Below are 72,089 nucleotides of genomic sequence, written 5' to 3'. Positions count from 1 at the left end.
TTTGGTAAAGAACAAAGCGGTGAACATTTCGATGAGATCCGCGGAAACCTTCAAAAATTTGACCATAAACTTACCTTTCCTAGACGCTTTAAGCATTTACCCAAGCATGCCAAGTTTTTGAAGGACATGTGCACCACCAAACGATGTCTGAATGTTCCTCAACAAGCGTTCCTCACTGAGTAGTTTCCCTCGATTACCACTACCAATGGTGTGGTAAAGTACAAGGACCCAGGTCGACCAACTGTACCATACACGTTGGGCGACAAGTATACCGCTACCACACTTTTAGACCTAGGTGCTAGTGTTAACCTACTTTCCTACTACTTATTTAAGCAGTTAGGTCTTCATGAATTAAAACATACCAATATGACTCTGCAACTCGCGGATCGCTCCATCAAGTACCCAAAGGGCATAGTAGAAAATGTCATAGTCAAGGTCCAAGATTTTTACTACCCAGTTGATTTCGTCATTCTAGATATTGAAGTGGCATGTGACTCCATTCATATCATCTTGGGACGTCCTTTTCTTGCAACTGCTAACACTCTCATAAATTGTCGGGACGGTTCAATGACATTGTCTTTCGGGAACCTTTCTATCGAACTCAACATATTCAAATTAATGAAACAATTTCCCGATCCTATAATGGAGGGCGAGATTAGTTTGGTTGATAGTCTGGAACATGATTATTTCACAAACTCTTTTCCCCCAAACGAGATACACCAATTTCTTTCTTTTGATAATCCTGAGTTTGACGATGACTCGTACATAAGGGATGTCCACGCATTATTAGAGTCGGTACCACTATTTGATCCTACTGCTGCGTTGTAAACTGATTTAGAAGAACCGGATTCGCTCTTTTCCATTGAAGAGATGATCCCTCACGAATCCTTGATCCCCAATCCTCCAACTGCGGATTTAAAACCTCTACCCTCTGATTTGAAGGCGTGCATCTCGATCTCGATGGTAGTCACCCTATAATAATTTCTGCTCACTTGACTACCGACGAAGAGGCACGTTTGATTCATGTCATTCGTGAACACCGCTCCGCTATCGGATGGTCCTTAGATGATATCAAGGGAATAGACCCTAGCATATGCACGCATCGCATACATCTCGATGATGGCACAAAGACATCGCAAGAACCACAATGTCGCCTTAATCCCGCCATAAAGGAAGTGGTGAGAGAGGAAGTTTTACGTTTACTTGATGCGGGTATCATATACCCTATCTCTGATAGTGATTGGGTTAGTCCTGTCCACGTTGTTCCCAAAAAGTCCGGCATTCAAGTTGTACAAAATGAAAATGGTGAGTGTATCTCTACTCGCATTCCATTAAAATGAAGAATTTGCATTGACTATCGCAAACTTAATGCCATAACACGTAAAGATCACTTCCCTCTCCCATTCATTGACCAGATGGTAGAATGTTTAGCCTGTCATGCTTACTACTGTTTTCTTGATGGCTATTTCGGAAACTTCCAAATTGTCATCGATCCCGCCGATCAAGAAAAGACAACTTTCACATGTCCCTTTGGAACCTTTGTATACAGACGAATGCATTTTGGTCTTTGTAAGCCCAAGGCACCTTCCAACGCTGCATGCTTCACATTTTCAGTGATATGGTGGAACGTTATATGGAAGTCTTCATGGACGATTTTTCTATTCACGGAAATTCCTTTGACGACTGCCTATCCAACCTTTCTAAAGTATTAACGCGTTGCGAAGAAAAAAATCTGGTACTCAATTGGGAGAAGTGTCATTTCATGGTTACCAAAGGACTTGTTCTAGGTCATATTGTTTTGAAAGACGGGATAGAGGTTGATAAAGCTAAAATTGTTAAAATTGTTTCGCTACCTTTCCCACGTACAGTTCGTAATATCCGTGCCTTTTTAGGCCACGCTGGGTTTTACAGGAGATTCATTCAGGATTTTTCTAAAGTTGCTCGACCTTTAACCAATCTCCTACTTAAGGATGCAATATTCGACTTCAATTTCAATTGCAAACAAGCTTTTGATACTCTAAAAACTGCTCTAACTACCGCTCCTATCATTCAACCCCCTGATTGGTCCCAACCATTCGAACTAATGTGTGACGCTAGCGACTTTGCTATTGTAAAGACTCAAATTCTTGTTAAGGGTATTTTTGTAAATTTCATATCAAATCTAGGGTAGTTTATGTAATTGGTCGGTCGGGTTATATTTCAAACGTATGTAACTTAATGAAACTTAACTCCGACTCATAAGCCACGTTAGGTTAGCAACTCATATGTGAAAATTTGACGAAAATGTCAGTTAGCGGCTTTTCTGCGTTCGAAGCTGGCACGAGTTAACAGCTTACACGCATGAGTGGGTTATCGTGATAGCCTGTAGTGGGATAGAATGTAGGAGATTAAATTGAGCTGGATGGGCCGAAAAATAATCACGACGCTAAGTCAAATTAGTTAGTGGTTAGAAGTCTAATTATGCCTTAAGCTTAATTTGGTCATATTGGGCTTGGGCCTAATTAGCTAAACAAGAAAAAAAAAAAAAAAAAAAAAAAAAAAAAAAAAAAAAAAAAAACGTATCGCACAAACAAAAAAAAAACCAAACCAATAGTAAAACAAAATCGCACAAACCCAATTCTTCTTCTCCAATTTTGCCCAACATTGAAAACCTAGGAGAGAGAAAACTCATTCTCCCAAATTCAATCGACCCAAACCCAAATTTCTCGCACCCAATACTTAGAAACCGTGAATTCAAGTGTGGAGATGCAAAAATTATTGGAATTTTGTCGGATCGCAGAGAAAGGTGAGTGTGATTTCGTCTCAATTAGATAATTAGATTTAAATTTCGATGGAATTAGATATATTGATGAAAACTAAGTGAATTGGGGGTGTATTGATATAATTAATTGAATTGGGGTTGTTGGATTTCGGCAGTAACAGTTTGGAGAAGCTAGAGTGAGCGAAATTTGGTGGAGCAGATAGCTAAGGAGCTATTCTTACTAACTAGGTAAGAATCATTAATTATTCGCTCCATTTGAGAAGTTTATATTAGATTTATACTTGTTTAGGATTAGGTCGAGTGATGAACGATTGATAAAGAATTCAATCGTAAATATTGCGATAGTTTATGTAAATGGAAGGGTGTGAAATTTGTTGTAGTGGTAATTTGGAAGCGATATGATTGGTGTTGACGTGGTGCAGTGCTAGCAATGGCTCAGTAGCTCATTAACTACTGAAACCAAATTCTTAGCGTCGAGATTCTTCTCGACTTTCGTAGATAAGAATTTCCTCGTTAGTTTGATAAACTCTAACGACCGACGTATACATATGATGTTATATGAGGAATTACGAGTGGATTCGGTTAAGTGGGCTTGAGGAGAACAGAGCATGCTAAGGTAGGAACTTACATACCAATATATAGCATGTTTATTGTCATGCATGATTTGATTGTTTTAAATTGAGAAAAATAGTTTGCGTATCAACCATGCATGTATATGTGATATCCATGTTTTGCATTGTATTCCTCGATATAAACTATATATATGGATAGCTTTCGTGTGAAATGGTTTTTGTGAAATCGGGGTAGCGGGGATTTATTTTCTTGTTAAAAGAGCAAAACTGGTTTTGGGAAGGGTTCTAAATCTCTTGTCTCGATAAGGGAGAGAGATAGATTTTGTAATGCGGGTAAGGATTACCCGGTTGTTTGTAACTAGGTGTGAGGTTCTGGATTGTTCTCGGAATGGTTGTTGTTATTTACGATGATTCACCGTTTGGGAATTATCGGTTGTTATTTACTATGACTAGCCCGTTTGGGAGTCATAGGTTACTTTTACTTGATGGTGGGAAATCCAGGAACTCACACCTACAGAATCAACAGTTTAAAAGGAAAACTAAATATGTAATTATAGTATTTTGAAATAACCGGTAATACGAGTATATATATATATATATATATATATATTACTATGCTTATCACGAGGGGATTTGGAAAAGAATTGGTGAATTCCTATAAAGAAGGAACTGTTGTCGCATTTCCGGAGACGACAGTTCGCTCTAGGATTCCAACTGTGGTGTACACCTTTCGAGATGGTGGGCCACCTTTAAAGGGATGCATCACAGGATATAGTCCGGGAATTCCTTTTCTACTTTTCTAGATAACCATGTTTATGCGTGTCGTATTTGTATGGTGATTAGCTTGTGTGAGGTTACATGCTACCTCGATGAGGTTTAGACCGTGGAGTGAGAGTTTAGTCCACTCTCGATGATGTGTGTCGGGATCTGGCGATCTGCGATCATCGAGCGGTTGACCACCGTAAGTTAGGGGACAACCCGTATGGGGGTCGTGGTCACAGGGCCCACCTGAGCCCTAAAAGCTTTGGGGATTTTGTGTGTACGAACACAACAACGGCATTTCAGCTCCCTGCCGGTAAAATCAGGAAAACAACGGTGTATGGTTCACCTTTGGAAAGTATTGAACCGAGATTTGCCCTGGCGGATCGGGCCGAAAATTACCCGGTCACCATTCTAATAGGATGCAGCGGCCACAATTGATGATTGTGAAAACTATATTTTGAATATTAACGAAGCATGTCGAAATGATCTCTGCTAGTTAGTGATGTATGTATATAGTCACGATATTTGAATACTTTTATGGAAACCCTGCATGTTTTAAATAATTTCTATAAGTAGACTATTTATTGGTTATGTGCGTTTCTACTGGGCATAGTTGTTTGCTCATCCTACTTAACATTTCAGACGAGCCAGTTGCAGAGGAGGTTTTTCCTAACCCTAGCGATGATGGTTATGGGAATTTGGGAGGATTCCTTTATGCTTGACGAGGACAGAGTCAAGCTCATATTTTGGGTTGTATAGAGATAGTCTAGTTCATTCTTTTGTTGTACATATTGAGAGCTAGCTCATTTTGGATGTAATACCCAATGTATGGGAGTGTAGTTAATCTTAAACATTTTGGATATGTATATGGGCATCACAGTTGTGTATAGGGTGAAGATTTTGTATATATATTTGGTTGTTGGAAGGGTATTATGAAATGTCCAGATTTATGACAGGTTTTAGGGTTTACGAATGTCGATTAAACAAAGAAAACTCTGCCGAAATTTTGGTAGAATCGGGATAACGACCGCCTCGAGATTCATTCCACGTCCTCGGGATGTGTGTTGGGTCTCGGGGCGTGACAGCTATTGGCGCCGTACTAGGCCAACGACGTGATGACAAACCCATTGTCATTTACTACGCTAGTAAAACTCTTAATGACGCTCAAGCGTAATTACACAACAACCGAGAAAGAGTTCCTAGCTGTTTGTTTATGCCTTGGATAAGTTTAAGCCCCTTATCTAGTTGGAACATCCACCATCGTATATTGACCATGCCGCGCCGGTACTTTACTGCGAAAAAGGACTTAAAACAACGATTGTTCATTTGGATCCTTCTCTTGCAAGAATTCACCCCGGAAATCAAAGACAAGAAAGGAACGAAAATGTCGTGGGTGGCCGACCATTTATCAAGGCTGGTTGGTGACATTGATAGTGATTCCGAAGCCATCGTGATTCCTTCCCAAACTAATATTTGTACTCTATTTTTCATCTCCATGGTATGCGGATATCGTTAACTACCTAGTTCTTGAGGAAGTTCCTTCCTCTTGGTTACGCCCCGATCATAAAAGTTCTTATCCATGATTTGTAAAATATTATTTTTGGGATGACCCTACCTCTTTTAAGTATTATTCCGACCAACTCATTCGCACATTTGCATTCCCCGACCGATTTGGGAGCACCGACGTATTATCCTTTTGCCATGAACAATCTTGCGGAGGTCATTTCAGTGGAAAGAAAACTACAGCCAAGATATTACAATGTGGTTTTTACTGGCCTACCCTTTTTTGCGATGCACACGAACATTGCATAGCTTGCATTCGTTGTCAGCACCTAGGTCGAATTACCAAACGAAATATGATGCCCCTAAATCCTATCTTGATTGTGGAAATTTTTGATGTTTGGGGCATTGATTTTATGGGACCTTTCCCTATTTCTCAAGGTTTTCTATACATTTTAGTCACTGTAGACCATGTGTCCAAATTGATTGAGGCACTCGCATGTCGCTCAAATGACCATAAGACTGTCGTGAAATTTGTTAAAGAAAACATTTTCTCTCATTTTGGTGTCCCCAAAGCTATCATCAATGATGGGGGTACACATTTTTGTAATAAAATTTTTGGGTTTTTAATGAAGAAATATGGAATTACTCACAAGGTTTCTACTCCATATCACCCACAAACGAGTGGCCAAGTGGAAGTCTCCAACAAAGAGATAAAGTCTATTCTGGAGAAAACTGTCAACCCATCAAGAAAGGATCGGTCTCTCCGCGGTTTTATCGGATGCCTTGTGGGCATACCGAACAAACATTTAAGACACCTATAGGGATGTCTCCTTACCGCATTGTTTTGAAAAACCTTGTCATCTGCCGGTTGAACTTGAGCATCGTGCCCTTTTGGGCCATCAAAAGCCTCAATTACAATATCATCGAGGCAAAGCGAAGCTTTAAAACCGCAATTAAATGAGCTTGAGGAGATTCGGAGTGATGCTTATGATCTCTCAAAATCCTACAAAGCTAATATGAAAAGAGTGCACGACAAGCACATTTTGGGTAAGGATTTTAAAATTGGCCAAAAAGTTTTTTTGTCTGATAACCCAAATTACACATTTTTCCTGGTAAATTGAAAACACGATGGTCTGGTCCTTTCATTGTGTCAGTTGTGAAACATTATGGGGCAATCTCTTTGCTTAATCCACAAGATAACAGTGAATTTCAAGTCAATGGACAACGCCTAAAATATTACCACGAATTACGCTCACCATATGTTGAACAAACTCTTCTTTAGGATCCGGTCTACACAGACTAGATGTTTTGTTTGGTGTACTCAATCTTGTTTCTATAGAGGGTACGCCATTTTGGTAGCCGGGCCATCTTCTATCTTATGATCTCCAAAGTTCTTTGAAGTGTGTGGTTGCAAGCGCCGGAACCTTAGTCCACGAAAACTCTATTTCAGAACTGAGTATAAATGTCTTCTGCAGCACGAGCAAATGTGCTTTTTGGTAAACGATGGGTACCTAAAAATTCACCTCCTTCCTTCTCTTTCCTTTTCTACTCTCTGCCTCGCGAACTTCAGCTAATCATTTGGTGTAAGCCTCACTCATCACGAATAGGGAATGGTCGTAGTACTTTTGCTCATAAACGACGTGCGCGAAGGATGGGCTGGTGTATGTATTGCCAAACACCCTTCTGTCTAGGTCTTGACTTCCTATAAGATACTAACTAGTTTAAGGTATACTTTTGTATGACACCAGCTGCGCAGGATAATCTTCGTCGCCGCGCCGTTTCTCCCACAGGTTGGGATTCGTCTTGAGAATCTGACTTTAAAAGACTCGATTCATCTTGAGACTCTGACGTTAAAAGACTCAACTCATCTTGAGGATCTGACGTTAAAAGACTCACCTTGTAGATATGTTTATATTGTTGCCTTTTCCCTTTGCATTAAGTTTTGCACATGAGATTTGTGTCCAACCTCAGATGTCGCATACTTGGAACACAAACGGGCAATAGATTCCACCAGACCAACCCTAGAATTGGTTACTTTGAGTTCCCTTGGGGCGGTTTGAGGATAGCCGTATGTAATAAGGGCAATTTTATTAGACCATAGCGCGCACGGTCCAGGATGGTACCGTCCTGGCCCTAACCCCATAATACATAAAGGTAAAGCCACGGTCCGGGCTGGATTGGGTTCGCCTCGAGCCGACATGACAGTTGTCTATGATTTAAGATGGTGACTCTTCTGGACATCCAATGTTCTTCACGTATATCTCCCTTGTATATAAATAAAACTCTTGTTTATAAATAAAACACTCTCCTTCTTTTCAAAAACTCTTGTGACCTTTGAGAATGACTCATACAATTGGATAGCATTTTTCGTGCTGATCATTCATCCAATTCGGAGTCCAAACGAGTCGTGGGTAAGCGTTTAGTTTTTTTAGGCTTAAATCGGGTTTTTGGCTTGATTTGGGCTTGGGAAATTTTTTGGCCCAACCAAAATATCAAAATCTCGAGCCCTTTAAACCCGACAAACCCGATCACATGCGTCACCATCACTCATTTCGTCTTCCCTAATTTCCGGATCTTGCCCCCTCTTGTTTAAGTCTCGCACGAGACAGGCCCATGCTAAATCCAGGTCTCGTACGAGACTCTTACAACTCTGACCACAATTTCCTTCCGTCAACAAGTCCCATTTCTCCCCCTCATCATTAATCAATAGCCAGCCTCTGCCTAAGACCAGTGATGGCCGGAAACAGGCATATTTGTGTGGAGAAATTTTTTGAAAACGGGATGTTTGCTCCATTCTTTGATAATGAAATTCACTCTAGAGGATGGGAGTACTTGTTATATGCTAATGGAGGGCTTTATTCCAAGGATTTGGTGATGAAATTCTACGACAATGGGAGCTTTAATGGCGACCATTTTTGGGTTACCGTCGAGGGTGTGCGCCACGAAGTCACACCTGTTTTGCTCTCCGGGATCACGGGCATTCCTCTGATCGACCACGTGCTGACTCAGCAGCAATCCGTGTACCCACGGACTTGCGACCTAATGCTCGACACGCTAATCGAGGGAGAGCACAACATAGACGGAAAATGCGCGTATCAGTGTTCGATGCGACGGAACCAGTTGGCTGTGACTCAATGGCTGGGACTGAACGACATTGGCACCTCGAAGCCCTCAGACATCAACAAGACCTTCCTCCACCTTCTCTGGATCCTCCAGGAGCGAAAGGGTAACTTCTGCATCGTTACCTTTCTTTTTGATATTATTACACATGCCACTCTTAGATCAACCCCTCTTGTTGTTCTGGTAACACAAGTTATGATTACCTTGGGTTTTATGTCCGCCACCCCGCTACTCCCTATACCACAATATAAGAATATGCTTGTCTTCAAGAAATGCATACTAGACCCTTGGGAACCCACAGCACCAAGGGCTGCCGAAAGACGCTTATTGCGTAGGCTCATCTCACCCACCTACTTTGATGAGACTGCCATGAGTAAGATGACCCAACCCATAGATGCCTTACGTGCTGTGAACAGTGGTTTGAGAGACATGTACACTCGCCAGGTATCGATGAAACGTACCTTGGGCGAGTTAAGGACAGATATGACCACTCGCCACGAGTCGATGACAGACAGCATGGGCGAATTCCAGCAGGAAATGAGAGCTTCCATGACTGCATTTCAGGACCATATGCTTACTCGCCAGAACCAGTTCCAGCGAATGTTCATGGCGAGCCAAAGATCGATTTCGATTTCGGGTGATGGATACTCACGGGTGATATCGGGAGCGTTAGCCTCCACGGGGAGCTCAGACGCCGACGACGTCAGGGACTCCCCCGGGTTCTTCTTGCGCCCCCCGAGGATTTTCCTCGCAGCTCCGAGGATCATCGGTAGCTAGTTTATTTTTCAGTCTTGTATAATATTTATGTCGATATTTGATTTACGTGTTTGCATTTCCGGCTTAATAGTAGGTTATTTCTAAAAATTTCTGCACGGATATTTTAGTTATATCTAATATTATATTATATAGGTAGGAACATATATAATAATATTAGTAATAATAATTTATATAGATATATATAAATATATATACATATATATTTTAGATGTCACACTTAACAACAAACTTTACCGTAAACTAACGTTTTATTAAACGGTCAGAAAACGGTCATGAAAATGCACAAAAAATGGTCAGAAAACGGTCATGAAAACGCACAAAAAAACGGTCAGAAAACGGCAATTTTCTTTCTATAAATAAGTTCAACACTTCCTCCACATTCACTCATTTCATATTCTTCCATCTACACTTCTTATTCTAAAAATCGTTTTTAGTCCACTCCAAATTTCAAGCTTCATGGATGCACTATAAAAGTTTGAGCAGCGGCAAATTGAATATGCTACTCAAGTCTTTATGCTTGTTTGTTTCATTATAGTAATGTTGTTAATGTGGCATATAGTTCTATCTAATATTTAGGTTTGTATTTCATTCCCCGTATCATTATGTTGTGTTTCCATACCGTTGTATATCTACATTTTCCTTGTCCTTCTACTTATGCTAAAAAAAAAAAAAAAAAGGAGGGGGCACTCCTTGTCACATCCCCCATTCTTCTCATCCACACTACATCCACTTTTGCGCATAGAAGATACACGTGGTCTAACTACCCTGTGACACCTCGATCCGTATGTTTTACATTTTCGGATTGGTGCCTATTTATAACAAGGATAGACACCTCAAAAATCTAACTTCCTTTTTTCCAAAAAAAAAATTTCACCACTCCATCTTTAATGGCCCTCACTCGAAATTTCGTGCTCGAGCAAAATTTTATGGAAAATTTCCAAAATGAACTTTTTCATCCCTTTTTTGACACAGAAATATTACGTCGAGGATGGTACCCTCTTTTACATCATAAGCAGGCTTTTATTCCAGAGAATTGGTCTTGTTGTTCTATAAAAGCGGTTATTTCCAAAATGGGCAATTCTTTGTCCGTGCTAATGGATGCGAGCATGAATTGACTATGGAAATCATCTCTGAGGTACTTCAAATTCCTATTACAAACCAAGGAGTACACCTTCAGGATTCACCTTTCGACAATATCAGGCATCTGATGTTTGCAACTATCCTTTACTGGGCGAATACAACCGGAAAAACCGTATTGTTTATCAGCGATCTTTGCAAAAGAACCAATTATCTGTGATCCAATGGGTAGCTCATAATGTGCTCGGCACGTCTAAGACTTTCGAAATAACCAAACCCCTCCTCCATCTACTATGGTTCTTACAGAGTCACTGCAATGATTTTTGCATTATTAAATTTCTCTGGAACGCGATTGCGCGTGCCAGGAAAAAGGCAACCCCTTTGCCAACCATTGTGACGCTTATCATGCTACGTTGGGGGTTTTTCTAGTACTTCTCCTCATACACCTCTTCAAACAGCTAACATTCTTACCATTCACTCAGTGTGTAGGAACGGATTCTGGAACCCCGACGTTGCAAAGAACCATGTCGATGCAGAAACCGACGAAGCTTGTTCCGCTGACAACATCTTCACTGAAAATGCATTATGCAATGTATTTAATCCCATGGAAGGCCTTCGTTTAATTCAACAAGGACTGATGACATTATTCAAACATCAGAACATTATCATCACCAGTCTTCTTGAATTTCAGGACCTGCGGACAATAAACGAAGAGAAACAAGCACAATTCTTGCACAGCCACAACCAGTTCTTGGCAAATCACACTCTCATAATGGAGAGCCACGCCGAGATTCACCAGACATAAAGCGAAATATTGCAACGGGCTGTTGCACGGATTGACGGCATAGAAAATTTTATAAATGGATCCCTCCCACAAAAGGATCCTCGCCGTTACTTGGGCCCATGACACCATTTAAATTTTGCAATTTTATGTTCTTTGTCATTTTCTTTTTAGTTTTTAATTATAGTGAAATTTTCCTATGGTAATTTATTTTTACTTAATCATTCTCATCTTATTCTAATATTTATTAATATTTGTCTACAGGTGGCATTTTTCTTTGTACGTCTTCTACTATGGCAGCCCCAAAGATAATTCCAAAACAATCCTTCCATTCGTTGATGAATTCTCCTGCGTATGGACATCTCTTCAGAGATTTCATCACACGAGTTGGTTGGAACTCCCTTATTCTACACTAGGAGCAAACATATTCCCCAGGTTTGGCAACTTATTTTTACGATCACATGGAAGATCTACCTGCTATACAGGGTTTCCCTTTGAATGGATTTACAATCCGTATTGGTAACACCCGACACTCTTTTTACGAGCCAACAGTTGCTATGGCTCTAGACCTTCCTCCTCTTCAGCCAGACCTCCCCATTCAATACATGATAGAGAATGACTTTAATGATTATTCTATGGAAGATTTTGCTGCCCAGTATGGCGATGGCATTGGCCACATCAGTGAACGTGCTGAAGCTGGCCGATGGCCAGACTCCACTATTCCACTAGCCAGTATGACCATGAATGTTGGAACTGCCATGTTATTTATTTTTCTGAACATTATGGCGGATTGGCATTTTTCTACTGCATCAAAGTCAGCTTGTAAGACATTCCATGCCTTGGCCCAGCAACATACCGCCTTTGATATTACAGACCTAGAAATTGAGAATCTTAAGAGGGCTTGGTATTTTCGGTAGCACTATATCACTTTGCGATTCATAAACATGCGGGATAGTGAGGGCATTACTTCCTTGATTTCGCGGCCACCTTCGAGATTTGGGTAAAAGGTCGACTCTATGTGTCCAACAAATAAGATAATTCGTTCTTTGTGATTTAGGACATGGCGACGCCCTGCAAGGTATCTGTTTCGACCCCCACCTACGTGGCAAACGTCCATTAGTAGGGGTCTCTATTTTATTCATTTAATCAACAGGGCTAAAGCCCAATTCGCAATATCATGGATCAATGTACAGGCCCATTAACTCATGTGTTTAAGGCTGAACCTTAGCCACATGGCTTGCCACTAATATACGTTGATTTATGTCCAGATTCATTCCTTATCAAAGAGATAGTTATCAGTTGACAGTTATACTCTATCACAATTACTCAACATACAAGATTACTTGAGCTACAAGGACTCTTTACTCTACCTATATAAATACCACATTATTTTTCATAAGGAACTACGTGGAAACTTGATCCCTAGAGAGTAGATCTTGGGTACGTAGGCAGCCATTATTTGGTTCAGTTTCATCTCCCCCAACATCAAATTCCTCTGTTTCTTAGTGTGTTCTTTACCATTGCTCTCATTGTGTTGAAGCAGTTTACTGCCGAAACATAATTGGCGCCGTCTGTGGGGACAGAGAATTCATTATCACGTGAAACAATCAAGATGGTAAGCACGAGAAGTAGACCAAATAGTCAACATATTCCTCCTACTAACAAGAATCGCAACCCTCGAAATTCAAATCGGCCGATGCATGAACCATTGAACAATCAAGTTGCTCCTAGTAGTAGGATCAATTCTCAACATCCATCAGAAGTAGCCAAGAACCGCCTCGCCTCCGAAAAGGCGGTACAAGTGCCGCCACCCTTAATGACCTTGCAACAAGAAAATCGACAAGTCGGTAATCCTCCATGCGGTCCGCCCGTCGTCCATGTCGATCCCCGGTTGACATGGATATGGGCGTGGACATTACTCTCACGCCAACTAAGCGGAAAAGGTGATAGTAACAGCCAATTCACCCTAATACGGTTGAGTGGGAGTTACAACGAGTCAAAAAAATTTAAATAGGAATTTGAGAAGGAAGCCGGCAAAGAGGCAAAGGCGGTGGGCGATGTTGCAAATTCAACAACATCAAGGCGACCACGAAGGGGCCTTGAGCCATTCCAATGTATGGGACCGTCTTGGCGACGATCCACTTCGTCGTCCTCGAAGAAGCGTGCTATTTCTCAAACACAATCAACCGATTGCGCTCTAGGAGTAATGACCCTATTACCCGTACTTATGGGGAGAATCGGATTGGCGGGGATAACTACTACCCTAGACATGTCCGATCTCAAAAGGAAGATTTACCTCGAGAAGCAATTTCATGGAAAATCGCCGTCCGAGATATGTCCGACATGAGTGGGAAGGCGGGCATCCCAGACAAGAGCAACAAAACATGGAGAAGTGGTATAATTATTCCGACCACCCGGCCAAGGGTGACTACCGCCTAGACAGCCGGGTTCTGAGGGGATAGACAAAGACAATCACCGGTCGAGCCTGATCGTGCGATCCGCCAAAGATCTCTAACTCCAATAAGAGATAATGGAAGGTATCCTTCTCCACATGGGCACGACCGGGGGCGTCCAGTTGTTCGAGCCAATACTTTAACTCTAACAGAACAACAGCTGAAAGAGTTGATTGCGAAAGAACTTAACGATAGAGAGGCAAGGGATGTAAGAATGAAAAACTTGACAGTCAATGATGGCGTACTTGATAAGTTTTCGGTCGACATTCAAGAAGCTTACCACCATCCCGACTTCAAACAACCCGATTTTGAACTTTATGATGAGTCGGAAGGAGATCCTGGCTTGCATGTTCTATCGTTCAAAAATAAGTTGGTGTAATGGGGTGGAGATGATCCGCTCATATGTAAGCTCTTTCCATCGACTCTAAAGGGAGAAGCATTACGCTGGTTTAGTGAGTTGCCTTCAAGATCAATTCACCAATTCAATGAACTAGAAAATCAGTTTGTTAATCGTTTCGCCACAATTGCAAGGCGCCAAAGGATGTCGACTCACTTTGAACATCAAGCAACAACGTGGCGAAAGTTACGTACTTTTGTTACTAGGTTCGAAAGGCAGCAGATGTTCGAAGTTTTCGATGGGATGCTTCTTTTCGCCTTTAAAGAAGCATTATATTATGAAAGAGACAAAAGTTCGAACTTCATTGTAAGGGATCTTTACCACTCTCTAATTAAAGATGTCCCTAAAACTCGATACGATCTGTATGTTAGGGCTCAACAACACATCCGTATCGAGGAAAACCTATCGGCGAAAGCAGCAAGGGACAAAGATATTTGGAGTAAAGATTTTTCTGAAAGCAAAAATTTTAAGCCGAAGCAAGGACAGTCAGATCAACAACATAGCGATGGAAAGAATGACAATCAGAAGCAAGTCAATTTCAATCGTGATGGAAAAACTCCAGTACTCTGTTATATATGAAAAGTTGAAAAGTGGGAATCTTCTTTCCCCGCCTTATCCACTTTCAGAAGATACCAAAGCGACAAGGGACAAAGCTTTGTGGTGTAAATTCCATAATGACTATGGCCATGAGGCGAGAACTTTAATTAAGCTCTCTCGGGTCGGATTCAAAAATTAGTGGAGAAAGGACTTTTAAATGAATATCTTATTAAAAAACTCTCTCAGTGACGTTCTTTGCAACTTATGAGCATGTCATTAATGTTTCCCATTCTCATGTTGAGTCTCTTTCCTAAAGTCGAGTAAGAATCAAAAGCGTTTGAAAGTTAGTTATGTTAGTGAGTTTAACCGTATCAACAAAGTCGATTTTGTCAAAGGAATCGGACCGAAACTTACGAAGAAGAGCCCTCCGATTCATCGATGATGATCTCTCCGTGGTGTATATCACCCTCACTATGATGCAGTTATAATTTTTGTGTCTATAGGTGCTTCTCATGTTCAACGGGTAATGATCGACACAGGGGCCACTTCCAGCGTCATTTTCAGTGGATGTTATTCTCAGATGCAACTTCGCGAGGGTATGATCATCGCCGAAGACAATCCTATCATTGGTTTTGATGGGATAACATCTTATTGGTTGGAAGAATTACCTTACCAATCAAATTAATGAACAAAGAAGTTGAGCTCGATTTCTTATTGATGGACTGTCGATCCCACTATAACGCAATTTTGGGCAGAGATTGGATACATTCCATGGGGGCTGTAGTCTCCACATTTCATCAGTGTGTCAAGTTCCCATTCTCGGGGCATATTTGCAAGGTTCGTAGTGACCAGGTATCTACCCATTCCTGTCATGACAAAGCAATGGATGACTATAAAAATCTGAAGTTCGAGGTAATCGATCCTTGCAAGTGCCCCGCCCAGGATTACGATTACCAAGCGGTGCCCTCCATCCATAATATAATGATTGAGGCTCATGTGCAAGGGGCCCCCGACGTGGATCAACTTTTGGAAATGCAAGTAGGAGATTCAGCAGAAGAAACCACTTTTATTTCCGCTGAACTTTCGAGAGTAGAACAACAAGAGTTGGTTTCCTTTTTACTGCGAAATAAGCGTATCTTCGCTGGAAAATTGAGGAAATGCGGGAATAGACCATACATTTGCCTGTCATAAACTTGACATTGATCCAAGTTTCAGGCCAGTTCGCCAAAAACCAAGAAGAATGGCACCTGATCGGAAGCTCAAAGTTAAAGAGGAGATTGATAAGCTACTTGCGGTTAACTTTATCCGACGAGTTACTTACCGAAATGGCTTGCTAATGTCGCCGCGATTGCCAAAAAGAACGGACAAATCAGAATTTGTATTGATTTTACAAACCTTAACGCAGCTTGTCCGATTCATCCGTATCCATTGCCACGAATTTCGAACTAGTGGATGCCGCCCGATTTCAACGCCTATCTTTCATGGATGCTTCTTGGGGGTACTACCGGATCTCTTTGAATGTTGATGACCAAGAGTTCACGCTTTCATTACCGACCAAGGCATTTTCTGCTACTTTGTTATGCCTTTTGAAGTGAAAAATGCCGGTGCAACCTACCAAAAGCTTGTCAATACAATTTTTCCGATCTACTTGGGGATAATAATGGAGGCTTATATTGATGATATAGTCGTTAAATCGAAGCTTCTTGGTGATCATCTTTCCGATCTTCAATTTGTTTTGATAGGCTTAACAAGTATAACATGAGACTCAATCCGCCAAATGTTCTTTTGGCCTCTCTTCGGAAAATTTCTGGGATACCTCATGACTCGTCGTAGAGGTATTGAGGCTAATCGATCGATCGATGCCATTATTGATATGTCATCACCAAAAATAAGAAGGAAATTCAACGGCTTCTTGGTCGGCTTGCCGCTCTTCATAGATTTATTTCTAAATATTCGATCGTTGTCATCCCTTCTTCCGGACTTTTAAAGGGGGCAACTTGGAATATTGATTGTGAGATGGCATTGCAACAAGCTGAAGAAATACTTGGTTAGTCCTCCTATATTGACAAGTCCTTCAGCGGGTCAACCGATTGGCATGTACCTAGCGGCTACAACTCAAGCTGTTAGTCTTTGTTCTTTTCGTCGATGATGGTAGACCCGTCTTTTTATCGATAAAGGCGTTAACCGTTGAGAGTCGTTATTCAAAGATGGAAAAATGGCACTTGCATTGGTTCATGCCGCTCTCTCGGTTAAAACCATACTTCGGGGAGGTTGGTCGAGTTTATATCGAGTATCCCTTTACGCAAAATCTTTCGTAATGCAGGGAATCAAAGCAGATTAGCCGAATGGGAAAGTTATCTTAGTGCATATAGCATTGTCTTTGAAAGTCGTGCTGCTGAAAAAGGACATGCTCTAGCTTCTTTGATAGCTGATTTTCGATTGATGATTCTCCTATTGGCGATTTCTTGCGCCAAGAAGAATCTATGGAAGACATTCTCGCCACCAATGGCGGGGGCGGCGAAGACCAACTTGCAAAGCGCAATTCCTAATCCCATTGACCTATGGATTGTTTATTCGGATGGCTCCCATAATAAATCTGGTGCGGAATTGGATCGTTTTTGTTAAACCGGTGGAAAGAAGATTGAGAAATCACAATGCGACTTGGCCGCGCTTCAAATAACGAAGCCGAGTATGAGGCTGCCGTTTGTGCCTTGAGAACGACTTTGAACTGGAAGCGAAAGCTCGGTTATACATGAATTCGCCTTGTGGCCAATCGGTTTGGCGGGTCTTTTTGAAGCAAGAGATGACCGTATGGCGGCTTATCTTGGTTTGATACATAGCCTTGCTCGACAATTTGATAGCATCTCTATCACTCAAAGACCGAAATGACATCGTCATGCTGATTCATTGGCTTATCTCTCCGCCCGCCGTTAGAAGCGAAGGGTCAAGACACATCCACTGTGGTGTTCGAAAGAGCCAAGCATTGACTTTACCGAAAAAGAATTGCATGACTTGTATGTACATGAAAGCAATTACTTGTTTTGCTTTGTTATGCAACAGCAATGAAAATCGACCCACGTATAATCGCACCAATCATGACTCGGAAGCGGAAAAGGGAGATGGAAAATTCACAACATGACCATACTTTGGATCTTCCATTAGAATCTGTAGATCCGTTTGTTCCTCCTGAATTAAGCTCGAAACGGATAGTGAGTTGGTACATGAAGCGGATGATAGTCCCGAAGTTCGATATGATATTATCGAGCGGTGATGATCTCCGATGCACAAGATTGGCGTCTTCCTTATATCCACTACTTGCAAGTTTCTTCACTTCCGCCAAAACCAAAACTCGCTGAAAGAATCAAACGCAATGCATGGAAGTTTTTGGTGATATCTGTTACTGACGGAAGTTTGCACTTATATCACAAAGGCTCGGACTTAAACCCTATGTTGCGATGCCTCTCAAAACAGGAAGGACTTCAAGTTTTGGAAGAGATTCACTCCGGCTTATGCGGAAGCCACTCCAAGGGGCGAAGTTTAGCTCATAAGGCTATGACACAGGGCTATTGGTGGCCAGAGATGCAAAAGGATGCAAAACACCTATCTAAAAGGTGTGAGCCATGCCAAAAGCATGATAATATGAGTAAACTACCTGTTACTGAGTTGCATCCCATGCTTAGCCCATGGCCATTTGCCAAATGGGGCTTAGACATTATTGGCCCTTTACCTAAAGCTCCAGGTAGTATACGATTCCTTCTTGTGGCAACCGATTACTTTACCAAATGGGTAGAAGCAAAGCCTTTGGTCCAAATCCATGCTTCCAATGTCAAAATGTTTTTGTGGAGAAATATTGTTTGTCGTTTTGGCATCCCTGTGGCACTTGTATCAGATAATGGTAAACAATTTGATCGTTGAAGAAATTCGTGGGTTCATTGCTAATTTGAAGATACGGCATAACTTCTCCGCACCTTATCATCCATGAAGCCAATGGGCAGGCGAAGCCACCAATAAGGTGATTTTGGCCAACCTAAAAAGCGTTTGGTGGGCAAAGGAAATTGGGTCAAGGAGTTACCAGCTGTCTTGTGGGCTTATAGGACAACGCCAAAATATTCAATTGCATTATCTCCTTTTAACCTTGCATATGGTGCTGAAGCAGTTTTACCTACAGAACTGATTTCCAGTACATCTCAGTCACTTGCGGTTGAAACAGGTTCCAATGACACTACTTTGGCTCAGTCAAAAGCTCTTATTGATGAGGTTCGTTCTTAGGGACTACAGCAGCTTATTAAGTATCAAGCTGACATGAAACGGAACTACGACAAGAAGATCCGTCCTAAGTCTTTTGCTCCTAAAGACTGGGTTCTCTGTAGAAACCCAAAACTTATAGAATCAGGAAAGTTTGGGGAAAATTGGCAAGGACCCTACATCATAGATCGTCCAGCATCTAAGGGGTCATATTTCCTTCGTACTATTTCTGGAAGAATAATAGAGAAGCCATGGAATGCTTACCACCTTCGCAAGTTTTATCGTTAGGAAATTTTTTGAAATTTTACATTACTCCATCAATAATAAATCTATCCATCTATGTAGTTCGTTCTATTTTATACATCAATAAAGGCATTCAACATCCATTCTCTTAGTTTGGTTGTCATTTTACATTTCTCTATTCGTCTGTACTTTTACTTTCAATAATATCATTCATTAACGTTCATTCTAGGGAGGTCAATCATATTATGCCTTTTTCGGTCCAAGTAAGTCGCATTCATGCCTACTTGACAGAAATCCGAGTCAATAAGATGGTTATTCTTGCTCGGAACAATTATTGCAATACTCCCACAATACAATATCCGTGCTAATTCCACTACTAAGGCAATGGCGTTGTGTTTTAGTTTGGTCCCAGTGCACGGATGACGACTTTGAACCCGTGACAACTCCAACAGTTGTCAGGCCTTGCTTCACGTTCGGTACAAATATTTTAACACCTGAATAGCTAGGTTCATTGAGGACGATCATGTCCCCTTTGCCTTTCAATAATTTTCTCCAATGGTTCTATATTGGGAGGTTTTTCTCTCTACATGGGGGCGTCTCGTTCTTTTACATTCATAAATCAACAACACTAAGTTTTATACAGGTATGTTATCTGACATCACAATGATATTCAATAGCCAACACATACTTTATTTTTATTTTCATAAAAAGAATTTTTAGCTCTACGGTATTACATACTCGCAATCACATGATCATTGGTTTGGGAAAATCCAATGGTTTCTTCCAAACTTTTTGCATATACAACTCGTACAAATCTTTGTAATTCATCTTCTCACGTTCTAGTTCATCTCCCATTTCTATTAAAGTCTCTCGTCGGTTGTCTTTACGGACGATTCCGCGATGTGCCATTTGCGCGTGATCTTGGCGAGCAGCTCGTTTAAATCTGTCATTAAGCTTGTTATTTTTCTCTACCTCTTTTTGCGCCGCGTTTAAGTTCGATCTTTGGTGATCCACGAGTGACTTCAATTCTATCACATCTGCTTTTAAGTGTTTGTGTTCCTCCATTATCTCCGCCGGGCTTTCCCAAATTCTTTCAGACGATCTCTCCTCTTGCTTCTTCCGTCCATTTCGGTTAAGTTTTTGTTTTCGTCTTCTAACTCTCGGAGGTTCCGCTTAACGCTTTGTTTGCCTCTTCCAATTTTTGGTTGAGTATCTTCACTTTCTCTATTTCTTCTAAGGCATTGACTTCATTCAGAACGATATTTTTCTTCGCGACTTTTTCATGAATTTCTTTGGCCCGTACTACCGCCGTTTTAACCTGCGGCGAAAAATATCTGATTTTATCATTTTTCAGACTTAAACACAAGTTTGCAATAACTGATAAAAATAATATTATCATACCTGGTTTATACTATCGAAAATCATTGACATTGCTCTGTCATATTCTCCGATGTTCTCCGTATTCTGGTCACATTTTTGATATTTTTTGAGCCCTTCCATTGGCGTAATCCCGGGCGATCCCTTCACTTCGTCTTCCAAGCTTGAACATCTCTGCTTCATCTGCAATTTTCATCGGTTTAGTGTTGGACACAAATTTCTTTACCGTCCTAACGCAATAGTAAAATTCAACGGTCAACTTACTGTTAATAGATTCTGTGGTTTTCCTCCATGAGTAGTATTACCCCTGACAGTACTTGCCAGTGGTTGTTGGATTCTTTGCTCTTGCATTTTGCTTTGCAGTTTATTTTCTTTCACCGACTTTGTGTTCTTCGCTGCACTATTTTTTGTAAGTATCACTGTTTCGTTCTTTTCCCAGCCATTCTTTTCTTGTGTATACCAAACCAAAGCGAGATATTACATCTCATCACACTTTTACATATCTATGTTTTCTACGGTACATACCTTTTCCTCTTGATGCTGCGTATGTATTATATTTCGTCTAGGATGTTTTGTGCATTGTAGTCTCGTCCCTCGAGGCATCATACATTGTAACGTTGGTTGTCTCTCTTGGTCTCCGTTCACCCGTTTTCTTGTAGCACATCTTCTTTTGTACAATTCGCTTTTTTTGCTTGGCAAACTCAGCACTAGTAGTTCTTTGTGTTAACTCCGTTCCATCTTCTTTTTTTCACTATCGCTATCATTTGCCAAATATTGCATTTCGAGACTCTTATTCTTCTTAGCCATTTCACTATATGTTTCCATGGACCTATCGGGCCGTTGTTCGATGCCCCCATAGTGTCGGAAATCAACAATATCATCAAAGTAGCTCAAATCTACCAATCTTTCGTCGAGCATTCATGAAAGAAGAAGCGAAGGTTGTTCTCTACTTCTTTGTCAATTCAATATCGGTAGTGTACTTTCGCGTTTTCATTGTTAGACACAAAAATAACTTCGTGTTAGTCAACGGTTTACTCATAGTACAATTTCCAATACTTATGTTTTGGCTTACCTCGAAATTTGTTCGGCACTTTAAACTCTGTCGGATTCCACTTCCCTCGCATGGCGTATGAAATCTATCCCATCCGGTGTATATTTTTGGGAACCCTTTAAAACTTCTTTTTGAATCCTTGAATTCAACGTCAAATTTTATGTACCCTTTAAAATCGATTATGGCTTTTCGGTCGTATCAACGCGAAGATTTCTTGAGCCCCGAACCTTTCGTTAAATTCATTTTGTAAGCGGTGCGGCTCGCATGGATTAACGAGCGATATTGGCAGTTGTCCCGGTGCTATTTGCCACCACTCCAATAATTGCGCAATTTCTTTGCTCAACGGAATGGCACTCCTGCAATTTAATTGTGTGTAAGTCATTACTACTTCATCTTCTTCGACTTTCATTTCAAATTCATACACTTCCTCAATCTCAAATTTCTCGAGTCCTAATATTTTCTGTATTTCCTTAAGCGACCATCGGCGGTTCGGTAGTCATTTGTACTGTCACCTTCTTTCCACCTCACCAAGTCTGCAATCGTCATCGAGTTTTCTTCTCGGTTATTTTTCACCCGTATAGTACGGTAGTTCTACCAAAAAAAAAAACGGGTCAGAAAGCAGAAAAACCGGGTTCACTAGGCCATATTAAAGGAGGGCAGATATGGTGCCCCTCCTTTAGTGGCGATGCATTAGATCGTGTTTCAAGTTCCACTTTTCAATTTTAAAACCGCCAATACATCGTTTCTTCTTCTACAGAGGAGACAACGACATATATCGTTTTCATATTTTGGATTGGATCGACCCATAAATCGGCACCACCAGCGTCGGTTTAGCGATATCAGGCTCATACCACCCGAGCTCCCCACCATACATGTTGGTTATTTTAGTTTTTCAAAAACAGCCGCCATCACTATCGTTTGCACCACTTTTTCTTTCTCATCCGCAATCAATCCATACACCAACACCACCAGTGTTATGTCATCTCCACATGATCTGTACCATGATTCCTGAGAAAGGAGTTCAACAGTTCAACGCCCATTCAAAAAAAAAAACACAAAACAGCATAATGCGCAAGGGTCACTTACCACGGTATCATCAGCCTCCAAGATGCGCTGAAGGGTGCGTATTCCGCTCTCAAATCTTGCTGTAGCGAAAGCTACAACAAAATCTTTTGCCGACGCCGGTAACAGGATGACTTTGTGAATAGCCGTTTTTCGTGATCTTTCCGATCACTTTTTACTGGTGCGATAGTAAGCATAGATGAAGACGATGAGGAAGGAGTTGCCTGGAACAATAGGAACGTATAGGTGGATGAGAACGATACTTACCTTTTCTTCGTCTACCCATGACTTTTCTTCAGCCGACACTAACGCGCCGACGCGATCGGACCCTTCTGTCCCACAATGGTTTAGTATTTGGAGAACACGGTGGTGTTTTCTACCGTTTGTCGGTGCTTAAATCGTGACTTCTCTCTAAGATTTCTGCTAAGTATGTTTTTTCTAGGTTCATCTGTTTTATATATACGATGGTCCGGTGTTTAAGTTAAGTATGTAATTCTATTTAGCCAAACCGACTTCATGTGCAAGACTTGATGATAAGCATTATCAATCGGATTTAATTTTGGAGTCCTAGTTTTACGTGGTATTTTCGCATTACACATCTTTCGTTATTTAGGACATATATCGAATTCCAATTATTTCGTTCCACGATAATTAAGCGATTTATGTCCGTTCCGTCGGATAATTCGCGGATTTTTCTCCACAGTTTTCAACGGCCTAATCCTAGTATTGCTATTCCGCTAGTACGCGTCATCGACATCACTTTTGCCTTGTTACAAAATGCGTTCGGTACAGTATTCGGCACTCAATTTCTTTTTGATATTTTCGCCCGTATTTTATTTATGTGCATCTTTTATTCTATCTATGCATTTTCGGCCGTTTTTTATTTAACTACGTCATTGCGTCCCGTATACGTTAATTTGACATTTTTTCATTTCCGCTAATTCACGAATTTTTCCCGATTGTCCATTTTCTTATCGTTTACGTTCACACGACACTTTGTTATACACTCCGCTTACTCTTTTTTATTAATTCCGTTTTCCGTGATTTATCTTCTCTTCTTTGCCCGTGAACTTTGTTAAGCGACAAAGAAGGCGGTGTTCGACCCCCACCTACATTAATGGCAAACGTCCATTAGTAGGGGTCTCTATTTTATTCATTTAATCAACGGGGCTAAAGCCCAATTCGCAATATCATGGATCAATGTACGGGCCATTAACTCATGTGTCTAAAAGGTGAACCTTAGCCACATGGCTTGCCACTAATATACGTTGATTTATGTCCAGATTCATTCCTTATCAAAGAGATAGTTATCAGTTGACAGTTATACTCTATCACAATTACTCAAGATACAAGATTACTTGAGCTACAAGGACTCTTTACTCTACCTATATAAATACCACATTATTTTTCATAAGGAACTACGTGGAAACTTGATCCCTAGAGAGTAGATCTTGGGTACATAGGCAGCCATTATTTGGTTCAGTTTCATCTCCCCCAACATCAAATTCCTCTGTTTCTTAGTGTGTTCTTTACCATTGCTCTCGTTGTGTTGAAGCAGTTTACTGCCGAAACAGTATCTAAAGAAAGTTCGTTCTTTCCCTAATGATGATAAAATGATAGCTCATCTGGACAATGCAAAGAAGAGGAAGTGGAGCGAAGTCTGGAAAGCTATGATAGATTGGCGTGATGCAAAGGAATGGCATTTCTATAGAGACGAAGCAAGGATGGACCATCCCCCAGTTCAAGGTTGGGGCAATGTGAGTTGATGCATGTACATATTTGTTTTACGTTTTGATGTGAAATAAATAAATAACCTAACAGTGTGCTTCTACTTTTATGATGTATAATATATAGTGTGTTACAATAAATTTCTGTGGAAGATATCAGCTATATTTTTGCTCAAGCCTCTCAGGTATACTCTTTCTTCCTCTTAACACTTTGAGGACACAGCGTCCGACTATTTGGGGGTGGTGAGAACCTTTCGCAAAAATTAGGCAGGCATAGTTGTATATAGTTTACTTGATGTCTAAATAAACGTATTTAGTGACAAATTCTCGTTTCCCTTTCTATGATGAAAAATATTTAGAAATCTCACCCTAGCATCAGAATTAGGACTTGTTCTTAGAAACTTAATTTAATACGTATGCAATAGTTTTTACATCTTTTCATAAGCATTCATGCACTGACTATCATTAAATGTACACAGCAGTAAGTTTCTGGGACCCACAGTTAGACAACTTAGTTTTCATATCCTGTAAGAATCTAACCAAAAGCCTCAAAATGTGTGATATATGAGTAATGACCACAGGAGGAGTAGTTCTTCGAATATAGAAGTTCATGCGTCTACTTACTTGATCACTACCCAAATCCTAGGAGAATTTAGGCCTTCTTTGGATCGATATAGTCAAAAATTCTTTGTAAAAAAAAAAATTACCGCTTAATCGCCTCAATCGAACCTTTCATTAATCCTTTCTACTTCACCAAAAAATCATTACCTATCTATTAACCACAAATAAATAAGCCTACCTAGATGATGAGTATGAGAAATAGGATGAAGTGAAGAAAAATGAAGAGAAAAACCTTGTCACAAATCAAAATCAGTTACCTGTTTCAGAAGAAAAGAAAAAGAAAAAAAAATAGAAATATGTTTCCAAAAATCAAAAGAAATATCAAGGTTAGAATTCCCCAAAAATCAAATCAAAAGGGAATACAAAAGCTTGAAAAATCCAAGTATGGAAACCCATGTTAGAAGCAGGAATGAAAATAAGGATTCTCTAGTATAAATATCTCGAAGACCTTATTCTCTCATACTTATCATTTTTGAATTTTTCATTCCAGTTTCTTCTCACTGCCTCCTAAGCCCCATAACACCTAATAAAGACTTCTAACTCAATTAGGAGTAGGATAGTGCGATAATAAGTAGTAGTTATGACTTCTCGACCTCGGCTACTCTGACTGTCATTGAGTATGTGAGGAAACGTGTGCCCACTACACACTGGAGATAGCAAAACTTGAGTGGAAAAATAAGAGAGAAATTGTGTTTCGACACATACCTGTGAGAACCTATTTAAGGACGATATCCAAAGGATCCAGAAACGGCCATGCTCGTACATTTCATTATAAGATCACTGCATGCATGCTCATACGTAGATGTTTTGATTATTGTATCTATATTAACTTGAAATTCGAAAGAATTAAATCCTTGTTTCCTCCGCTAGTGAGATGTCTAGATACCGAGATTAATTAAGGAAACAAGTCTTTGTTAGTGAGTCGTTGTAGTATAAACGAAGTTTGTGAGTATCTTCTCTGGAAAACTCTCACGAGACTATAACTCGTCCACTAGAGAATTCCTAGTGGTTCAAGGCCTTGTTGCATACGGTCAATGCAACCGCACTCTGCGAAATGAGATTTAGCTTAGGACAACACATTTTTTATTACTTATCATTTTAATGTCTCTTCTTTGCTTTAGGACAAGCAAAATGTTGTTTGGGGTGGTGTGATAAACACCCAAAACTATAATATTAAACCCCGAGAGACATAGCATTTTGGTCGTTTATGTGTTTAATAATCATGTAATAATTATATTTTCATACTTTTGCAAGTTTCCGCATTTAAAATGAATATAATGATAAAACATGCATCGGCATGACGGGAATCTTGGAATATTTGAAGTTTCCCCACTCAACCCCAAATGAAGCCCAACAAAAAGCGACTAGAGCCGAAGTTTCCAAAATAACAAAACCAGTGCAAAACGGGTCCACATATAAAGAAGCAGCAAACTTCCGAAGCTCACATCTGATAAATCTAGATGCCGACATTGGCTAGTGAAACTGCCATAGCGCGACGGCTTGATTTAACTCTACGCAAAAAAGACGTAAAGTCTTAAAAATGCAAAAAATCGGTACCATGGACACATTAAGAGGACCCACTCTGCGGGCCCAAAAGGCATGACGAGTCAGCATAGGCAGGTGGCAAGTAATGGTCTTAATTTGGTGCCACCTTGCAATAGGAGAAGACACGTACCAATTCAAAGCAAGTGGTTTGAATTGAAATTGGCTAAAAGACAAAACACGAAAGGACAAAACATTAAATGAAAGTTTTGTTTCGTAACAAAACTTTGGATCAAATTAATTCACATGGAGACAAAACTTTGTTATTCAAAGTTTTGAATGTCTCAATTAGCAAACAGACGAAATCTAATTAAAGGTTTCACGAGAGATCAGCCTATATATATGTAAGGGGGGTCTTCATTATTCGGCCTTCAGCATTTTCATGCTCTAGCATCTGCTTAGCAGTTAGTTAGTTTTATTTCAAAGACTTACATTAGTCATTTTCATTCCAAAGAAATTAAATATGGGGTTAGTTAGACTTACCCCCATTAATACTTGCAATTAGTGTTACCCCCATTTTCAAAAATATTAGTGATACCCCATTGCAAGATCCAACGGCTCTGAGATGAATTTTTTTTTCGGATGAAGAAATCGATCGTTGGATCTTACAAATGGGGGGGTATCGCTAATATTTTTTAAAATGGGGTAAGTCTATCTAACCCCAAATATTGTAAGTCATTTAACCCTTAATAACAGTCATTTATTTTCTAGTTTAATTCCTATCCTGCATTTATTTACTTAATGTATACAACAAGTTTTATTATTCCTTCAATGACCATGAGCTAATCCCCCCCCCCCCTCAAGGGGAGGGTTATGCTGCTCGTGTGAGAATCCGGATTGAATCTTTAATATTCTAGAATCACTGCTTATGAATTAGGAATAGATTAGACATCCGGTCCCAAAATAACTGAGATTGTACAAATTTGGAGATCCGATGCTCCGAACGCAGCCTCGTCACGTGACCTTAAAAAATGTTCGCTAGCGAATTCTATGGTGTGTCGATAGCTCTCCAATTTGTCCAGCTGATGTGGAATTGAGCCAGGAGCTGAAATGATATTCCAAAGATAAAATATTAGTTCAATTCATTATGCTAGTGCAATGCGGCTCAGAGATGTGGGCATGCGCTAGGGATCAATACTCGACGTCGTCTCCGAACACGAGACGAATTAGAGATGTAGTGATATGTTAATATAAAATGTTGAAAAATGATTCTTGCATGAGTATGATTAACCCTCTCCCTGTTTCTCTATCATTGTTTACCTACATCTAAATCACCGTAGTAATTTACATTATTTGCATTACCGTTAATTTAATTAAACCAACTAAAAAACCTAAAATCCTACTCACCAAAAGTTGTAATTCCCATTGTGAACCTTTTTCGAGCCCTAAGGTTTGGACGATCCCTTACTCGACCTATCCTACCAAACCCACGTGAGTAAGGTAACTTGACTAAAACGTACGACTATATGGACTTTGGACTTTGGACTTTGGTCTTTGGACTTCAGACTGTGGACCTCGGACTTAAGAAACTAAGTATAAAAACCAATAAACGTGAATTAGTGTTTTTATCAGTAATAAATACAAATTGTATTACATGACAAGAAAAAAGAAACCAAACACAAAAAAAAAAAGGCTCTGATTCCTATAGTAATGGGGTAGTGGAAAGATAATCGGAGTTGGCTCTTGATACCATGTCAAAGATGTTTAATGAATATTTCTGATAGTCTTTTATTGATATAACCAGCAGATATATATACAATAAGGAGCTCCATGAATACAGAAGATCTCATAGATCCACATATCTAGGAAAAGATAATACACTTACTAAGATTACAAGATACTTGCTAATACTAAATAAAGTAACAAATATTCCAACAAGTAGATCATATCTACAAATCATTAGCACTTAATTCATCTTGTAAGGGGGTGTGATATAAACTATGGTATAAAAAGTATGGTAAACGGAACCTGCTCCTATATATATATATATATATATATATATATATATATATATATATATATATATATATATACAACATTTTTATACAATGTTTTATACAATATGCCCCACTGGACCCTTCAAGATGTTTTAAAGGCTAAGTTTTTGTGGATAAGATATTCTCACCATGGATATGCCTCCACAAAAAATTGGGTTCTTTGAACATTTCTACATTTGCCAAAAAAGAGTTACAAATAAGGGAGGGATAGAGCCACTCCATCTACTTACAAATTAAATTAAGACCCCATTTTTTGTGGATATGATCTTCTTACAATGGATAGCATGCCCACAAAATTTCATACATATTTTAAGTTAAAATAAGTAACGTAAGTAAAACTTCACCTACAAAATAAATTTAAACTTTTTCTAATCTACTCACCATAAACATCATTTCTACAAAATTTTAGCTCATTTGTAAACCTCTAACCTAGATAACAATTGTTGTCATCTTTGAAAAGAAATCTAACGGTAAAAAAAATAGTGTTTTTACAATCATCTTTTGTCTAGGTTTGAGATTTCCAAATGAGTTGAACATAATTTCAACTAAATACACCATAAACTAATTAACTGATTCAGGTGTCAGGACTCCCGATTTATATTGGAAATATCTACTATCTATATACTAAAGCAGAGACCTCTCATGGAGGATTTTCTCTCTCCTATGTGGCACTCTAATATGAGAGTTAATTTTTTTTTTCTCACCTATGTGGCACTATAATATGAAAGATAGTATTTTCTAATAGCCTACAATCCCACGTACATAGAACCTCTTTGGAGAGTTTGACTGTATTTCTAATTCTTATATATTTGATCAAATAAAAAAAATTGCTAAAAAATAGATGATTTGTAAAAAGTAATTTCCTATTATGAATCAAACACTTTTAGTGTTTCAATTCTTATATATTTGATCAAATAAAAAAAATTGCTAAAAAATAGGTGATTTGTAGAAACTAATTCCCTATTACAAATCATACAATTTTAGTATCTATGATAAAACACCGACTTATTTCGAATATATCTTTAACACGACCTCAAAACATAGTTAAAAACAATTATACGAAAAATAACATCACAAAATATATAATAGAAAATAAAAAAATAATAATAACGGCAAAACAATAATGACAAATATTTTAAAAATATATATAATACTGAATGAAACTAACGTCAAAAAACAATTAATGGGGAATCGAAAACTGGATGTAAATGCATCGAACTAATTTCAAATAATATTTAATGGGAAATCGGAAACTGGATGCAAATGCAAGCATTAAACTAATCTTAAAAAGTAATTAATAGAAAATTGGAATATGGATACAACTGCATTAAACTAACCTCAAATAATAATTAACGGAAAATCAAAACTTGGATGCAAATACATCAAACTAACATAAAAAAATAATTGTCGGAAAATCGGAAACTATATGCAAATGCATTGAGCTAACCCTCAAAGATTAAATTAACGGAAAATCGGAAACTGGATGCAACTGCATTGAACTAACTAAAAAAAAAAATTATAAATTGGAAACATGATGCAAATACATGGAACTAATCTTAAAAAATAATTAATGGGAAATCAAAAACCGGATACAACTGCACTGAACTAATCTCAAAAAATAAACTAGATGCAAATGCATTGGACTAACCTCAAGAAATAATTAATGGGAAATCGGAAACTAGATGCAAATTCATTGAACTAGCCTCAAACAATAATTAACGGGAAATCAGAAACTAGATGCAAATGCAACTTTATCAAATAATAAACGAGAAATCGGAAACTAGATGTAAACTAATCTCACAGAATAATTAACGGAAAATCAAAAACTGGATGCAAAAAATTGGAAATTGGATGCAAATGTATTGAACTAAATGAAAAGAATAATTAATGAGAAATCAGAAACTTGATGCAACTGCATTGAATTGATCTCAAAAAATAAATAACGGGAATTGGAAATCTGATGCAACTGCATTGAACTAACCTCAAAATATAACGGAAAATCATAAACTAAATGCAAATGCTTTGAACTAATCTCAAAACATAGTTGGGTTATATGTTGTGGGAATGTCTCGATAAGTATAGTTTTGCATTTAAAATAGTGTTTATCTTATCTCTTTTCGTATGATTGGGAACTCCTTGCTATTCAAGTAGTTTCTATAGATATGAACTTCACCTTATTAGGCAATTTCACAAAACTTCAATCAAACTTATTTTATTAAACAACAAAATGAAGTTGAAGGGTTTTATCAAAGGTGAGTTCTTTTTTTTAATAGAAAGTGAGGTTTTCACGTTATAAGAAATTTGGTTGAGTGATCAATATAATATTAATATATAATAGTTTTGCATATTTGCAAATATTTTTCAGAATAATTAATATAACAGCACCCGTTCGTAGATAATCTTTGAAGATTTCACATAGTGAGTCATGCATAATTTAAAGAATAATTAATGGAAAATCGGGAATTGAATAATCTTCGATGATCCTACATAGTAAATCAAGCATAATTTACTTTTTATGTCATATTTGCAAGGACACTACAGATGGATCAGTAGAAGTTAGTATTACACACCATATTGGATAATTAAAAGGAAATCGGAAACTGGATTCAAATACATAACTAAGCTCAAAGAATAATTAACGGGAAATCGAAAACTTTATGCAAATGCAATAAACTAAACTCAAAAAGTAATTAACTAGAAATTGGAAACTGGATGCGATTGCATTAAACTAACGCCAGATAATAACTAACGGAAAATTAGAAATTGGATACAAATCCTTGAAAAATATCTAATGGGAAATCGGAAACGATATGCAAATACATCAAACAAACCTCAGATAATAATTAATAGAAAACCGGAAACTGGATGCAAATGCATTGAACTAAACTCAAAAAATAATTAACATAAAATCAAAAACTGAATGCAAGTGCATTAAACTAACCTTATAGAATAATTGGTGGGAAATCGGAAACTAAATGCAAATGTATTGAAATAATCTCAAAGAATAATTAACGGAAAATCAGAAACCGAATATAATTGCATCGAAATAACCTCAAAACATAAATAATCAAAAACTAGATGCATATGCATTGAACTAACCTTAAAGAGTTATTCACGGGAAATCGGAAACTGGATCCAAATGCAATGAACTAATCTCAAAGACTAATTAACGAAACATTGAAAAATGGATGAAATTGCACTGAACTAACTTAAATGAATAATTAACGGAAAATTATAAATTTGATGTAACTGTATTGAACTAACCTAAAAAAATAATTAATAGGAAATCGAAAACTTTATGCAAATGCATTGAACTAACCTCAAAGAACAATTAACATAAAATCAGAAATTGGATGCAACTGCATTGAACTAACCTCAAAGAATAATTAACGGAAAACCAAAAACTGGATGCAACTGCATTAAACTAAAATCAGATATTAACTAACGGAAAATCAGAAATTGGATGCAAATGCATTGAAATAACCTCAAAAAATAGTTAACTGGAAATTGGAAGTCGGATGTAACTGCATCGCACTGATCTCAAAGCATAAATGTGTCCGCTTTTTTAGCCTTCTCACATGAGTAATTATGAGTCATTAGGAACCTAAAATGAAAATGAGTTTATAAAAACAGACTCTTACATGTATGCAAACTGTATAAAAATTGTAAACTATCGAACTAACATAGAAAAACAATTAACGGGAAATCAGAAACTGGATGCAGATGTATTGAACTAACCTCAAAGAGTAATTAACAGAAGATTGGAACCTAGATGCAAATTGTAACGCCCGTATTTAAAATATTTATTTATTTATTTATTTATTTAAAATTTGCTGGATTGGATTTGGGATACGTGGACCTGATTTCTGGGCCCGAGTCTGTGTTGGGCTTAGGTTTTAAACCCGAGTATATATTCATATTTTTCTAGAGAATAGGGTTTAGAGATAAAAAAAAAAATGGAGGCGGAGATAAAAGCTCGTTGGCTAGAACGTTAGAGCGCGACGATTCAGACTTGGAGGGATTCGTTGAGCTGTTAATTAAGGTGAGTAGATTAGTTTTATATTTCATGGTCTAATTTTGCTGTCCAAGGTTTTCGCTCATGTTTTCTGTGTATTCTTTTGTCGTTATTATTATTGTTAATGTCGTTGTAAAAAAACTTGTTAAATGGTAGCATTATTAAAACTCGGGGGATGGGGCTGTTGAAGCTCGAAAGAGTGTCAATGGCGGCGCGAGCTAAACTAACGTTTGTCCAGTATATGGTTTGAAACTGCTATACTGTTGTTGTGTGGGTCGATTGTATTTTGATTGGGTTGATGTCGGGGGACGTCGGGATTGAAATTTGGGTGTGCTGTTAGAGCTTGAAAGGCCGTTAATGGCGGCCAGAGAAATCGCCAGTAAAATGAATGGGAACTGCTATTGTTGTTTTTGTGGTGAGTGAAGATTGGGGGTAGAAAGGGATTGAAGTTTGGTTATTGTCAATGGAATGGGTGCTGGAAAGGGGCTGCCAAAGCTCGAAGAAATCGTTAATGGCGGCCAACAAGAAATCGCCAGTTTTATTTAAGAAAACTTTGTTGTTGGTTGGTGGGTTTTGGGTTGTGTATTGGAAAGGGATTGTTGGTGATGGGGTAGTGTAGGGGGGGTGTGTAGGCTGTTAATGGTGCTACTGAAGCTCCAGAGGTGCGTTAATGGCGGTCGGGGGTTGAGTTTGAAGGTAAGGGGAATCGGGTTATGATGGTATCAGTGGATGGGGTTTTTTCATGAGGTTAAAACCATTTGGGATGAGGGTGGGTCGTGAGCAGTAGTGGTGGGTGGTGGCGGAAGTGGAGGAAATTTCTTGAGTGGTGATGGAGAAGACGACTTGGTTGGACTTGGGCTTGGGCTTGGGTCGGGACCAAGTGGGTCGGTTTTGTTTAGGCCCGATTCTATTTTAGTTGTTGGGCCCGATTCTATTTTGTTTAGTGATGGGCCGATATTAAACTTTTTGGTTGGGGCCTGTTCTAATTTTTGTGTACATGGACCGGTTCTCTTTTATTTTTGTGGGCTAGGCCATTATTGTTTTAAGTGGATCTGTTCCCTCTAGATATTTCTAGTTGGGCTAAATCTATTGTTGGGCCGATTTCTAGTTTGGTTTTTATGTTGGATCCGGCTAACATTATTTGAACCTTTGGTTAAGTCATAGGCTTGGCTAGTTGGGTTCGAACCATGGCCTTAACCATGACTTTATCCATGAACCATGGCCTTTAACCATGACTTTATCTATGAACCATTGAACATGAGCCCATGAGACCATTGACGATTGGTATGGATGTTTTTTTATTTTTCACATTTAAGAATATGGACAAATGTAGTAATAAAATATGGTCGAAGATTGTATAACCTTGTTTGTCATTACCTAATTAAGATTTGACGTTGATATTGTACAATTTTTGACACGTAACGAGATAGAAATTTTAAGAGATATAATATTCCTAAAACGCTATAAAAATGTTATGTGATACGTTTGAAGCAATTATGACATTATATAATATGTTGGGATATATATATTAAATACAATAATTTTGGAGAAATAAATGTATAAACGCTCTATTATTTTATCTGTGAGATGCTACTAGGAGGTAGTAGAGTATTTGTGGATATTTCCCACGGGATTGTGGCGTAGTGTAATAATATATTGGCACGTGAAAGAATGAAAGTGGTTATGAGATATATTGAGATATTTCTAAATATTGTGGCTTAGTGCAATAAGGTATTTGACCTGCCCATGATATAGTAGAATGATTATGAGATATAAGTGTATGACATATGAATAAATTACATAACGAAAATCCTATAACCTAACTACCACAACTCATGCGATTTGCCTTTGTGATGGGCGTATGTGATATGATTGGCCCTTCTAGCGTTTCAGTGAATCTGAATGGCCCTTCGGGCGTAAGTAATGTGATTGGCCTTTCTGGCGTTTCAGTGAATCTGAATGGCCCCTCTGGCGTAGCCAAATAGTGACTTGATTATTCCGTTCGCAAAACTAGAACGAGACGCGTAATATTTTATGCCGTATAATGGCAGTACTTACATAATGGCTTTCGTGTGAGGGTTACCTGGTGTGCGGCATCTCGCTCAGGGTAGTTACGCATAGAGTGGTTCATTATGTGAGGGGAGGCATGTGGATGTACATGTTCGGCATTGGGAAGCGATTGTGGTAGCCAGGGAAACTAGGTAAGACATAGATACGACGTGATTTTAGGGACACGCAAAGAAAGTCTTAATTAATATAATTATGATAATATGTTGGTTAATTATATATCTTTAGATAGATGATTGTATATGGTTTTGCAGAAGGGTAGGTCAAACTAATTAATTGTGCAGACGACCCACTCTGTAATTGAGCATGAAATGCGGTAAGTATAGAATATGCTTGGCTGGTTATTAGTTTAGTTAGAACCTAAGGCGCCTCGTGGAGGAACTAAATGTCTTTTTATTATGCGTATGGTTTGTTGTGTGGTTAGTGGGAAGTTAAGGCACCTCAGTGGAGGAACTACCTACCTTACTTATTGTAGTTAAGAATGTTGCATTATTCGTTGGATGTTAAGGCGCCTCGAGGGAGGAACTAACCGCCTTATGGATTGTGTATGTATATGTATAAGTATATGTTATATTTTAGAGCTACTCACACCAAAGCATTTTTATAATCAACCCAATTTGCATGTTTGCTTATCGGATGTGTTCATTAAATGAACATAGTTGATAAGTCTTGACAGGTTTAGTGTTGAAGAAGGATGGTTGCTGCTTGTGGTTTGCGTTAGCGTCGCATTTCAGGATAGGTTTTGTTTTCTCTTAAGGTGATATAGATTTTCAGTTGAGACAATGTTTGTGTATTTTCATTTGTAATTTTAAATAAAGAGTTATTAAAAATAGATTTGTAACCTAATCTTATTGGTGAATTTTTGTAATGAAGAGGACTTTTGTTTATCTTAAAAATTTTATTGGTTTTTAATTATCCGCATATTTAAACTGTTTATGGGTTTTTGGAAGTTGAGAGTGCGTCACACCTCGAAAATCGAAGAGTCAGGAACAAATATTGTTTTTCCGAATTCTGTCGAAATTCGGGGTGTGACACAAATGCAATGAACTAATCTCAAATACTAATTAACGAAACATCAAAAACTGACCGGATGCAACTGTATTGCATTAACCTTAATGAATAACTAACGGAAAATCATAAAGTGGATGCAATTATTATACTGGATTAACCTCAAATAATAATTAATAGGAAATCGAAAACTTGATCCAACTGCATTGAACTAATCTCAAAGAATAATTAATGAAAAATTGGAAACTGGATGCAACATACTACATTAAACTAACCTCAAAAAATAATTAATAGAAAATCAGAAACTTGATGTAAATGCATTGAACTAATAACCCTAAAATATATTTGTATTATATGTGGAGGGAATAAATGTCTCGACAAATATAGTTTTGCATTTTAAGTAGTGTTAGTCATAATTCATTTATTGTGATTGGGAATGTCTTGCTATTCAAGTAGCTTTAATATTATCTTCGCCATATTGGGCATTCTCACAAAACTTCAATCAAACTTTTATTGTTAAACCTAACAATAAAAAGAAGTCAATGAGTTTTATCAAGGTTTGATGCTTCCTTTTTATAGAGAGTTGTGCAAGAAATTTAAATGAGTAATTAATATAATTTTCATATCTCATAGTTATGCATAGTTGCTAATATTTTTTAGAATAATTTAATATAACGGCACCCGTTCGTAGGACACGTTCATGTGATAAATCTTTTCAAGTGGGAGTAGTGTATTCTTTGAGGATATGAAAACAATCAATCTGTTTTAGTGATTTGTACACATTAGTACGTAAGTCGAACGGTGATGATTTACCGCTAAATCACTATAAATCTAATAAAACTATTATACAAATTAGATCGAGTTTAAGATAATTCCATTTGAAAATTACGGATTAATATCCTAAACCATAAAGTGAAGAGGCTATATCAATTTGATCCCTTATTAGCTCCCAAGTACTTATGCACCATAATCGCTGTTCATTAACGTATTTCGGTTTATTTTCAACAAAAATATATTCTGATTAGAAAATTTGTGTGAGACATTTTGTAAAGCCTTTTCAGCACACAAAATATTTAATAGATCCCGGACGTATGCCCGGGTTCAAAATCTAATTGTTACTGAAATTCAGATTATAGCTCGTATGTAATGGCATATCTGAACTCTCACGTCCTGAAGATATCAACCTTACTGATTTCAAACCCAGTGCTCGAGTTTTGTTGGTATACAGAAGGCGTAGGTGTGTGTGGGAGGATATTAGGCGTAGTAATAAACTAATAAAAATAAATAATAAACAGATAAAAGGGAGAGAGCAGACATCCCACAAGGCATTGACAGAACTCAGAGGCTTGAATTCTAAGCTGAACTCCAGCGGATAGATGTATAAAACCTTTACATGTTTCACCTAACCTCGTTTCAATCTAGGAGTATTCAGCTACATTTAACTGCATAGTTCTAAAAATTGAGCCTTTGTATAAGTTCAGTTGGTATGAGTACCAACCAAAGCAGTATCAACCACGCAATCAAATTTAAGTTTGCCCACACGAATGCTTTCTTTGATTGCATCTAGTGTCCTTCGGAGTTCGGCTACTTTGGAGCCCCTCATCTCCCTTTCGGTTTCAAGTCTGTGAAGATTGAAATTCAGTTGGTTAAGTTTTCGCTTTTCCTCAATGACTTCTGTTTCAACTGTCTTTGACATGTCGTGAAGCTGACTGTACCTATCTTTTATCTCCAGCACAACTTCCAGTCGAGCTCGTATTTTTTCAATAGTGAAACCAAAGTCCTCCAAATCAGCTAGTGCCTTCAACTTGTTCTCAAACACGTCCCTGGGTTCATCAAGCTTTGCCTTAGATATGCTTTCCACCAACTTGGCCAAGCTCCACGTGAGCCCTATAGCATACCCTTCACGAAGGTCCTCATCATACTGTTCCAAGGGGCGGAAATGTGGTTGTTGTGGCATTAACCGAAAGACCTCAGCAGACTCGACAGTTTCCCATAGATCTGAGCTCTTAATGAAAGGCAAACTTCCAGAATGTAGAGGTAGAGGCTCCTCATTCTGTCTCCTTGGAGATGAAAATGTGTTCGGTCCGATTTCAAGTGAGGACAGGGTTACTTCATCTTCTCTGCCACTGTCATCCAAAGTTGTATATTCTTCATAAAATGAACTCCGGATCACATTTGATGACTCTCTGAATACAAAGCTCTCCATTGATGCTTCTCCCATAGTGATTGCCTCATATAACATAAGTTGACTACAAGGTGATGGTTCTGCAAAAAGGTACGGATGTCAAACGAATTAGCTTAACAACATGCATTATAAATTAATTCTAGATTACCTCTGTTATCATTCACTGTACGAGAATTCATTTTTTCATGGCACACAGAAAACAGTTGATGCTCTTCTGCCGTATGGCTGAACGATTGTGTAGATTCTATCTGAACGACTTCCATTTCGTTGCTGGCAGCTTCACATTCAGGTTCTACATCTGAGACAAGGATATTCAGGATAAAGCAAGATAACACACTTGGATAGTTGAAGTCTGATAATGTAGAAATAATTCTTCTAACAAATGAGCATCCACAACAGTGACAGAATGTACAGTTGCACACGAAATTCCATCCTCATGAGTCACAAGGACTAAAAACATCCAACACTTCCAAAAATCAGTATGCTCTGACTACAAAATGCTTCTAGATTACCCCTTGTTGTCTTTCACTATCAGAGAAAGAGATTTTTCAAAGATACCCCAAAAAGGTTGATGCTCTTCTTCTTGACAGTGGGTTACGTTTTAATTTAACATCCGCCATTTCTTTGCTAAAATATTCTTTTTAATGATCTACAAAGGTGTTTATTGTTGACCAACATGATACATTTTAGGGTGAAGTCTAGGAGAACAAAAAAAAGTCTACCTTTTCTGGAGAAAAATCTTAGTTCAGAAAATAACTTGTATTATTCTTTACCTCTCACTGATGTTTCTTTGCTTGAGACTTGGGGTTGTCCATCTTTTTCTTTCACGACATTCACTACTTGCTTGTTCAGGACTCCTGGCGTGAATAACATTGGTGATTAATCTATTAAGTTCACAAAGCCTGACAAAGTGATTGCAGATTACCTCCAATGGCAATGTCTTTCACTGTATGCAAACTGGACTTCTCAAGGAACATAGAGAGAGGTAAGTGCTCTTCTTCACTATTACTCAAGAATATGGGTGCAGAGTCTATTGGAGCATCTATAATCCCTTTCCTGGCAGATTCAACTTCAAGGCCTACAAAGTGCCAAAGTAAGGGTTGATTGAAAACTATGATGATCAATCTAATAAGTTTCACAAAACTTGACAAAGTGATCGCAGATTACCTCCAATGGCAATATCTTTCACTGTATGCGAACAGGACTTCTCAAGGAGCATAGAAAGAGGTAACTGCTCGACTGCACTATTACTCGACAATATGGGTGTAGAGTCTATCAGAGCATCTATAATTCTGGCAGATTCAACTTCAAGACCTACCAAGTACCAAAGAAGGGGTTAACTGAAAACATTGGTGATCAATCCAATAAGTTTCCCAAAGCCTGACAAAGTGATTGCAGATTACCTTCAATGGCAATGTCTTTCACTGTATGTGAACTGGACTTCTCAAGGAACATGGAAAGAGGTAAGTACTCTTCTGCACTATTACTTGAGAATATAGGGGTAGAGCCTATCAGAGCATCTACAATCCCTTTGCTGGCAGATTCAACTTCAAGACCTACAAAGTGGCAGTAAAAGGTTTATTGAAAACATTTGCAATCAATCTAATAAATTTCGCAAAGCCTGACAAAGTGATTGCCTCCAATAGCAATGTCTTTCACTGTATGTGAACTGGACTTCTCAAGGAACATAGAAAGAGGTAAGTTCTCTTGTGCATTATTACTCGACAATAGGGGTGGAGAGTCTATCAAAGCATCTATAATCCCTTTGCTAGCAGACTCAACTTCAAGACCTACAAATTGCCAAAGAAAAGGTTAATTGAAAACATTGGTGATTGATCTAATAAGCTTCACAGAGCCTGAGAAAGTGATTGCAGATTACCTCCAATGGCAATGCCTTTCACTGTATGCGAGCTGGACTTCTCAAGGAGCAAAGAATGAGGAAAGTGCTCTTCTGCACTATTACTTGACAATGTGTGTGTAGAGTCTATTAGAGCATCTATAATCCCTTTGCTGGCAGATTCAACCTCAAGACCTACAAAGTGCCAAAGAAAGATTTGATTGAAGAGCAGTATGATACACGTTTGAGTGATGTCTATTGGAACTTAAAAGGACAAAAACGTCTCCTATAAGTATCCAGAAATTCCTCACAATGGTAAAAACTAAAAAGTGGAATGAAGACAAAACTACATTTTCCTCAGTGTGCTTCATTTAGTCGTGACCCACCTTGGGATCTCTCTCGGCACTTGCTTCTTTCGCCTTGTGTTATTGGGGAGGAAATGCCATTTTGCGAGTTAGTATGGATTCCGCTGGATGTTCCTCTTTCGTGGCTGTCTTCTACGTATGTGGGAACTTTCGTTGCTCCTTCTCTTAAATTTTCTGAAGGCCTTGAAACCTCGGCATGGCTTTCAGGAACTGACTGCTTTGTACTCTCCTGAACTGGAAGTATAGAAAGAGAGGGAGAGTCTATTCCCTTAAGACTTGATCCAATACCAATTCTTTGACATACTTTTCTAGAAGACGGCATCTCCCACAAACTGTTTCCTGCTCCACTCAGAGTATGTGAAATTTCCATATTGGTGCTAAGAGCGAAGCTTCCTGTAATAGAAGGGGATTGGAAACTTTCTTCATTTCGTGCGAAGACCGACATTTCCTGAAGCAAATGCCCATGATATTTGTTTTTTTTAAAAAAACACTTAAAGTAGAGGAGGAAGAATACCAAAATCAAGAGCAAGAATTGCATGATAAAATAGTTGAAGAGGATGAATACCATTAATGAAGCATTTTCGAGACGCATTTTCTCTGAGTTCTCTGTTAATTGGTTTCCTTTAGATATAAGGGCCACATTCTCAGCATTCAGAGAGTCAAGGTTCACTGCAAGTTCTTCGACCTCGGCCTGGAAGAAAGAATAACACTCAAAAAAGACTAAAGTCTGCCAAAAGCAAGTAAAGTATTTGCACAATGATATGCTAGAAAATAATTAAAATTGCTCACAGGCTTCTGTTCTACCTGCTTCCCCTCCCGTGAAAAGGAAATACCCTTGTATGAAGATCAACATTTTTTAAAACTCAAAATTTGCGAATATGCTAACACCACAGAGTTGCGATGTAAAAGTTTTTTTGTGTGACTCCCCTCCACGCTAGACTAATTGTAGCCACGCCAATGTGAGATACACTGGGGAAAGGGGTATGGGCCGGAGACTGATATTTACATAAAGCATGGAATACAGATTGTTTTAAAAGGAAGTAGCAAAAATCTGAGACAATTTTTCAAAAGTAGAGGGTGTTGAGTAATGTGCACTCCCTCCCATTCTCTATTTGGGCCCTGGTTTCAGAGAATAAGCACACTCAATAGGAGAACCTTAAATATTACATATACACATTGGGAAAAAAAATGAAGGAACTCATTTATATCGATTTTCAGGACCATGGATTAAAAAAACATAGACTTACGGTACCGCCCAAAGGTTCTTTTGTCAGTCCTGCGGGTTCGACATCAGGCAGCTTTTTCAGCAATTGCACATGTGGCTGAGGGAGGCTATTAACCTCACAGACTTCTGCTTCTGTGCCATCTGAATGCAGGTAAGAGCAACTTTACATTTACAGTTTTCTCAAAAAATATACAGTGGTATAGGATTGTTTCCAATGGACCTTAAAATTGAGAAGCTTAAAAAGATTTCAGAGAAAATTGGAGTTCAGACCCTTTAACCTTGGCACTTACTTCTTTCGCCTTGTGTTATCAGGGAGGAAATGCCATATTGTGCGTCAATACAGTTTCCGATGGATATTGTTCTTTCTTGGATGTCTTCTATGCATGTGGGAACCTTGGTTGCTCCTTCCCTTAACTTCTCCGAAGGCCTTGAAACCGCATGGCTTTCAGGAGCTGATTGCTTCATATTCTCCTGGACTAGAAGTACAGAAAGAGAGGGAGAGTCTATTTCCTTGGGATTTGATTCAATACCAATTCTTTGACATACTTTTCTAGAAGATGGCCTCTCCCAGAAATTGTTCCCTGCTTCACTATGTGCAATGTCGTTATCGGTGCTAAGAGTGACGCTTCCTGTTGTATAAGGGGATTGAAAATTTTCTTCAGTTTGTGTGAATACCGTCATTTCCTGGAACAAATGCCCATATAGTTTTTTCAAGAAACACATAGAGTAGAGGAGGAAGGATTTGAATATCGTGAAACCATAAACATGAGAAGACCTAATTAACAAGACTAATACAGACTTACGGTGCTGCACAAAGGTTCTTTTGTCTGTCCTGTGGGTTCGCCATCATGCAGCTCATGAGGCTGAGGGAGGTTATTAACCTCACAGACTTCTGCTTCTGTTCCATCTGAATGCATGCAACAGCAACTTTACATTAACAGTTTTCTCAAAAAATACACGTAGGTATAGGATTGTTTATATAGACCTTAATTTTGGCACATACTTATTTCGTCTTGTGTTATTGGGGAGGAAATGCCATATTGGGAGTCAGTAGGGCTTCCGATTGATGTTCCTCTTTCATAGTTGTCTTCTATGCATATGGGATTGTTTACCGTTTCTCCTTCCCTTACCTTCTTGGATGGTCCTAGAATCTCAGCATGACTTTCTGAAGTTGATCGCTTCCTGTTCTTCTGAATAGAATGTACAGGAAGAGAGGGAGAGTCTGTTTTGTTTGGAGTTGCTTTGTTTTCCATCCTTTGACGTATATTTCTGGAAGGAGACACCTCCCAGAAAGCTTCCCTGACTCCACTTTGAGTAGTTGAAATGTTCATGTGAGTAGTAAACGCAAAGCTGCCTGTTGGACTAATAGATTGGAAACTTTCTTCATTTTGTGCTATGACTGACATCCCCTAGAACAAATGCCCATGAACATAATCATTAGTCAAGCATAAATTCAGAAAATGCAGTACTCTTAACTTTGGTGTCGATCTCAGGTTAGCAACATTGTGTAAATTTAGGCCGTTAGTTTATTCTTAAGTGCTTAAAGAACACAAAAAACTCCATCCATCCTGCAAATCTGAACTACTTGTACATTAAAAGCAAGGGGTTAGAACTACTTGTACAACCTTGATGTTAGAATCAACTCAAGATCTAATTTCTAAAACTGTATTTGGAAACCAAGCTTTTTTTCTTCGACAGTATAATTGAACAATGTACCCTGTTTCAAGTTCAAGATACATCAGGGTTGTTCATCCAACCTAACCAAATACCACGACAAGTTTTGTCAACAAATCTAACCTCTACAGGTCTAGAGGTTCCATTATAGGCTGAAATTTGATTAATAGAATTGTATCACGTCCAAAAAAACTAGGGTATGTCCCTTTAGAAACAGATGCAACTTGAATTTGAACACAATTGCACATGAACGTTAAGGGAATGTCGGGACATAATATACAATCATCATCAATAAAAATTTATTTATATATATACAAGGACTTCAAAAAATTTCCCATGCCAAAATGTTCCACGCTAAGGGATTCAATCAATTTTAGACTAGGTCTCTAGTTAAAATTACAATGACTGTTTTTCCAATTATAGCAACATTGCAGTTCATGCCTTGCAACAATTAGCAGACAACTGATGCTACGAGTTGACGTTAAGTCCTAGCTAGACCTGTGATCAAAACCTTAAAAGCTCCGACTAGCAAAAGGCTATTGTTATATCTGAAGATCGGAAATTCTTTGATATCTTGTCCAATCCCCTCAACCCTCTCCCTCCCCACCACCACCAAACGCACACACATCCACACAGGTGGCGATGTGTTGGAATTAATCACACAAATGTAGGTACTTAAACCCATCCTCGATTCCTAACACATCACTGAAACCAACACCCCCCCTAAAAAACCCATCTTTTTCGACTTCTCTGTGCTAAATGCTTGGAAAAAACATAATACTAACAACAATATACAGAACAAACAAAATTCCCATACAAAGTGCTGGGAAACATGCAAAACCAACTACAAAGTAAAGAACAAAACCCATGTTACTTAAAAGTTAAAACCTCAAAGTTCACAAACCCTATGTACAAAACATTCAAATTCACAAAGCCCTAAGGTCCAAAAACTAAAAATATACCAAACCCATGTTAAAAAAACAAACTTTACACAAACCCAATGCTGCAAAAACAAATAAAACACATAATTGAGGAAGGAGACAGTGAATAATACCTGATTTCCATCACCAACCCATTTTCCATCAATCCACTCAAAATGGTACCTTAACTCAGACAAATCATACTCCATCTCCTCTTCAGAAGCTTCAAACACTACAGAATACCTCAAACCACCAGAAATCACCTTAGAAACCATCCCTTTCCACCAACCATCATTTGCAAACGCATCAACTTCTTCATTTGTTACAAACTTTCTAGTACTCATTTTAGGTGGAAGTGGTCTTAAACAAGACCAATGTACATACTCTATCAATGGTTTCAACTCATTTCCTTCGTCGCGTAAGGTTTTGTACTCAACAAGATACTTCTTCTTCTTCTTCTTTAGCCTTGAAACTGTAAGTATAGTAGCTTCAAAGTATGAACCTTGTAGTCCTTCATCTTCACTTACTACTTCAACTTCTTGCCCTTTGAAGAAAACTGACTCCCCCTTCTTCATTCTCGTTTGCTCTCTCTCTCTCTCTCTCTCTCTCTCTCTGTGTGAAACTTTGAAAGCAAATCCAGAAAATGAGACACATACTTATTTCAAATTTTCAAGTGTTTATTTGTAGAAAGTTGGCAGCTTTATTTTGAAGTGGCGGGAACAAGAGCTAAGAATGGTAAGTTGAAAAAATGAAAAGCCCATACTGTTAAGAGTAAATTACGAAATTGCCTTTTTCACTGTCCACGTGTCAATCTTTTTATAAGTCTAACGTACGTCTGCACTGTTGTGTTGGGCAGAAGATTTTGATGTTGAAATTAAATGGCCTTGGTTTGGTTTTGTTTGTTGTTGACGAGGTCAATGGGTTTGGTGGCTACAGTACAAATTTCAAAATGCAGTGAAATTTTTGTGTAATTATGAAAGTATGAAACTTTAATGACCACTAGCTTATGATCGATATGTTTTACTGGTATAATATAGTATTCTTGTGGGCTTTAGTATGATGATGATAGATCACTAGCTTATAATATGTTTCACTGGTGATATAATGTAGTATTCTTGTGGGATTTTGTTTGATGATGATAGATCCACGAATAAAGTTTAGCCTCTAAAACAGATTGCAGGTGGGAGATAACAGCGTACTTCCGTTCTCTTCCTCAGTCTAGTCCCATGAGACCCCAAGCTCTTTTTGTTAATGAAAATGCATGCGTTGGTAATTCTCGAGCTCATGACTTGAATCATACATGCGAGAAGAAAGAAAACTGACGAGGACCTGCTTTTCTATTACGTGTGTAGAAACTAGGCTCAAAAGTCATAATTCACTTGAAGTCTTTAAGGATTAGCAGTTGCACCATGCTACTAATACATTTATGATTTATGATGGATGAAGCTCTCGGGTGTGCACGAGTTAAAGTTCAATTTGGTGACGATGACAAACAAATTGAGGTAAAACATAATTATCTGTTTTGACTAGCTGAACCATCTCAAACTTCAGAAAGTTTAAAAGAGTAAGCCACCGTCTAAGGTTTCTAGCTTGAAATCCACATTGTCACTCCTTCAAACTAGTTTAAGTGACAATAACAGATATATGTAAGAGATATAGGAATTTAATTCGTGAATTAGTGAATGTATATCTAGAAAAATATATATATGACACCATCCTGAAGACGCTTATATAGTTGTACCATTCTGTATATAAAGTTATAAACAAAAAGTGAAGCACTAGTCCCTTAGCACTAACAACTTCGCGGGAAATGTATTTATTGAATGTGTGTACGTACGGCAGGTTGCGGTTGACTCATGTCCTGTTAACTGCATTCATTATTCATTGGGTAGACAAGGATGAGTTGGCAGTGCTTGAATTCCTGAACCACCCACGACCAAAAGAAGCGTACGGCATGTTTGGAGGTGGATGGGAATAGACCCTCAAACGTGTTCATGGCAGCTAAATTCTTTATCAAGCAACTGAAAGAGCAGACTCCAAATAACAAGACCAAGAACTGTAAGTACTCTCATCAGTTGTGAATAGAGTAGCAATGAGCATCATCTTGAGCTCTTTTACAGTCAATTGAAAATAGCATTACATTAGTCACTCTGCTCAGTGACAGATAACAGTAATGGATACGAGTAATTATTACAATTAATCTACAGACAAATTTATTGATGTTATAGCTATCATGTACGATGTTAATTGTTGTGAATAATTAACTGTTGAAACAACGTTATTGACATTGACCAAACGGATCAATCCAAACAAAAGATTGATCTTTCTCAATGCATGAAGTTAAGACTTCAACACCTCAATATCCCAAATTAATATCAAATAACAAGATATGAAATAAAACAATTGTAAAGTTTAACAAACCACAAGACGAGATATATCAATGTTTAGAAGAATTTGAATGCAGTTCAAAGCTTTTAAAGAAGTTTTAGACAACAAAGTCTCTCTCAATTCACCCAAAGAATGAACACTCAACTCACAAAGAATTGTTCTCTTGCTCTTTCTTGGTTTTGGAAAAGTTAGGCGATTTTGTTTTTATACCAAAAACCAAAAAAGCGAGGCCGCAAAAAGTTACGTGGCGCTGACCTGGTCTGGCAGTAAGAAAAGCCATTCTTAGGCTGGAAGTGGCTTTGAGTGGGCGCGTAAAACAAGTAGTAAGTGAAGTTAAGTGAGGAGAAAACGTATTTTTTCTACATTCTCCACCTCGGTGAGGTTTTAACACATAAAACCAAGCTAACACATCCAAAGAAGATCACATGACTGTAGGGGAAAGCGAATCAACGAAATGCCCACACACTGGGGGCTCTTTCAAACATGTAGGATTTGGAGCAAGTCCAAACGGTGTTGGAACTTAATCAAGATATCATGGGGTTGTATGGTGTCTACTTTCTCAAGTGCTACATCACCATCCTCAACGACATCAGGTATAAAGTGATATCGGACATCAATATGCTTGGTCCGACCATGATGAACTTGGTTCTTCGCCAAATGAATAGCACTCGACTATCACAATACACAAGAACAACGTTACGCTTTCAATACCCAAATCATCTAGAAGACCTCGAAGCCATAGTGCCTCTTTCATTTGCCTGCGCGCCGCCATATATATAGGTGCTCAAAGTAGATAGAGCAATTAAAAATTGTAGAGCAAAAAATAGACAACTAACGGTGCACCATGCATCATAAACACATAACCGATGGTCGATCGTCGTCTATCTAGATATAATCAGAATCCACAAACCCAATCGACATAACAAGTGCCTCCACCATAAGCTAATCCCACATCCAAAGTACCCCTTCAAGTACCTTAGTACCCATTTCAGCCTCCCAATCCGCTTCTAGGATTTGCCATATACCGCTCACAACACTAAACATGTGGGATGTGCACACCATAGCATACATCAAACTACCCACGGTGACTTGCATAAGGAACATTAGCCATATGCTTTTGTTCCTCCACCAACTCCTGAAAGCCTAAAATGCCCAAAACTAAAGGGTAGAAACCGACTTTGCATTCTCCATACCAAATCGAAATTATTTTCAATGTATTTCTTCCGAGATACAACTATCCGTCGCTTCTTCCTATCTCTGTCAATCTCCATGCCCGGTATCTTCTTGGCTCCACCTAAGTCTTTCATCTCAAACTCGAGCTAAGTTGAGATTTCAACTTGTCTATCTCCACCATGCTTTTGGAAGCAATAAGCATGTCATCCACATAAAGGGAGATAGATGAAGTCATTACCCGAAGCGCTTCTTACATATCATGGCCCGGGTGTACTCATGTTGCATCATGAAAGCGCTTGTACCATTGCGGGCGATTGCTTTAACCCGATAAAACCGATTCAATTTGCATAATCAAAGAACGACAAACCCCCGGGTTGTCTCATATAGATCTCTTTCTTCCAAGTCCCCATGCAAGAAAGCGGTTTTCCACATCAAGTTGTTTATGAATTTTTTAACTCCCGGTTAGTGAGCAACTAAACTTAATAACACACGAATGGGCGTATGTTTGACCACCGGGAAAATCCTCCCTCATTGAGTCAACTCCTTTCATTCGTGAAAAACCCTTTGCTACCACTCTTGCCTTGATCGGACTCGGGAAGAACCTCTTTTTTTCGGCCGATAGTCCTTTTTCCCTTTGGCAATAAAACTAGGTCCCATGTGTGATTTTTATCAAGAGATTCCATCTCCGCTTGCATTCTACGTAATGAGCATCTCTAAACGGCTTCCTTGAAGCTATCTATAAATCATCTTCGATTTATGTAAAGGCATATGCCACTAAATCCACGACCATAGTGTATCGTGCCCATACTTGTGCACTTCTTTTAACTTGTCTCTCGTGGCTAAATGGTCGCCCACTACAAGTTAATGCGGATGCTCTTTGCTCTTCTTCCTTTATTTTCAGTGTGGTTCCATGATTTGGTACCTCATCATGATCTAACCGGTCATCTCATTGCATCGACATACATAACTCAAGCTCGGTAGCTTGAACTTCTATGGGACTCGCCATTACTAAATTGACAATAAAAATTCCTTCTTCACTCCAAAGATAACACGGAAGTCTCATCAAAAAGTAACATCTTTGGGACCCGGGGAACTTGTGGGCTTCTAGACACCACAATCTGTATCCCTTTTACCCCGGTTTCGTTTAAGAATATGGCCTTCTTAGCTCTAGGATCTATCCCTCACATGGTAGTAAGCTATCGATCCAAACACTCGCAAGATACTATAATCGGTGGGGTTACCGACCACACCTCATAAGGTGCGCAATCTAAACTGGTGACCTATTATGCGAGTAACATGCCATTCATCCGCCTAATACTCTTTTGCCTTGGGACGGCATTAGACAATAAACATCTTGCTCTTTCAAGCAAAGTTCTATTCATCCTCCCGCCATTCCATTTTTTTGGACGGAGCTTTGGTGTCCGGCAATTCGGCAATTCCCGCCGGGGAACTCTTGGAAAGGTCCATAGGTATACTTTCGGTACCATTGTGGGACCGTAATGTCTTTACCTTCCTATTGCGATTCTCAACCCTAAGTTTCAAGTTCTTCTTAAATGTCTCAAACACTTCATCTTTCGATTTCATCATATACACCCACACATTTCATCCAGTATGATTCAATGAATGAGAGGTTACCTTGGAAGCCACGGAGGGTCCCCAAACATCTGTATGCACATAATCAAGGAGTTTGACTTGAACTTGACAAAATGACTTGCTTCCCATAGAGGAATGCTGACCCCATACTTCAAGTTCTTCAAGAACCCCGCTTGCATAACTTCGGACAAACCTCTTTTCACTCATATGCCCTAAACGATATGCCACATCTTAGTGTCGGAATCAACTACATGATACATCGCCTATCACCGTACTACCAATGAGTATACAAGGTTCCATATTTTTGACCCTTCATGAAGAGCCATGAACAATATTTAGGACTCCACCTTAGCCCACAAACTTGTGGCCTTTGGAATCAAGGTACCAAGAGAAATAAGACTTTTCTTTAGCTCGGGGAACATGTCTCACATCGGTTAAAGTCCTCACTACACCATCATACATCTTGACCCGTATAGTTATTTACCGTCTTACAAGCAACGTCATTACCCATTAAAGCGGAAGCCGCCATCAATGCTCTCATAAGAAGTAAACCACTTTCTATTCGGGCACATATGATAGGAACAATGAATCAAGAAAACCTCTCGGTCATATAGTCTTGTGTGGGAACTCTGAACTCATCCTCTTGAGCAAGCATAATTTGCCTCAAATTTTGCCTTACCTTTTTGACCATCTCTCTTGTTCTCTTTCAATGAGGACAATTACTTAGCGTAATGTCCTTTTTCATTGCAATAGTATCGTACATGTTTTAAAGGCTTCTTTGACTTGGACCTAGAATTATCATTACTTGAATAATTCTTTTCGCAACAATTTCCTCTTGCCACTAGCCCCGACTTGCATCAATGCTATTCTCTACATTCTTTGTCTTCTTCATCAACTCATAAGAAAGAAGTGCACTCAACTTCATCAAGATCGGCGAAATTCATGAATGTAGTCATTAGATGCTCATAACTTTACGGCAAGGAGAATATCAAACATGCCGCTTGATCCTCATCATCCATCTTCATACCAACATTCAAATAATCCGCTACGGAACTCACTAACGTGCTCTTTTGCATCGTTGAACCATCGACCATCATAATAACCGATAAAGACTGCTTCTTAAAGGTACATCTTGTTCGATCATGCTCTTTGTCATATACATAGACTCTAGTTTGAGCCACCGGCTGGCGGTATTTTCTCCCATCACACTATACATGACCTCATTAGCAAGACCGGATTGATGAACAAGCCCGAAGATCGAACTCTTCCCAATCATCATTGCTCATACTCGCCGCCTTTAGATTTAATCCCTTCAAGGCCTTGTGCAAACCTTGTTGGATAAGGATGTCCTTTACTTGGACTTGCCAAATCCCAAAGTTATTCTTCCCATTAAAAACTTCTACTTCAAACTGTTTGCGTTTGACATCTTGGGAGCCATCTTTCAAGTTACAATAACCCAAAAGAAACAATTTCACCTCGAATTTAATCGAACACCTTGTCTACACAAATTTTAAGTACTAAACTCAAAATCCTAGAGTCGTATACCCAAAGCTCGATACCAATTGTTGTGAATAATTAAGCTGCTGGAAACAAGCGTTACCACACCAAACGGATCAATCCTACACAAAGATTGATCTTTCTCAATAGACAAGACTTCAACACCTCCAAGCAATATCCCAACACTTACCGATATCAAATAACAAGCATATGAAATAAAACAATCAATGTAAAGAAGAACAAACCACAAATAAGATATATAATCGTGGTTGGCGAATTTGCCTACATCCAACTGCGAGTTCCAAGCTTTAATAGATGTCCGGAGTAGCAGTTACAAGTCTCTCTCAATTCACTCACAAAGAATGAACACTCAACTCACAAAAATTGTTCTCTTGTAATCAATTTTGTTTTTATACCAAAAACCAAAATCGCTGATTCAAAATAAAGGCCATAAAAAAGACCTTGGGCGCTTTTACTCTGGCCTGGGCTCATTATTAAAGCCAAAAAATTTTTTCTTCAAGCGGCTAAAAAATGAGTAGTGATGAAGTCGCGCACTTACGACCGTGAGAAACAGAATTTTCTCTACATTAATAATTATTGGTCTTAATTAATACTGTTGAATTGAACGTACGTAGTTTGGGTGACAGTTGAAGAAGAGACCCCAGCTCAAACCGAGGCTCGAGCTAAGAGCAAGCATGAAGTTAAGAATATGGTCCTGGTTAAGAAGTTTCTGGCAGTAAGTACAAAAGATTGAACGTGCCATCTATATGAGGATGAAGACTGAAGTCGAAATGTTTAATAAGGTGCTCTAGAACATTATAGCTGTATATATAATACAATGAATTAGAAGAATTTTTATATTTATTAGAATGCAAGAATATACAAAGCAACACTGTAATAGATAACAATGTGATAGAATAGCATGTTTTAGTGAACAACAAAGTTCATGTGATCAATGTGTTTAATGCATGAGATTGATTGTTGCAGACCCTCCATTTATACACGTCCGAGACCGATTACACCGATTACGTGGTGTAAACATCAGAAAAGATCTGTTTTCAAACCTTCAAAACATCAGCTTACATATCAAAGAGAAAATAAATGTGTTCTTATGGAAGTTAACAATCACGCGTCATCTTGATCAATTGAAGATGGTTATGGCAAGCCAAGAGGCTGCATTGGAAGTCCATTTTTGTATTGTTTCTTTAAATTTGAAGATAGAGGGCCATATCAAGGTCCCATTGGTAATGCCCTGATAAGCTAATAGCTAAGCAACATGTAGCGCAACTGTGCAAGAAGAAGTGTAATTACAAAGACGGCTGAGGCAGAAAACGGTTTTTGTCCCACATTAAGAAGATCAGGACAAAGACCATAACCTAGGTACAAACACGCGGTAACATCTTCTCAAATATCAGATCATCAACTTGACTGCTACCACTACCCGCATGGGTGACAATGACAATGAATCTCAATACAGTAGAAACAAGTTCAAGCCAAATGGACAGAATTAATGGTTTACATTTTGTTTGTTTGTTTGTAGGAGGATTAGCTACGACTTGCGAGTCCATCGAGTTTGTTGAGAATGAGGAAAGTGATACTGCTGTGTCTCGATTGCATGTGTGGTGAAGTTAGGAGAGGCTATAATTTAATATTTTAAAAGCACAAAAAATGAAAAAATGAAATATTTGCCACGGTAAATTTGGACAATCAAACAGCAGCAAATAGTTGCAAATCAGGGCAAATGATATTTACCACAGTATCATCAAACAATAGCAAATTGTAATTGTAATTGTCACATAACAAATTTGCCAGCTGCAAATGATGACAAAATTTGCATTTGCCACAGCTACTATCAAACATAGCCTAGGACAAGCTTATATACTTCATGTAATTGCAAATTTCAGGGTGGGATGTTACCAATTCCCATGAGCCCAATGTAGCTCCGCCACTCACTACTTAAACAGAAGATTCGATATCATTTTATCATACCAAATCCAGATTATAGGACAAAAGTATCTTTACAGCTAACCTCACTGTATTAATTAAGGGTCCTATTACTGACGGACTCCATATTGTGTTGAGCAGACTCAAAAAAAACAATTATTACAAGTGTGTTATTGGTCTAAAAAGTCTAAAAAAAACAAATATTACAAGTGTGCCATTGGTCTAAAAAAATTGAATTCGAAAACAGCTTAGCTTAAAGCTAAAACTTAGGTCATTCATTGCAAATTTAAACGATGTAAAAACCAACGATGTGGTCACACCGTTTGGATCGAGTCCCCAACGATGTGGCCGTTTTTGATCGAGTCCCCAACGATGTGGCCTGGCGCGCCAAAACGAACTTTATATATTTTTTCAAAGTTCAAATCTCAAACGGGTGTGGCCATACCGTTTTTAAGTCTCAAACGATGTGAAGTCGTTTGGGACTCGGCCCAAAACACAACCACATCAAACAGGACTTTCAACGGTATGGCCACATCATTGGGTTTGCACAATGAACGGTTTAGTCGGATCGTTTAAGTTTGGGGTTTTCGAATTCAATTTTTTAGGACCAATGACACATTTGTAATATATATATATATATTTTTTTTGGATTTTTTGGGACCAATGACACATTTGTAATATATATATATTTTTTTGGATTTTTTGGGACCAATGACACACTTGTAATAATTGTTTTTTTTTTTGTTGGAATCTGCCCAACACAATATGGAGTCTGTAAATAACAAATACCTTAATTAATGATGTAATATGGTATACCTATACTTTTGATGATTTTCTAAAAAAGATATTATTAACAGTTAAGTTATTTCTTAATTTGTAATGAAGTAGAATTAGAAGTAGTTTTTAGGATTAACGAGTATTACCCAACTAAAATCCAATTAGGATTCCCCTAGATGGAAAATTAGAGCCTCAACACAAAAAATAAACTCCTTCAACCCAAATTAACCATATCTATAAATATAACTTTTCTAGGATTTTGTAAACCAACCCGATATAATTATTAATTAAAATTTAATTATTATTTAAAAAAACTCTTAATTAAGTTATCTTTGTTATTATGTATCTTTCTACTCCTAATCTTTTCTTCTTCTTCCTTATTGTTCTTGTTCGTCTAAATCGCTTATCTTCCTTCTTCACTTCTCTATTAATCGATATTTCCATATCTCTTTATTTTAAGCGATTGTTCTAATTCGTCTAATCTCTTTCTACAAAACCTATACTTCGTCCTACATTAATTAAGCCATACATAACTCAGTTAACTAAATAACTTGTACAATAAAAATTCTGAGAAAGTTCACTCGAAATGGGTACTCAAAAAGGGGACACAAGTTTCCTATCAAAATCAAGTCTAACAACTTGAATGTTTTCTTTGATTTCATCTAGCCTCCTTTGTAGTTCAACTACACAAGAGCCTTTTGTCTCCTTTTCCCTCATAAGCATTTGAAGTTTCGTGTTCAATTGGTTGATAGATTCTTTTACCTCCTGAAATTTAAGCTTTTCATCATGACCTCTGTCTCAGCTACCTTCGCCCTATCATCAAGCTGACTAAAGCTCTCCTTGATCTTTAGCAAGTCTTCCACTCGAGCTCGTATTGGCTGAACAATAAAACCAAACTCTTCCAAATCGGCTAGCAACTTCAACATGTTTTCAAACATGCTTCTGGGTTCATCAAGACTTGCTTTGTATATTCTTTCCACCACATTAGCAAAGTTCGACATGTGCGCTATAGCATACCCTTCACGGAGCTCATAATTATATTTTTTGAGGGGACGGAAATGTGGCTGCTGTGGCATTAACTTGAAAACCTCATATGACTCAAGAATTCCCCAGAGAAACGAGTTCTTGACGAAAGGTAAGTTTTCAACCTGTAGAGGTAAAGGCACCTCATCCTGTTCGATTGGAGATGAAAGTCTGTTCTCTGTGATAACTGGGTTTGAAGATATTTCATGTCCTCTTCTAATGTCATATTGATATTGGTCATCAGAAACAGTAAGCCCATCTAAGCATAAGCTCTCAACCTCCATTGATGCATCCCTCATAATGATTGCCTTATCTGATATAGGCTGATTATCCAGTCCAACTCCTACAAAAGGCATTGATGATCAGCCTCGCAACCTTGTTAGTTTAACCGAAAAAAAACCATTACAAGTTGAGAGATCGCTCTATTTGACAAACTGATTAGCAGGTGAAACTCCTAAATAAAGGCATCAATATAAACCTCATTAGTTTAACAGGGAGAAAAAAGAGCCATACAGGTTCATTCTACATACCTCTGTGGCCTATCACTATAGAAGAATTGGGCATTTCAAGGCAGAGCGGAAGAGGTTGATCCTTTTCTGCAGTATGGTTCAACAATTGTGTTGATTCTATCTGAACCACTGTCATCTCTTGGTTGGCAGCTTCATGTTTAGGTCCTACAAGATAACAGGGTGTCAATTATAGACCAATATGGCAATATAATAGACATTTGGTGAGAGTTGAAGTTTGATAGAGTAGAAGATGTCTTCTAAAATGAGCACCTATGACAGACATACAATGCGCAAAAAATTGCAGTCACACAGATGAAAGCATCCAACAGTATCCAAAAATCAGTCTGCCCTAGTGTCAATACTGACCTCCTATTAACGTATTAAGCCCAATGACATAGCTTTCATTGATCTCCCTTTTCTTGACATATAATGCTTTTTTCAACTGACGAATGGCAATAAGTAGTTATGATTCTAGTCCTGAAAATCACTCTAAAAACTCCTTAACTGAAGCTTTTTATTTGACTATTTGGGTCGTACATTTTTCTTTCTAGACATCAGCTATATTATTGTCCACTGCCATCAACACAATTAGTTAGCCAAGATGCTACGAAGTTATTCAAAGTTACCTCCATTTTCTATCAGCAAATGAGGTCCGGATTTCCCAAGGAATGTAGAACGAGGCTGATACTTGTTTGTCATTTCTTTGCTGGAAGATTCTTTTTCAGGGCCTACAAAGAGGCACAAGATGTGCATCATTCACCAACGTCATACATCTTTGGTCAAGACCATTAGAACAAAAAGAACTCGCATATAAAAGGAGAAGAGTTCTAGATCAAATGAAACTCAAAAACTATTTTATACCTTCCACTGATGGTTTTTTGCATGAATCTTTGGGTCGTCCATTTCTTCTTTCACGGACGGCCACTATTTGCTTGTCCACCATCACTCCTGCATGAAGACACTGATTGTTAACCTAATTAATATAACAAGGCCTTACAAAGCGATTTTAGATTAATACCTCCATTGTCTTTCATTACATGGGAATGGGATTTCTGAAGAAACATAGAAAGAGGTAAGTTCTCTTCTGCACTGTTAGTCGACAATATGGGTGTACATTCTATCAGGGTGTCTATAATTCCTTTGCTGGAAAAATCATTCTCAAGGCCTACAAAATGCCAAAACAGGAGTTAATCAAAGAACAGTATGAGATGCGTTTGAGTGATGTCTAACAACTTAGGAACAAGAAAAACGGTATGCTACAACTACGTAATAAAGGCAGACTGTTAACGAATGAAGTATGCGGAAATCCATAATAAAGGTAGAATGCACACAGAAATACGTTGTCTGAAGGATAAAAGTGTTTAAAACTTCCCTAATTTAGAGCGCTTCATTAGTCATTACCCATGTTCCAGTTGAAAATGCTCAATCCAGAGCATTCGGCCTACCTCAAGTCCTCAACAACGAATAGTGGTTCTAGAACAAGAATCCTGGGGCATAATATACCTGAACATATTCTACACACTTCACTGTTATATTTACCTGAATGTCTTGGATGTCCTCTTTTCTTCTTCAAAACCTTCTCTTTCCTGGCAGACTCTTCAGAAAGTCCTACAACGTACCAAAAAGTGTGCAAGTCATACAAAAAATGATAAATGTTTAAGTGATGAGGAACAAAACTCTTAAAAATAAAAATAAAAATAAATAATGGGGAGTGGCACTTAAAAGTATATAAGAATCCAAGGTAGAATGCACATAGATTGACATGTCTAATTGACAAGAAAGTCCAAAACTTCCCAAATGCAGTGCACTTAAGTTGATTATTAGGTTATTACCCACCGTTTGATAGACATGTCATGGCCAAATCCAGAGCTTTTCGCATTCCTTTCTCGCGCATATCACCTGAAAATAACAAGGTTTTTAGTTCTCGTAAAACAAATCCTGATCCAAAAAACATCTTGAACTAATCTACACAACCCACTAATGCCTTACTGTATTTACCTGAATCTATTAATCGTTCTCTTTTCCTTTTCAAGACCTTCTCTTTGATGGCAAAATTATTTTCAAGAACTAGAAAATGCCAAACAGTGTGTCAATCACTCAATCAGAGAAGAATATGATACAAGTTCGAGTAATTTATAAAACAACTTAAGAAACAAAAACAAGGCAAAACAAAACCAAAGAAATCGAAAAAGGGTATCCTAAAAGCATACAGAACATGTATACGTACTGAAGGTTGAATGCATACAGAAATACAAATGTCTTAACTCCCAAGGCTAAGAGTGTTTAAAGCTTCCCAAACCCAGCGTGCTTCATCAGGCAATTACTCACCTTTTACTTCACAAGTCATGCCGAGATCCAATGCTTTTGGCCTTCCTCTCTCGTGTCTTTCACCTACAATAACAAGGGATGTTAGTTCTTTAGGGGGCATGGGGCAAAAAATATATATATACATATATTCTAAAGTCTAAACAATATGTTTTTAGATTTTTTCTCCAAAACCTATTGGTTGTCCTCTGTTCTTTGTCAAGACCTTCTCTTTGCATGCGGACTTATTTTCAAGACCTACAAAATGCCAAAGAGTGTGTCAACAACAAAAACCTTGGATGACTGGTGTAGTAGTGTCTACTGGATTTTTTTTTTATTAATTAAAAAAAAACAAAAACAAAAACAAAAAAAAAACAAACAAACAAACAAACAAACAAACAAACAAGAAACAAAGGCTGTGAAAGTGTGAAGTATCGACAATAAAGGTAGAATAGAATGCAAATAGAATTGACACTTCCAAAATGCAGTGTATTTCACCTAGTCATTACTGATTACCCACCTTTTGACGTATATGCCATGCCCAAATCCAGGGCTTTTGGCATTTCTTTCTCGTGCCTATGACCTGCAATAACAAGGTTTTAGTTCTTGAAAAATAAATCCTCAGTCACAAAGCATCATGAACATTTTCTACACAATTCACTAATGCTTTTTTACCTAAAACTACTGGTCTTCCTATTTTTCTTTTCAAGACCTTCTCTTTGCTAGCAGGCTTATTTTCAAGACCTACAAAGTTCCAAAAAGTAAGTTATTCACAGAAAATATGATACATGTTCAAGTGATGTGTAATGGACTTAACAGAAAAAAAGTATCCTAGAAGCATACAGATATAATAACAGTAAAGTGCATGCATAAATACAATGGCTTAAACTCTTAAGGTTACGAGTGTCCAATACTTCCTAAAGTCAGTGTGCATCATTTATTCATTGCATACCTTTTGATTGGAATGTCATGTCCACATCCAGTACTTTTGACCTTACTCTCTTGTGTCTTTCACCTACAGTAATAATAAACATTAATTCTTGATAAATGAAATGCCGATATAATAATAACAGTACTAACTAATAATAATAACAAAGAATAATAATAAAATAACAAATAACAAAACCTATTTACACAATTCACTAATGCTGTTTTTATCTAAAATTCTAAACCTATTGGTGGTCCGCTTTTCTTCAACAAGCCCTTCTCATGACATCTTAATCAGGTGAGAGGCAGATTCACATAATATGATTCCACTCTAAATCACCTTTTGACTCTTCTTCACAAATATAGAGGTACGTGATTATTTTTATGCAAGGTTAAGGAGCTAGAAAACCAGTACCATTTTATTGATTAATTGAAAATAATTACAATAGTATAGGTAAAACTTAGAATGAGTTCAGAGAAAATTGGAATTTGACTTTTTCTATAATGAAACTTACTTCTTTTGCCTTTTGTGGTTGGAAACGGAAGGACGTATTGTGCATCAGTCGAGCTTCTGGTGGATGATTCTCTTGCATGGCATGTCTTTATGCATGTGGGAACTTTTGTTGCTTTTCCTTTCCTGACCCTCTTGAAAGGTCTTGAAACCGCAGAATAGCTTTTAGGAATTGACAGATTCATATTCTCCTGGCTTAATAGTGCAGCAGGAGAAGGCGAGCCTGTTCCTTTAGGAGTTGAATGATTGTCCATTGACATCTCCCGTGCAATGTCCAAAACTCCATTTGGAGTTTGAAAAATGGACTCATTAGAGCAAAAAGCAGAGAACACTGGTGTAGGTGTATTAGGGGACTGGGCACTTCCTTCATTTTGTGCTAAGACCGCAGTTTCCTGAGACAAGCACGCTTCAGTACAAATTTTATCAAACATAATTTGAAACTTTGCAGTATTAATTGTTTTGAACGTCAAGCATGGAACAATTCAAATAATCTAATCTTAAATGAAAATAAAGAGAAAACATCTTAATACATGCAAATTGTAACTACTTGTGCGTAATAAAACAGTTAACTGTCATATGACTTTATTACTATAAGTATGAAGAATACACACAATCCATATGCAATTCTAACTTTTAAAGAGGGATATTGGAGAAATAACTTCAATGAAAAAAGAAAATATTAGAGAATGTTTTATAGCAGTTAATGGTAAACACCAAAGGGACATAAAAAAAAAGATGACACCTGAATCATGCTCTTAACTCTAGAAACCATTTTACGTTGATCCAGACCATATTTTACTTATATTGGATCGCTTAAAGCTTCTTTAAGTTTCGTCTGGATGCTTGAAGAAGGCAACATTATGGTCAAAAACTTAAAAATTTGAGTGACAAGTAAAAGGGTAGTGTCAAACTAAAGGGGAACATCATATTATCTTTCATATGGGACTCTTCAACCGCGCAACTCATTGAAAGATCTCCGATGGAGTGAGGAAAATTCATGGGCCGCGAGTCATTCACCCACACAAGCGTGGGTAACTGAACCGATCCTCACTCATCATCCAACTAAAGGAGATACATTGCCACAACCCAACTACCCAAGGCCTAAAAGATCGATTCTTGGCTTCTGATATAATCGATATCAGTATAGATGTATAACATATAATCTCAGACACTGTCATGTTCTTAAATCACAGATCAATAAATAAATACATGCATCAGAGTTTTGAAAAACATTACCCATTTGCCATCTACCCATTCAAGATGCTTCCTCAAATCAGAAACACCAAACTTCAACTTTTCTTTAGTAGGTCTAAAAAACACAAGAAACTTCAAACCCTCATCAAATACTTTAATAATACTACCTCTCCACCACCCATCATTATGATAAGCATCCACATCATCATTTAGATTGAAAGTTTGAGTACCAACAGGTGGAACAGGTCTTAATTGATCAAAATCAACATATTCTGTCAAAGGTTGTCCAGATTCTTCACTTTTAAGTAAAGTTTTATACTCAATAAGAAACTTTGTACTGTTTTTCTTGTTTGATGGACGTATTAAAGTTGCTGAAAACCATGACTCTTCAAATCCGATTTCGTTACTTGAAACTTCAATTTCTTCACCATTTACAAACTCTTTCAAATTATGCATGGCTAAAATGTACAGTGGAATAATAATGGGAGGAGGACAGGAAGAGGAGTGTTTTTTTTTTTGTTTAGTGCGGAGAAAATTGTTTTACTTTTAAGACAAGTGCTACGACTTCTGTTGCAGGTGAAATCTGGTCCGTTGGTTTTTTGTACTTTGTTTTTTAATCTCGAGGCACCTCGAATTGGACCAATCAGGTCCGTTCTTTACTGCTATTTGTTTAGGCCCCTCGGGAACAGTCAATAGCCCAGAAGCCCAAAACGTCTCTATTTGATGATGATGAAGCCCACTGTTGGGCGAGCTCGACTCTTCAAGTCCGATCACAAATTCCCTGTGAATAGGCTCGACTTCGACCACAAACTAACTAGAGATAAGTGAGCACACGAAATTTTATCTCGAGAACAAAATAGCTTGCGAGCTCGAATTTTAAAATGTGCTCAAATTCAACTCATATTATTAAACAAGCGAGTTCGAATTGAGCTGAGTACGAGTTGCTCGCATGCCACTTGGCTTGATAACCATCCCTAACTAGAACAGGAAACAGGTCAAGTTGGGGTATATTTGAATACGAACCCAAATAATTTTATAGTAACCAAGTCTGTTGAAATGTTTCTACCGAATCCAAAGTCCGAACCCAAAAAAATGGGTCTGCTAAAATTTAAAAAAAAAAAAAAAAAAAACTACTTTTTAATAGCTAATGTTATAATTAAATAGACTTAATTAGAGAGAACACCACACTAATTTAAGTATATTGAATCATGGAGAGAATGAGAGAGAAATTTTATTGATTGAAGTGTCTCTAAATGGGAGGAGGTTACCTTTATATATAACTAGGTAACCTCATTTCCAAGATAAAAGATTAGCAGGATAAACACCAAGATACAAGGATTATCAGGATAAACACATATGAGGAGGTGTCTCATATGGGCTCAATGGTGAGCATTCATATAGGCCCACATATTTCATAACACTCTCCCTTTGATGTCCACCATTATTGTGGAAATTATGGTGGATGCATCTTTTATAGTATTTTTCTGGATACTCTATAACTATCCAATGACAATTGCCTCATTAAAACCTTGCTAAGGAAAATCCATTGGGAAAAACCAGAGCGAAGAAAAAAAGTACAACATTACTCAAAATTATTGTGACTTGCTTAATACTGCCTCATTAAAACCTTTACCAGGAAAACCCATTGAGATAAAACCTAGATAAGAAAAAATAGTGCAGTGCATATGTCCTGGGATACATTATTCAAGATGCTCCCCCTGTTCTATCCCCTCCCCCCCTGATAAAAATAAGTCTTTATATGGCTTTGTGGTGAATTCTTCGCGATTTAAGAAAGCTATTGCTGGATCTTGCTTTGTCGATTGCCAAAATATAGTTGTATATCTATTAATAAAAAGTTAACTTGTTTGAGAATGACCCTTCTGAGAGTCAGATGGATAACCAAATACTGCATAGCCAACTAGATCATAGTCATTAGTAGAACCATAATAATAAAATAGTTTTATACCAGTTATTCCATAAAAATATCTCAATATGTGTTTGACATCATTCCATAAAAATATCTCAATATGTGTTTGACATCATTCCAGTGTCTAAGTGTATGTGCACAATTATATCTTGATAAGAAACTAATATAAAATGCAATGTCTGATCTGGACTAGATCATAGTCATTAGTAGAACCATAAGAATAAAATAGTTTTATACCAGTTATTCCATAAAAATATCTCAATATGTGTTTGACATCATTCCATTGTCTAAGTATATGTGCACAATTATATCTTGATAAGAAACTAATATAAAATGCAATGTCTGATATGGTGCACGTATTGTGCTAGATACATAAATGTTTCAATATCATTCAAGTAGAATATTTTTAAGACCAAGAACTTCCTCATGTTATTCCTTTAGTCGAAATGGATCTTTATCCAAATCCAAGTTCCGCACAACCATGTGTTTTGTCTATTTCATTTCAAAAATCTGTAGTCAACAGTTTTATCCAATTCCTTAGGAGTCTCAATCAAGTTTATACCAACCAAATTTGCTGCTACTATATTGAATCCAACCTCGGATTTTACTATAGATCCACACCACATTTTTCAAAGAGTTTAATTATGCTTGAATAGCAAATTCCAGATTGCCCAATCTTTCCTTTGTCGACAAAACACGCGGTTCATTTATTTTCATCATTATCCTTTGATGTTCTAATAGCTATACCATATATATATAGCTAAACATGTCATCCATGACAAGTGCTTTCCTATCCCACAATTCACCTGAACATGCATAAAACACATACAATATTTCTATTGTGAGCTTATTGTTCCCAATATCAGTTACTCACATTGGTGGAGTACTAACCTACCAAGTGGCCGAATAATACTTTCTAATGTGAGCTTCTGGCTCACAACATTAGATATGATACGTAATATTTCTTTATTGCCATTTTCAAGTTTCAATGTGGTACCCACATATGCGTATATCTTTGAAACTTAGCAAGTTATTCTCAAACTGCTTGAATATAACTCATTTTATACATGAGTTTGGGTACCATTTGCTAACAAGAGGTGGGCTTGTCGAGAGCCTTCAAATGCAAGTGCTAGCCCAGCTATAGTTGACACTTTATTTGTGTCAATCTCGAATTTACAAAAACTTCATATATGCCACAATATGAAGAATGTCTTATACATTCAATCACATATCCCACGATGTGTTGATATCTTTTGTCAGGCCTGAGTGTAGTCAAATATTGCCCTTATTATGGATCTCTCACCCAAACTCGATATTGTCCTCCACAATATTATGCACCGTATCAGGGCCTCATTTATGGTATAGCTTCTTTACTACTTGTTGTGGGATTAATCACAATTCGATCCACTCACCCCAAAAATCTCCACCTTGGACCGAAATTGGGCTAGTACAAATGTATAACAACCACCAAATATCACTTATCGTAACAACTATTTATGCATTGAAAATTGACTGAAAACGAATTATGTATGACAAAAACAAAATATATGTGGGTCTGTAAACCGGTTCTGGTCAGGTCTAGTTCATTGGTTCTGGTCCAGTCTGTAGGGGTTAGACTTGACCCGGTTAACATGGGTCAAGTTAGACCAAGTCCGAACTTAGATGGTCTTATTGGTTACTTATATACTGTAATGGGTCTAAATAAATAGGCCAAATGTGACAGATCTGACCCGGTCAGTAGGCTCCAAAACAGTCCGCTCCAAGCAACTATTATTATGGGCTGGTTATAACTTAAGGCCCAAACATTAAAAAAAATGCAGGCTTTGACCTTTAGTTGTTATTAGGCCCAACAAAAAAAATTAAAAAAAAAGGTGTCATTATCTTTTGTAAAAAAAAAAAAAAATGACCAGACGCAACAATGGGTACTCTAACCTCTTTAGATCAAAGAATTAAACATAGACAAAACAATCATAAAACACATAAATATAACCATTAGAAAACTCATGCGTCATACATGTCATTAAATCTCTTGAAATTGGTGGTCAAACAGTATTAATTAAAATTAATAATAACAAGGGTACATGATAATATAAACTATTATAATCTTAGTATGACATATAATTTAATTACAAGTTAATCACATACCATTAATCATAATAAAAGCTAGAGACTATCGTGTTGATAAACATATATGAGGAGGTGTTCTATATGGGTTCAATGGTGGGCATCCATATAGGCCCACTGATTTCATAACAAATCAAATAATTTGACATATTTCCACTATCGGAACCGACTAGGTGAAACCCGTACCCGAAGAATAGAATCGGATCGGATATGCTTCATGACCCGTACCTGACCCGATTCCCTGCCATATCCCTAACAGTTGGGAGCCCACTATTACCCCGACCCTGGGTTCGTTTTTGAAGCCCAGATGCAGACCCAATAAAAACACGTTGTAATGTAATTTAGGAATTCACTTTTTCCTGCGAAACCTCGGTAACGGCTATACTAAAAACCCTAGAAATTCCCCTGGCTAGTTTGTAACTTCACCACCATGGAAAGAGAAGAAAACAAGGACAGGAAGCTGGTGGAGTGCAAGGACGGATTATTTTCAAAGCTCCCAAGCGACATAATCTTCGACATCTTGTCCAGACTGCCTCTCAAAACTATCTCTCACTGCAGATGGGTTTCTAAAAAATGGTATAATTTAGTCCTGCACCCGTGTTTAGCTGAACTTCATTTTGCTAGGAATAATCTTCTTTGCGCTGTTTACCACGACCGAGGTGAAGGTAAATCTTACTTGATTGATCCAGAATGCTTTATTAATTTTGAAACATCGGTAACGGCTTACGATCTTCAACTTAAGGGACTCCCTGAGAATTTTGGGAAAGAGTACCGTGGCAGGTTTAATTTTGATGTAGTGTGTAGTGTTAATGGCTTATTCTGTTTCTCCTCACATCCTTGTGATTACCAACAGGTGCCCTATTATATCTGCAATCCCATCACGGAGATTACTCGATACCCCAGCTTCTCCTAAGAACCAATACCTATTGCATATGGGTTTGGTTTCGATTCAGTCAATAATGAGTACAAGGTAATTCGAATATTGAAGAACTCTTCAGAAGATAGGAATGAGGCGGAAGTTTTTACTATGGGTTCGGATATCTGGAGGGAAATAACAATAAATGCTACATACATCAGTAAGTCGGGATTTGTGAGCAGAGGCTTATAAATGGATGCCTTCATTGGGTAGCTTATTCAAACATTAATTCTAAATATTGTTCCGCATTATTCATCCTTTCTTTCGACGTGTCTCGGAGGATTTCCATCAAATTCAGATGCCTCCTCTCAAAGAAGGTAAGAGTGGATGACTACGATGGTTTTAGGTGAACATCTCTGTGTTATTTCTAGTATTCATTATACCCACAACGAGTTCTGGGTGATGAAAGATTATGGAGTACATAGCTCTTGGACTAAGGCATATGTTTTGAAAGACGAAGTTATGTGGCTCCTTGGCTTTGTCGTGAAGTGATGGACGGTAAGCTCCTGTTACTTAATGGATCGAAGCTGGGCTATTATGACCTCCAAAAGAAGATTTTTAACTCTATCAAGTTTCAGGACATCAAAAAAGAACCCGTATTGCTTCCAAATAATACTCCAATATATCTGACAGGGAGCCTCTTTTCACCCAAGAGCGTTGGTTATCACCGAAGATGTACCAAGATCTAATAACTATACCAGTATACTGGTAACCAATGGGCCAAACGAAGAAGAAAATGAGGAGAGGGGTTACCTTAAAGCGGCGACAGCGGAGAAGGAAGAAGTGGGTGAGGTCTTGAGGAAAAAGAAGGATGGACTGGGGAGTTGAGCGAAAGTTTTTTTTTTTTTTGGCGGGGCACTAAAAGACAAGGACAGACGGACAAATGAGTTTAAGCGTCCCTCACCCAAAAACTCAGTCCGTTCGGGATTATTACATGCAGTATACTCAATTTTTGGAACTCAAATTGTTACATTTCTTTTTACAGTAATGGACTTCACAGTTCCCACTAGTATGGTAATGTTATGTTTTCCCAACATTTGATTGTTGTTGTGGCTGATTCTCCACATACACCATATTAATACTTAAGAAGCTGCTGTCTAGATTCCTAGTAATTGCTTTTGTTCTGGACCTTATTATATTATGTAAATGTGTTGGTTCTTGTTATTCTCAGGTGCGGTAAAACTTGTGCGTATGTCCAATTTCACATATAAGTAAAACTTTGTAAATTAGTATTCTAAGACAGCCTGCAGACATAGTTCTTTGAGTTTTAGTTGGTTGTTGCTTGAAGTTTAGATGTTACCTCCCAATTTCATTTTCCACATTTTTTTCTTTCTTCAAGTTTACATGACCTTTACAACTCATTTTCCTTTCATTTTTAGGAATTGTCACTCTTAATGTTTCCTCAGTTTGGTATTGTTTTCACTTTTCACGAAACTGTATGGTAGACTTGTATGGTAGACTTGGTACAAGAGGATGCAATAGAATTGCAACATGGAAACAAAATCGAAAATTCTGTATCCTAAATGTGCCCCGTGTATGTCTTCCTCTGCGTCTCCAACACCTCTTACTTCTCTTAGTTTAATGGGAATCTGTACGTACTGTCCCCATTTTAAAGCTTGATGCGAGATTCTTAGCTTGACAGTCAAGTACTCAAGCTAACAGTGACAGTGACAGTGGGATTTAGAGAAAAGTGTAAATATCCTTCCGAAATCCGAATGTGCTGTTCAAGTATTCAGTGACTTGGCATATGGCAACGTCATTAGACATTCCCATGGGCCTTCGGCACCATCAATATGTCAACATGTAATTTAGACTTGGGCCTCATCTAATACTTGTCATATTCATATATGATATACGAAAAACAACTAAAAAGGGTATCAAACTTTCCACATTTTGATAATATGAGACCAAACTTTTTTTCCTTTTGATTTTTGTAATGTAGGAATTTCTGTTAAATTTCTAACACCGTTTCTCAAACTGTCAAGAAAATAAGTTTGGTCTCCATATTGTCAAAACGTGTAAAGTTTGATACACTTTTTAATCGTTTTTTCTATGATATATGGATGTTTGTCACCCCGTTAAATTCGGATTACCCAACTTAGCAAGTTTTTTTTTGTGTTGGACCATGTGTTGTAGTTTTATCCTTTCTACAACCCCTCCTAATCTTTCGTAGGTACTTTTTTCTACTCCGTAGTTGGTTGTAATGGTGATTCACTTTGACAGACGTGTTGTTGGGATGGGCCTAATGGGCTTTGATATTTTGGCAACCATTTGCCGAAATAAACCCATCGAAATTTCAGCTACATTAAAACAAAGTTAAGGTTTATAAGAGAAAGTGTGAGACAAAATTGGTTGCTAGGGTTTGGGATTTTGTGCCTCTTTTGAGAGTGCTTTGGAATAAGAAAGACTTGAGTCTTCTCTTCATTTGTTTATGCCCTAACTCTTTGATAGTTGTCTATATCATTAAAAGTTGTAGAGTTGAGAGAACATTGTTGTGAAGAGAAATTTGTGAGTTTCTTCTTGGGAAACTTTGGAATCAAAGTGAGATCTTATTGGAATCTTTTGAATATTCTCTCTATTAGAAATTTCTCTATTTGGTTGTGGATTAGGCGTAAGCTAAACCATGTAAATCGTTGTCTCTCTTCTCTTGGTTGTTTGTTTGCATTGGTGAGTAGTTTACATTGTTTATTACTTGTTTATGAGTTATTTAGTTGATTTCATACACTATAGTTGTGGGTTGTTGCTTCTACCGTGTTTGATATTGGTTGTTCGCTTCTGTTACATTGGGTTGGTGTGCTCCATAGTTTTAGGGCACGACAAATTGGTGTCAGAGCCAAAGGTTCTACCTTGGCATAGTTGGTGGTTGTTTGTGGTGGAAGTTTGGTTAAAATTAAATATTTTGGTTTCATTGGTTGTTTTCGCATTGGTAGTGTTTGAAGAAATTTCCAAAAGGGTGTTTCTTTGGTTGTTGGTATTTGGGTGTTATGGAAATTGAGAATGTGACAAGTATGTCAAATTCTATGGTTGTGAATCCTATTGCGGTGGTTGATATCGAAAGTTTTGATGGTAATATCGACTTTGATATGTGGAAAAATGAGGTTGTTGATTTGTTGACCGTAAATGGGTTGGATGATGCTCTTGACAATAAGCCAAGAGATATGAAAGTAGACGTTTGGAAGATGATGAACACAAAAGCTTGTGATGTTGTCCTGTATTATCTCTCAAATGATTGGAAGTACTTTGTCGCTTTGGAAACCTTTATGAAGGATATGTTCAAGACATTGGAAGACAAGTACATTGGAAGGAATGTAGAGGATTGCCTCTATTTGAACACTGGTAGCTTGGTTGGTTCTCGCCGTAAGTCGGGAAGTGGAAGAGCTCCTGCGAAGAATGAATGTGCTTATTATCGTCATTGGGGACATTGGAAAAATAAGTGCTCTAACTTGAAGAAAAAGTTGAATCGTGCACGTTGTTGTAAAGATGAGATTGTGGTTGAAAATTTGTCGTTGTCGGTTACATCTTTTATTGGTTTCTCCACGTCAGAGTGGATTTTGGATTCGAGTTGCTCCTACCATATGTGTCCCAATAGGGATTGGTTTGCTAACTTCTAGGAGTTAGATGGTGATGTTTTGTTAGGCAATGGCCATGTCTGCAAAATTGGTGGAGTTGGAACAATTCAGTTGAAGTTAGAAGATGGAACAATTAGAAATTTGGTTGATGTCAAGTATATTCTTGATTTGAAAAATAATCTCATCTCATTAGGTGTTTTAGAGTACGTCTTGTGGGTTGAAAATTGTTTTGTCTGACGGAATTCTAAAGGTTGTTGCCGGTGCATGTGTGGTAATAAGAGGCGCAAGACGAGAGAGCTTGTACTTCCTAAATGGAAGTGTGGTTGGGGAAGGTGGAGATCATTCTCCTTGTTGTTCAGTTGTTGGAAATGTTACAAGGAGGAAAAGTTGTGGCTTTAGAAAGAAACAGAAGATTGTTTCATTTGGGCTTTGATTCGGATGTAGAAAAGATATCGAAAGAGGTGGAGATTGATGTCGCTCCTTGTTATGAGAAATTGGTTGGGTATGCAGCTAGTAAAAGTAAAGAACCCACCGATGTCGTTGAAGATATATATACTCAAGCTTATGAGTACATTGAAGCTACGAAGCCACTTGTTGTTGTTAGGAACCAAACAAGGTTTCAAGGTATTGGAACATCTTCAAATCCTAGAGATGGAATTAGAACATCTCATGATCCGAGAGATGGTCTTGGAACTTCTTTAGTTGACATGCATGGAAGTGGAGATGATATTTGGTATTTTTGACCCATTTGTGTTGAAGTTTGTTGGTGATCCCCTGATGGACTCACGCCTTTCCAGGCATTGATATGGGCATGGTTGTTGATTGACCCCTTTGTTTGGGGGTATGGAAGAACTACGAATTGAAGGCTTGATCCCTTGATCGGGTACATAGGCAGCCAATTTGTGGTGCAGCCTTTGTTGGGTCCTTAGGGACATTGATGGTTGGATTGGTTGGTTCTCTCTTTGATGTTGGTTGGGTGTAGCGCACTACACCAGAAAATGCATTTACTAACGGATATATCCGTTATTGATATTTTTACTAACGGTTATATCCGTTAGCTCTGGGGCGTCACTCTCATAGGCCAAATTTAGTAACGGATATAACCGTTACTAATAGTACTATCAGTAACAGTTATATCCATTACTAAAATTCTTTGTAACAGATAACCCACAGTTGATGGCCCTGTTAAATTTGTCATTTCTAACGGATATAACCGTTAGTAATGGATGTGCTATTTACTAACTATTATTTGTAATGGAAATATATGTTAGTAAACTGTAGCCACTAAAAAAAATCCTGGGTCAAATAATGTCCACCATGCACATCTAGTTCTAGCAAATATGATATAAAGATCACATTCCACAAACTTAATCAACAAATAAATAACAAAAAACAAAGCCACCAATCAATTAAACATTATTATAAAAATATAGCCATCAATCTAAATCCCAATTTACAAATCAAACTTACATAGAACTGAATTCACCTAACCTAATCTTGGGATGTTAGTCATAGAAGATCGCATTTATGACCCAACTCATTTATGTGCATGCTCACGTCAAAGTTGGTTAGAACATTAATCCCTCTATTCAATTGTTACAATATCGTAAACATGAGCAACAACCTTTTCTTGAGTACCTGCAACAAATAAGAAATCAATTTAGGCACATATAATTAAAGGAATAGAGCTAAGCCATTAACAAGTGAATAACAAGTAAATTGCCAACTTCCATGCACTAATAAAAACCTAACCCCCTAGGTAAATCAACAAGTAAAAGTCTACAATTATTGTTATATCTAGAACAAAAGACCAATGACAATCGTACTTGCAACATTGAACCCTTGGATGGAAGCCCAATCATGAGAGCTTCCACTTCCATACTTGGCACCAGCTAAGATGTAATACTACCCTATGCGATGTGGGTGTGCAATGCACATTTTCACCCAAAAACTTCTACTTCGAGAAGTACAGATACAAAGATGTAACCCCTAACAAAAAAGTAAAAAAAAACATGTAATGATGCTTTCCCTCAATGTATCGTCATCACAAACCAAATTAGCAAACTGAGTCAGCCTAAGAGGTTCGAAACTGTTATGGAGCTTATAATATGACGAAAGACTTAACTTTACTTCAATCTTTTATGTTTTTCAGTTTTTTTAGAACTATATATGAAATATTGCCAATCAATAATATACTAAATAAAATATTTAAGGAAATGGTCCCACAATGTGTCAGGTTGGAGTATAATTCCCAAGTATCATTCTATAAGTCAAATTGCATTAGAGTTCTAAGGAACAGTTTGAACATTGTTGTATAGTCTACTTCCCCTCCCTCTTCTCAAATTCAATAGCATAAATATACTGGAATGTGTCAAGGGTTTAACTTTTCATAGTTTCTAACACAAGATACATCACTAACTAAAATGAGTTACTGGAACTGATGCTGGCTTACAAACAGTAACCACGTCACTTTCTTTATGAATAATCGATAAATCCAACGCCATCACAGGTGGTTCATGCCTACACACCATTCTAAACTTAAAAAACTTTCATTTGTAATAAATAAATAAATGACAACAGCTAACTAACTAACTAACTAACTAAGTTAACGTGTGTAAGAAGTGGCTAATCTTGATAATACAGACATGGAAAAAATATAATAATGTGCTGATGGAAACTTGATTCTTGAATTTAGTATAAACCATATGAAGTTAAGTTGAGAAAAGTTACATTGACTACATATTAAAGGGAAGGGGAGGTTGGAAAAGGAGGGTTCTCACACAGAAACCAGTTTTGACCATGAAGAATTCCATTGAAGCTCCAATCATTGCTGATATCACTCCTATTTTCACGTACCAGCCAAAAAACTTCATCTCCTCTCACTCCCCTGTTTTAAGATTAAAAAAATAATAATAATAAGATTAAAGAAAAGTTTGAAGAAATGAAGATTTACATATGTGTTAGGGCTTGATTGATTTTTTTGAGTTGTGGATTTCAAAGCCCAACAGATGATAAAAAAACATGTAGCGATGCTTTCCCTCAGTGTATCGTCATCACAAACCAAATTAGCAAACTGAGTCAGCCTAAGAGGTTCGAAACTGTTATGGAGCTTATAATCTAACGAAAGACTCAACTTTACTTCTACACATGGTAGTTAACTAAAGAATCCATAAGAATCCTAGAAATACTAAAATGATGCGCTAATATCACAGCCTAGAAGAAGTGCAAGTCTAAAGGCATGAAAGACTAAGTGGAGAGGGAAACACTTTACGTGTGCCGACGAAACAATACCACCGAATCAGTATGCTACATTTACATACAGTACCACCGTTTACTTTACGCGTTTCTCTTGTTTACTTTACACATGCTGACGGGACAGTACCACCAAATTAGTATGATACATTTACTTTACGCGTTTCTCTTGTTTCTTTTAACCTTCCACAGTATCAGCCAACATCACAACAATTACCTCCCATTGCAACCTGATATATAAGTACAAAGCTATTAGATGTTTTTATAAGTCCCACAACATGAGTGTACTGGAACCAAGATACTACAAAAAGGGACTATAATAAAAAAAAAACATATGTTAAAGTAACATGAATCATAGGCAAAATGAACCATACCCCAAACATAGAGCTCTAAGTGCTAAACCAATATCTGTTGTCCTAGTACCAGAATCTACAACTATTTTCATAGGATGTTCCTAACCAAACAGATGAATTTGGGACATATACTCCACAAGGCGTATCACACCTGCAAGAACCTACTTAGTTTCAAATAATCAAACTTCAGTGACCAAATGCTTGCTT

The 72,089-nt window shown here is 37.9% G+C and overlaps 2 protein-coding genes across 4 annotated transcripts; both read right to left on the bottom strand.

Moving 5' to 3' along the window:
- Positions 1-37,023: 37,023 nt before the first annotated feature.
- LOC147502556 (uncharacterized) lies at positions 37,024-44,549 on the bottom strand. 2 transcript variants are annotated; one of them, XM_086607327.1, is made up of 15 exons: positions 44,036-44,549; positions 42,311-42,716; positions 42,111-42,214; positions 41,598-41,991; positions 41,330-41,448; positions 40,648-40,773; positions 40,104-40,530; positions 39,760-39,912; positions 39,602-39,670; positions 39,284-39,436; positions 39,048-39,194; positions 38,806-38,958; positions 38,654-38,737; positions 38,029-38,178; positions 37,024-37,960 (listed from the first exon to the last, which is right to left on the bottom strand). In XM_086607327.1, exons 1-15 carry the CDS (start codon positions 44,474-44,476, stop codon positions 37,173-37,175), a joined length of 3,714 nt encoding a protein of 1,237 aa, XP_086463453.1. In that variant the 5' UTR covers positions 44,477-44,549; the 3' UTR covers positions 37,024-37,172. The 2 variants fall into 2 exon arrangements, with proteins under 2 accessions (XP_086463453.1, XP_086463452.1); XM_086607326.1 differs by having other exon boundaries at positions 40,104-40,773; positions 44,036-44,478.
- Positions 44,550-53,807: 9,258 nt separating this feature from the next.
- Positions 53,808-60,312, bottom strand: LOC147502555 (uncharacterized). Of its 2 annotated transcripts, XM_086607328.1 has the most exons (15): positions 59,784-60,312; positions 58,552-58,939; positions 58,062-58,124; positions 57,785-57,853; positions 57,630-57,692; positions 57,305-57,367; positions 57,134-57,196; positions 56,804-56,872; positions 56,642-56,704; positions 56,345-56,413; positions 55,824-55,970; positions 55,667-55,753; positions 55,432-55,533; positions 54,827-54,970; positions 53,808-54,639 (listed from the first exon to the last, which is right to left on the bottom strand). In XM_086607328.1, exons 1-15 carry the CDS (start codon positions 60,195-60,197, stop codon positions 54,032-54,034), a joined length of 2,412 nt encoding a protein of 803 aa, XP_086463454.1. In that variant the 5' UTR covers positions 60,198-60,312; the 3' UTR covers positions 53,808-54,031. The 2 variants fall into 2 exon arrangements, with proteins under 2 accessions (XP_086463454.1, XP_086463455.1); XM_086607329.1 differs by lacking the exon at positions 57,305-57,367 and having other exon boundaries at positions 59,784-60,269.
- Positions 60,313-72,089: the final 11,777 nt, after the last annotated feature.

Source organism: Coptis chinensis, chromosome 4 (genome assembly GCF_015680905.1).
Source record: "Coptis chinensis isolate HL-2020 chromosome 4, ASM1568090v1, whole genome shotgun sequence".
In the NCBI taxonomy this organism is placed as follows: Eukaryota; Viridiplantae; Streptophyta; class Magnoliopsida; order Ranunculales; family Ranunculaceae; genus Coptis; species Coptis chinensis.
The sequence above is the reverse complement of the archived record's forward strand: the minus strand, read 5'-3'. Positions and strand labels throughout refer to the sequence as shown.

Bases quoted from the DNA above. Each gene is read 5' to 3' on its own strand.
- LOC147502556 (XM_086607326.1), bottom strand. From the start codon at position 44,476: ATGAAGAAGGGGGAGTCAGTTTTCTTCAAAGGGCAAGAAGTTGAAGTA. The intron at 38,179-38,653 runs GTAAAGAATAAT...TCCTTGTCTCAG, and splicing joins CAAAGAAACATCAGTGAGAG to ATGTAGAACCTGAATGTGAA. The intron at 37,961-38,028 runs GTAATCTAGAAT...ACCTTTTTGCAG, and splicing joins TACAGTGAATGATAACAGAG to AACCATCACCTTGTAGTCAA.
- LOC147502555 (XM_086607328.1), bottom strand. From the start codon at position 60,197: ATGCATAATTTGAAAGAGTTTGTAAATGGTGAAGAAATTGAAGTTTCA. The intron at 57,693-57,784 runs GTAAAAAAGCAT...TTGTTATTGCAG, and splicing joins AGGAAGACCAGTAGTTTTAG to GTCATAGGCACGAGAAAGAA. The intron at 57,197-57,304 runs GTTTTGGAGAAA...TTGTTATTGTAG, and splicing joins GAACAGAGGACAACCAATAG to GTGAAAGACACGAGAGAGGA.